The sequence below is a fragment of the Cantharellus anzutake genome (assembly GCF_015039405.1).
Source record: "Cantharellus anzutake strain C23 chromosome Unknown EI90scaffold_13, whole genome shotgun sequence".
NCBI classification, from domain to species: Eukaryota; Fungi; Basidiomycota; class Agaricomycetes; order Cantharellales; family Hydnaceae; genus Cantharellus; species Cantharellus anzutake.
In genome coordinates, this window is record NW_024066963.1 from 775,013 (window position 1) to 846,380 (window position 71,368).

General features: G+C 49.8%; 7 protein-coding genes across 7 annotated transcripts; 5 read left to right on the forward strand and 2 right to left on the reverse strand.

Moving 5' to 3' along the window:
- Window positions 1-14,928: 14,928 nt before the first annotated feature.
- EI90DRAFT_3120456 (uncharacterized protein) lies at window positions 14,929-15,930 on the forward strand (the record flags this gene model as incomplete). Its single annotated transcript, XM_039063314.1, has 5 exons — window positions 14,929-15,192; window positions 15,242-15,412; window positions 15,496-15,597; window positions 15,645-15,814; window positions 15,867-15,930. The coding sequence occupies 5 exons, from the start codon at window positions 14,929-14,931 to the stop codon at window positions 15,928-15,930; spliced, it is 771 nt and encodes a 256-aa protein (XP_038918609.1).
- A 9,055-nt stretch (window positions 15,931-24,985) lies between these two features.
- Window positions 24,986-25,342, forward strand: EI90DRAFT_2913646 (uncharacterized protein; the record flags this gene model as incomplete). Its single annotated transcript, XM_039054506.1, has 1 exon — window positions 24,986-25,342. One exon carries the CDS (start codon window positions 24,986-24,988, stop codon window positions 25,340-25,342), a length of 357 nt encoding a protein of 118 aa, XP_038918610.1.
- Window positions 25,343-25,719: 377 nt separating this feature from the next.
- On the forward strand, window positions 25,720-27,200 carry EI90DRAFT_3014642 (peptidase S8/S53 domain-containing protein; the record flags this gene model as incomplete). The annotated part of the gene is made up of 5 exons (XM_039056802.1): window positions 25,720-25,764; window positions 25,869-25,978; window positions 26,029-26,132; window positions 26,183-26,460; window positions 26,520-27,200. The coding sequence occupies 5 exons, from the start codon at window positions 25,720-25,722 to the stop codon at window positions 27,198-27,200; spliced, it is 1,218 nt and encodes a 405-aa protein (XP_038918611.1).
- Window positions 27,201-28,134: 934 nt separating this feature from the next.
- Window positions 28,135-29,107, forward strand: EI90DRAFT_3153002 (uncharacterized protein; the record flags this gene model as incomplete). The annotated part of the gene is made up of 2 exons (XM_039065836.1): window positions 28,135-28,218; window positions 28,370-29,107. The coding sequence occupies 2 exons, from the start codon at window positions 28,135-28,137 to the stop codon at window positions 29,105-29,107; spliced, it is 822 nt and encodes a 273-aa protein (XP_038918612.1).
- Window positions 29,108-29,680: 573 nt separating this feature from the next.
- EI90DRAFT_2913394 (aspartic peptidase domain-containing protein) lies at window positions 29,681-30,940 on the reverse strand (the record flags this gene model as incomplete). The annotated part of the gene is made up of 4 exons (XM_039054496.1): window positions 29,681-29,765; window positions 29,832-29,860; window positions 29,927-30,414; window positions 30,505-30,940. Coding segments are annotated over 4 exons (1,038 nt in total), but the record flags the coding sequence as incomplete, so codon positions are not given.
- A 1,538-nt stretch (window positions 30,941-32,478) lies between these two features.
- On the forward strand, window positions 32,479-33,222 carry EI90DRAFT_325782 (uncharacterized protein). Its single transcript, XM_039066611.1, has 3 exons — window positions 32,479-32,626; window positions 32,701-33,034; window positions 33,090-33,222. Exons 2-3 carry the CDS (start codon window positions 32,718-32,720, stop codon window positions 33,097-33,099), a joined length of 327 nt encoding a protein of 108 aa, XP_038918614.1. The 5' UTR covers window positions 32,479-32,626; window positions 32,701-32,717; the 3' UTR covers window positions 33,100-33,222.
- Window positions 33,172-34,383, reverse strand: EI90DRAFT_3153004 (uncharacterized protein). Its single transcript, XM_039065837.1, has one exon. The coding sequence runs from the start codon at window positions 34,345-34,347 to the stop codon at window positions 33,346-33,348; it is 1,002 nt and encodes a 333-aa protein (XP_038918615.1). The 5' UTR covers window positions 34,348-34,383; the 3' UTR covers window positions 33,172-33,345.
- Between the last annotated feature and the right edge of the window lie 36,985 nt (window positions 34,384-71,368).

Sequence of the window (71,368 nt, forward strand, 5' to 3'; positions counted from 1 at the left end):
TGAGCAATATCTCCGTCGGTTTTGAAGCTTTTAGAATGAAACAAAACCGTGGATAAAGTTAAGAAACAGTTCTTTCAGATGGTAAAATGATTACAGTCAAAAGCTTACTGGTTCCCGAGATATTTACATTTCTTTCCCAATGTTCCTTCTTATTCTGCCGTCTATGTGCTATTTTCTTGTTGTAGGGATATATTCTTTGAATATTACACCTATGCCAGGTTCTAGGCATGCTTGTAGTAGATTAAATCTCATGCTACATGGGTGTAGATAATTTATAATGATCTTCTAATGTCTGTCCAGTCTCATAAAGATCATGAGATCTGTTAAACATCTGAACTTGTTGTCATATCCGTGCATACCTGACCCCGACCTGACTTCCAGACCTCCACCCTCTTCACCTCCGGAGTCATAACCTACCGCTGCCGTTCCGATACTCACCTTTGGTCTTGGCAACACACCCCTCCTCTTACCTCTCCGACCCTTTCTCCGTCCGTTCCGATACTCATCTCGGACCGAACATCGCCCCACTCGCCACCCTTCCTACAACTCTGCTCCCCCCTCACAACACCTCCACCCTCCCGTCATCCCCCTACGCTTCCCCCGTCCGTTCTGATACTCACCTTCGGACCTGACTACTCTCCTTTCCGCCACTCCCTCTTCCTTACCTGTCCCCTCTCTCCTCCTTCCGTTACCCTTCTGCCAAGTTACGACCGTCCACCGCTGCTCCGTACTTCACACTCAGACACCGTTTGTACCTTACTCCGAGCCTCCATCATAGTCCCTACCTCGGACTTTGACTCCACCTCGGTCTTAGTCCATTGCATTGGTGACCTCATACTACGTAAACACCATTGCCAATATTCCTCGGACTTCCAACCCCGCCTCCGTAAGCTCCGTAAGCTCCGCAACCCCCGAGCTTCGCAGACCGCCTCCGGCACTCTCGCTGTGCTGCAATGTATTTCTCGCAATTCCCCCTCATCCCTATTTGGACTACTGCTTCCTTCTATTCTTGTTATGGAAATGGGAATTTCCCATTTCTAGCCTCTTATGGGCTCTGTACAGTACAAAGTCACGTGATATGTAAAGAAGAAGAACCTAACCAACAATTACTACCCAAAAACCCGATGTCAATGTTACTGTAAACACCTTTGTTACAACACCTGTTACATCAATTGTAACATCTTCTCAATGTCACGGCCCCCTCCTGCACCCGAACGCTATAGAAATGGGCCAATTAGGCCCCATTTTTATAACAATTCTAGCCAGTTAGTCATCACCCCCACTTCCCCTCATCCTCCTGCCCCTCTGGGCCTCGCCCTCTCTACCTCCTTTCGGACGTATCACAGGTCTTGCCCTGTGACCTTCGGTACCGCTCCGCTCCCTTCACCCTTTGTTCCCGTTCGGACGTCTTCGTTCCGATTCGGTCACCCTTTGTTCTCTTTGTGCTTTTGCCCCTTCCATTATATATATCGGCGCTTGTACATACTCGTCTTGGTTTTCAGTCCGAAATTGACCTGAAATGCCCCCAGAGACTTCCTGCTCACCTACTGTGAAATTAAGGACCAAATGGACAAACAGCAATGGCACAGCGCTCCGCTTGAGTCGCTGAGGCCAAGGTCCCTCCACGCTAAGTCTCCGATTCCACTCCGGAGTCATCCGTTTCCGCCTCGTTCTAACACTTGTCACCTGTTTGTTGACTATTCTGACAGATCATTGTTTTATTCTTTGAATATTATTTCTCCTACATTGCTCTGCTTTCAACACCTTGAAAGAAGCCTTCACCTCTGCCCCTATCCTTACACATTGGCTACCCAACGCCCCCCTCATTGTAGAAACCAATGCTTCCGACTACGCAATCTCCGGAATCCTGTCCATCTGCTGTGATGATGGAGAGATCCGCCCCGTCGCTTTCCGCTTGAGAACGCTCTCGGCACCAGAGCTCAATTATGACACCCATGATAAGGAACTGCTCACCATTCATGATGCATTCCGATCGTGGTGTCATTACCTTGAAGGTTCAGGAACCCCAATCGACGTCATCACCGACCACAAGAACCTCGAGTATTTTTCCATCACCAAACTCTTGACCTGGTGGCAAGCCCGCTGGTCGGAGTTCCTCCCAGTTCCACATGACTGTCCGATTCTGTCCCAGAAGACTCAGAGTAAAACCAGATGCATTGACTAGACGCTGGGACGTCTATCCCAAAGAAGGGGATATGGACTACGCTCGCATCAATCCGCAGAACTTCCGACCGGTCTTCACTTTGGAGCAGCTCACTGCGTCCTTACGAGCTACGTTCCTAGCTGCCACAGTAATCCGAGCAGCCATACTCGTCGACACAGAGGCTCTTCATCGAGACATTCTAGCCTCCCTCTCCTCCGACACCACAATCTCTTCTCATCTCGCTTCCCCCAACCTCCCCAATTCCCGCTGGTCCGTTGATGCCGAAGGCCTGTTAAGGCTGGACAACCGCATTTACGTCCTGGATTCTAGTGATCTCCGTCTCCGCGTTTTGCGAGACAAACACGACCACCAACTTTCCGGACACTTCGGTCAAAACCAGACCCTGGATCTAGTGCATCATGAGTATACCTGGCTAGGCATCCGTAACTTCATCAAGAGTTATGTATCCTCCTGCACTTCTTGTGCCCATGCCAAAGTTCCCCATCATAAGCCTTACGGCTTACTCAAACAACTCCCCATCCCCAAATGTCCTTGGAACTCCATCTCCATGGATTTCATCGAACAGCTACCCTCCTCTTCCGGTTTCACTTCCATCTTGGTTGTCGTGGACTGCCTGTCCAAACAGTGCATTTTCATCCCTACCCACGACACCATCACCTCTCCGGAACTGGCCAAGCTCTTCCTCCATGTGTTCTCCAAGCATGGAGTTCCTTCCCATGTCACCTCCAACAGGGGTCTGGAGTTTGTCTCTCATTTTTTCCGTTCACTTGGTAAGGCCCTCAACATCCGCCTCCACTTCACCTCCGGTTATCATCCGGAAGGAGATGGTCAGACTGAACGGATGAACCAGATGCTTGAGCAGTACCTGCATATCTACAGTAACTACCAGCAGGACAATTGGTCCGAACTCCTGCCTCTCGCGGAGTTCGCATACAACAACGTTCCGAATGCCACCACAGGCGTTTCCCCGTTCTTTGCCAACAAAGGCTACCATCCAAACATCACCGTTCACCTGGAGCGAGACCTGACATCAGTATGCACCCAAGAGTACTCCGTAGATCTCGACTCCCTCCATCACTTCCTTCGTGAGGAAATGCATCTCGCTCAGATCTGTTATCAGGGCCCCACAGACTCCTGCCCCAGCTTTCGAAGTAGGAACCTCAGTCTACATAAAGGCCAAGTATTTCCGCTCCACCTGACCTTCCAAAAAGCTCTCCGAGAAGAACCTTGGCCCATTCGAGATCATTGCCTGTGTTAGAACTCACTCCCTCACCCTCCGCCTGCCGGAAAACATGCAAGCCATTCACCCGGTGTTCCATGTCTCGCAGATCGAACCCTCCATCCCGAACATCATTCCGAACCGCCACCAGTCACCTCCGCCTCCCATAGAAATCGAAGGCGAAATGGAGTACGAGATCTGTCATATCCGTGCAGACCCGACCCCAACCTGACTTCCGGACCTCCACCCTCTTCACCTCCGGAGTCATACCCTGCCGCTGCCGTTCCGATACTCACCTTCGGTCCTGGCAACACACCTCCTTCTACCCCTCACACCACCTCTACTCCTCCTCCCCTCTCCTCCTCTATCTCCGTCCACTCCGATACTCACCTCAGACCAAACGCTGCCCCTCTCGCCACCCTCCTCCTACTCCTCCTCCTCCTACTCCTCCTCCTCCTACTCCTCCTCCTCCTACTCCTCCTCCTCCTACTCCTCCTCCTCCTACTCCGCTCCTCCTTCACAACACCTCCACCCTCCCGTCACCCTCCTATGCTTCCCCCATCCGCTCCGATACTCACCTTCGGACCTGACAACTCTCCTTCCCACCACTCCTTCTCCCTTACCTTTCCCCTCTCTCCTCCCTCTGGTACTCCTCCGCCACCCTCCTGCCAAGTTACGACCTTCCACCGCTGTCCTGTACTTCGTACTTGGACACCGCTCGTACCTTTGCTCCGAGCCTCCGTCATAGTCCCTACCTCGGACTTTGACTCCACCTCGGTCTTAGTCCATTGCATTGGTGACCTCATACTATGTAAACACCATTGCCAATATCCCTCGGACTTTCAACCCCGCCTCCGTAAGCTCCGTAAGCTCCGCCACCCCCGAGCTTCGTGGATCGCCTTCGGCACTTTCGCCGCTTGTAATGTATCTCTCGCGTTTACCCCTCATCCCTATTTGGACTACTGCTTCTTCCCATTCTAGCCAGTTAGTCATCCTCCCCACTTCTCCTCATCCTCCTGCCCCTCTGGGCCTCGCCCTCCCTACCTCCTTTCAGACGTATCACAGGTCCTGCCTTATGACCTTTGGTACCGCTCCGCTTCTTCTACCCTTTGTTCCCGTTCGGACGTCTTCGTTCCGATTCAGTTACCCTTTGTTTTCCTTGTGCTTTTGCCCCCTCCATTATATATATCAGCGCTTGTACATACTCATTTTGGTTCAGTCCGAAATCGACCTGAAATGCCCCCTAGTGTCAGGGCACACCCCACCTGACCCCGTGCCGCACCGCCCTACTCCACTCCCCTGCTATCACTCCCTGTTCCTTCTTTCCCATTTCCTTCTTTCTTTCTATTTCCATTCCATGGTCGACTTCCCCTTCTCTATGTATTACTACACACTTAACCCCGCTCCCCCAATCGCCGCGCCCACCACGCACATTCCCACTCACAGAGCGGCACACCTCTGGGATCTCCCATGGAGATACCCAGGGGAGTGCGGCTGTGTGCAGGGATGATGTGGCTCCTCCCATGTGACCTCAGCTGCATGTATATAATAGCACCTGGGGTGGGAACAGAAGAAGCAGCCTTCTTCTCAACTTCCCACTTCAGGTAAGTACTGTAGCTTCCCCTTTTAATGATAATTCAACTTCCCACTTCAGCCTAAGTGGTCAGGGACGCTCACCCTGCGACGGGATCGCCACTACGCACAGCCACTATCTGTCCCACCGAGTCCCGCACGCAGGGACCTCGCCGCTTTCGGAGCTGTCCCTGACACCTAGAGACTTCCTGCTCACCTTCTCTGACTCCACTCCTGTATCATTATATATATCCTCTGTACTTAGTTTCCTGTACCCCCAGCCTGAAATCGACGACCATGACGACTGGATTGTCCCCCAAAGAGACTCCCCCTGCTAACCTGAAGTTAAGGACCACCTTAGACAACAAGCAACGGCACAGCGCTCCACTTGAGTTGCTGAGGCCAAGGTCCCTCCACTCCGAGTCCCTTCTCCGCTTCCGGACAACTCCACACTCCTCTAACAAGTTCCCAGCCAAGCACCACCCCAGAAACGAACAACAATCAGGAAGAAGGCCATGTTTAGAGCTCCATTGTTAGACAGGGAAGAGATATCCGATAGGGAGGGAGATGAGGATGGGCCCAATGATGAGATTGAGTACAGTGGTGATGGTGAAGATGAAGATGGGGAGGAGGACGGTGATGGTGATAATCATGACAAAACAAATGGTGACGGCAGCGAGGCCAACGAAGGTGTGGATAGGCCTGAGGATGAAGATGAGGGTGAGTGTATAGATAGAACTCAAAATGGTCCCCTGATTTCTGTTAGAATGGGCGGATTCGGACGACTCCAGAGTGGAATCAGAGACTTAGCGTGGAAGGACCTCGGCCTCAGCGACTCAGGCGGAGCACTGTGCCATTGCTGGTTGTCCTAGGGGTCCCTAATTTCGGATCTAGCAGAGGGAAAGTCTCTTGGGGGGAATTCATGTCGATTTCGGACTGAGGTTACAAGTTACTAGGTACATTGTATATAAGGAGGGGTCCGGAATCAAAAGGAACAAGGGTAGGACGAAAGGAGACAAAGGGAGATGGAAAGAGGAACAACACCAAGGGTCAAGTGTTTGACTCAATGGTGTTTCCCAAAGGAGGAATGAAGGGCCAAGGCCCAAGGAGGAAGGAAGGAGGTTGGGAGTGGGGAATGGCTAGCTGACTGAATAGAAAGGAAGCAGCAGCCCAAATAGGAATGAGGGAGAATAGCGGAATTGAAATGGACAATGCAATAGTTGCAAGGTCCGGAGTAAGTCCGGAAAGTCCGAACTCGGAGGTGAAACTCCGGAATATTGGCAAACATAATTAAATGGAATGGGCTAACCAATACAATGGGTATAAGCGGAGGTGGGGTCAAAGTCCGAGGTCGGAGCTAAGACCGGAGGTTCCGGAGACGGAGACGCAAACGGGATTCCAGAGCGGAGGTCCGGAGTCGGGAGCATAGGTTTTGCGTACTCGTCTGGAAGGTGTCGAGGTTGGGGTCGGACCCGGAATGTTCCGGAGTCGGACCGAAGGTGGTGTCTGAGCCGGAGGTGGGATAACCTCTTGGGAGTCGGCAAGGAGAAAGTGATGGAAGGGAAGTAGGGCTCCGGAAGTCGGAGTTTGGAGTTCCAGGAGCCCGGAGCGGAGGTCGGGATTGTATGGATATGACAATTTCACTATAAATTCACACCCACTGGTGCGACACCCAAGGAAAAAATCCATCATTGTTGGACACAGCAAATCTGCTTGTGGTCTAGTGGTATGTGTTCTAATAGCTCCTTCTCTATTTTATTTTACCCCCTGCAATCCACTGATAAACTGACCTATAGCGAGTAAGCGATGATGAGAATGATAACCCAGTTGTGGCATGGATTGGCACACATCCCATTAGGGAACAGCCCCCTGTTGTTGGAGTTACAAAGGGACCAAAGGTAATGTGTAATGTCTATCCAACCTATTCTTTTACTTCCACATTTTCAGAGTGGTTGTGGTCGCCATACCTGGTCACACACCTTTGGGGTCCCAACAATGGCCCAATCATGTACACCTTCAACATCATGGCAGTCTTTGAACATTTCATCACATGAATTCTGCCCTAGTGCCAGATGTCAGGGACGGTACAGGAGAGGCGGGGGTAGCGTGTCAGGGCACACCTGCCTGACCCCACTCCATCTGGTCCGACCCCACCCGATTCCACTACCCTCACCCGCTGCCCCCATCCTCTCTCCTCCCTTCTCTCCCTCTTCCTTCCCCTTCTTCTTTCCTCTTCTTTCCTTTCTTTCTCCTTCTTTCTCCTTCTTTCCTTTTCTATTACATGGACAACTTCCTTGCTCAATGTACCATTAACCAGACTGTGCAACACGCCCGGACCCGGACACACTGGGTGACGCCCTACACACCGGATGCCCCTGAGACCTCTTACGGAGATGCCCGGGCAGACATGGCTGTGCACGTAGATGACGTGGTGCTCCCCATGTGACCTCCAACCGCATGTACATAAACACAGCCTAAGTGGGAACTGAGAAGTAACCTTCTTCTCACACTTCCCACTTTAGGCAAGTAGCTTACATTCCCCTGCTAATAATAATAACACACTTCCCACTTTAGCCTAAGTGGCCAAGGACCCTTGCCTGCTTTGGGCCCGTTGTTACGCATGCCTGCGCTGCACCCTACCGGGCCCTCAGCCCTGGGTGATTGTCAGGGCACACCCGCCTGACCCGCCTCCACCCGGGCCCACCTCACCCGGTTCCCCCTCTTCCACCCTGCACCCCTCCTTCATACCCCTTCCCCCTCTATCCCTCTCCCACTTCCACTCCTATTTCCATTTCTATTTCTATTTCTATTTCTACTTCACACGGACGACCTTTCCCCTATATCCATGTATTATTGACCCACCCGCGACGCACACACGACATGCCTAGCCCCGGATGACCCCAGACGGCTCTAGGGTGCAACCTAGTGCGCGCGCATGCAGCATACACCCTTGGGATCCCCCACGGGGACACCCGGGTGACTGCGGCTGTATGCGGGGTGATGTGGCGGACCTCATGTGACCCAAGCTGCATGTATATAAACACACCTGGGGTGGGAACCGAAGAAGTAACCTTCTTCTCAACATTCCCACTTCAGTCTAAGTGGCCAGGGATCGCCGTCCCACATCGGGGCTGCCAGTACGCATGCCCGATCCACCCCCCGTGAGGTCCTCAGCACCGGACGCTACGCCTGGACCGCCTCGACCGCGGACGCGACCCTGACAGCAGAAGAAGGTTTCAACTACCCTTCCTCTACCTCCTCCCCTGCCATGGTGTCAGAAGAGCAGTATGACGACCTGTTGGCCCGGTTTGAAGAACTACAGGCCATTGTCGAAAGTCACACCCTGAACCGGGCCGCACCTGCACCCGCCCCCATACCCGCTCCTGCCCCCCCACCTATGCCAACACCTGCGCCCAGACCCAAGGGCCCCAAGGTTGCCCCTCCTACCCCCTTCTCGGGAGCCAGCGAGGATCTTGACCGCTTCAAAGCTGAATGTGGTATCTACTTCCACGTCCGCGCGGCCGAGTTCCCCAGCGCCCTCTCGCAGATCCTCTTCGTGCTCTCCTATATGAAGGGAGGGACCGCAGGAGCGTGGGCCACACAACGCACCATCACGTTGCTGACGGCCGGCTCACCCGCACTCACCATGGACGAGTTCAACACAGAACTCGATGCCATGTTCCAGGATCCGAACCGGGAAGCCACAGCCCGGCAGAAACTGGCAAACATCCGACAAGGGAGCAACTCCGTGGATAAAGTCATCCAGGAGTTTGAAATACTAGGACCCGCCTCGCGGCTAGGTGATGTTGGGCTAGTCGACCGCTTCGAGCAAGCAATCAACGCCCGGCTCCGCGAGAGCATTTACCGCCTCCGCCCCACGCCCACCACCTGGGCTGAATGGAAACGCGAAGCCACCCTCCTAGATAACCAATGGCGACGTTTCCAGGCAACACAGCCCCGCACACCCCTGTCTAGACCCCCACTCCCGCCGGGACGACCCCTACCAACTACCACCCCCTCTCACCCACGCCCCACGCCCGCACCCATACCCCTACCCCCGACTCCTATAGCCCGCCATGCGAGTGGAGCAGGCCCGCAGCCAATGGACCTCGATCGCTCAAGAATCGACCAGAGGAGGAACGGGCTGTGTTACAACTGTAATGCCCCAGGGCATGTTGCCCGGGAGTGCCAGCACCCCAAAGTCCGTCGGGTACGACGCCTCCACCCTGAAGACCTCCGGGCGCTGATGGAAGGACTGAAGAGCCAGTTGACAGGAGAGCCAGAGACGGAGCAGAGAGGGCCAGAGGAAGGTCCCCAAGAGGATTTTCAGGAGGGCGACTGGTGAGGGATGCGTCCCAGCTGCCTGTAGCGGACAACTCGTGTAGATACCGCAGCACGTGTAAGCCAACACCAATGCAGAAGTTCCACCAAGTTATCGCAAAGAAAAAGAGGAAAAACGCATCCTCAGCCTGTGAAAGCAAGAGAGACTCAAGGGTAGCACCCGAAGTAGCGGTATCCCCACCTGCTATCTACGTCCTCTCGAAGCAGTCCCCCAGGTCACTCAACCTTACCGTGAAGCTGACCACCCTGACCTCCCTCGCCTCTGTATCTGTGTCCGCCCTCCTAGACTCCGGGGCCACCGGGAACTTCGTGAGCCCCGAGTTCGTTCGGAAGCACAAGCTCGAGACGACCCCGCTCCCACAGCCCATCCCCGTCCGTAATGTCAATGGGACCCCAAATGAGAATGGAGCTATAACTGAGGAGCTAGAAGCCCTCCTAACATTTGGGAGACACACAGAGCGGGCCCGTTTTGCTGTTGCGAACCTAGGACGACAATCCCTCATCATTGGGCACTCGTGGCTACTACACCACAACCCGGAAGTGGACTGGGTGCGACAGAGGGTTATCATGTCCCGCTGCCCATCGTCCTGCCAGTCACCACGGGTGCCGGACGACCAGGACCCCCTGATAGAACCCGGGGACGGGATCTATGCTGCGATCATCCCCTCCGGGTGGGGGCATGACTTAAGGGCGACTACAACGCCCTCCCAGCGAATGGCCCAAGAGGCTCGTGAGCCGGACGCAGAGCCCGCATCGTTCGAGGAGTTAGTGCCAGGTCATTACCAAGACTTCCGGGACATGTTTTCGAAAGAGGCTTTCGACCGACTACCCCCCCGGAAGCCTTGGGACCATGCCATAGACCTGGTGCCGGACGCTAAACTGCCCAGAGGGAAAACTTTCCCCCTCTCACGCCCTGAACAGAAAGAACTAGACGAGTTCTTATGCGAGAATCTGCAGAACGGGCGCATACGGCCGTCCAAGTCTCCGATGGGAGCCCCGGTCTTCTTTGTCAAAAAGAAGGATGGGTTGCTATGGCTGGTCCAAGACTATCGAAAACTGAACGAAATCACGGTAAAGAACTCGTACCCCCTCCCACTCATCTCAGACGTTCTCACCCGCCTCCGCAAGGCCAAGTACTTCTCGGCCCTAGACCTACGCTGGGGGTTCAACAACATCCGGATCAAAGATGGTGACGAGTGGAAGGCAGCGTTCACGACCAACCGGGGGCTATTCGAGCCCATGGTGATGTTCTTTGGCTTGTGCAACTCCCCCGCAACCTTCCAAACGATGATGAACGACATCCTCTGGGACTTCATCGACCGGGAGGTTGTCATCTGTTATATGGATGACATACTCATCTTCACTTCCACCCTGGAGGAACACCGGAAGGTCGTCCAGGAGGTCCTAGAGACGTTGCGGATGCGAAAGCTCTTCCTGAAGCCGGAAAAGTGCAAGTTCGAGCGGACCCGGATCGAGTACCTCAGTCTCGTCATTTCTGAGGGCAGCGTTGCAATGGACCCGGTGAAGGTCCGTGGAGTTCTCGACTGGCCGACCCCAACCAAGGTGAAGGAGGTACAATCTTTCTTAGGGTTCGTGAACTTCTACCGTCGATTCATCAGAGACTTCTCCGAAAAGGCACGACCCCTCCATGCGCTGACCCGGAAGACCAAGGCCTGGAGTTGGGGGCCGGACGAAGACAATGCCTTCCACGCCCTTAAAGAAGCCGTCACCTCTGCCCCCGTCCTTTCCTTCCCCACAGATTCGGGCCCTCTCAGGCTCGAATGTGACGCCTCCAACTTCGCGACCGGTGCGGTCCTCTCCCAGCTCCAGTCGGATGGAGAGTTCCACCTGGTAGCCTTTATGTCCAAGAGCTTTACGGACGTAGAGCGGAACTATGAGGTGTACGACAAGGAAATGCTCGCGATCGTCCGGGCCCTCGAAGAATGGCGGCACTTCCTAGAGGGTGCCGAGGAGAAGGTCGAGGTTTACACTGACCACCGCAACTTGGGGTACTTCCGCACGGCCCAGAGACTTAACTGATGCCAAGCACGCTGGTCCCTCTTCCTCTCCCGCTTCTACTTCACCCTCGTCCATCGCCCAGGGAAGCTCATGGGGAAACCGGACGCGCTCTCCCGCTGTCCTGACCACCCAAAGGGAAGGGATGACAATGAGGGGCTCACACTCCTCCAACCAGCCTGGTTCGAGGCCCGCGCGACGGAGGCAGTCTCAGTAGAGGGCGAGGAGGCAGATATCCTGAGGAGGATAGGAGAAGCGAAGGATCAGGATGAGCGGGTGGTGAAAGCCATGAGAGAACTAGGGGAGGGGATGCTGAGGTCGGACGAGTGGGAGAGACAAGGAGAACTAGTCCTCTACCAGGGAAGGGTGTACGTCCCGAAAGACCTGCAACTCCGCCATGATCTGGTACGGCTCCACCACGACGCGCGGGCGACGGGGCACCCAGGACGATGGAAAACCCTGGAACTCGTCTCCCACGACTACTGGTGGCCTCGGATGGCAGAGTACGTCGGGCGGTACGTACGCGGATGCGACACCTGTAACCGTGTCAAGTCCTTCCCCACACGGAAAGTTGGAAAACTCACCCCAAACAAAGTCCCCACCCATCGCTGGCAGGTGATCTCAGTGGACATGGTGGGAGAGCTCCCAGACTCGAAAGGCTACAATGCCATCCTGGTCGTAGTGGACCGCCTGTCGAAACGTATCCACGCGGTCCCCACTGTGACGTCCGTAGACTCGGCTGGGATCGCCCGGCTCGTCCTGGAGCATGTCTGGAGACATCATGGGCTCCCTGAAGAGATCCTCAGTGACAGGGGAAGCGCCTTCGTCTCGCGCTTCTCAAAAGAACTCGCAGACCTCCTGGGAGTCAAGCTAACCCCTTCCACACCCTACCACCCCCAGACAGACGGACAAACAGAGCGGGTCAACCAAGAGATCGAAGCCTACCTCCGGGTATTCGTCAACCACCGCCAAGATGACTGGGCGGATTGGCTCCCGCTAGCAGAGTTCGCTTACAACAACCAAGTCCACTCCTCCACCCGCCAGACTCCCTTCGAACTCGACACTGGACAGCACCCCAGGATGGGGACAGAGCCCACACGCACATCCGAGGTGGAAGCCGCTGACGCCTTCTCATCTAGGATGATGAAGATGCAAGAGGAGGCGAAAGCAGCACTGGAACATGCAGCGGACGAGATGGCCCGCTACTACGACCGGGGTCGTGAGGCAGCCCCTAAGTACCAAGAGGGCGACCAGGTCTGGCTCAATGCCCAGAACTACACGACAGACCGCCCGACCAAAAAGCTGGACCATAAATGGCTAGGCCCCTTCAAAATCGTCAAAGTTGTCTCCCTGGCCGCTGTCAAGCTCCAGCTTACCGCCCAACAGAAGGGGAAACACCCAGTCGTGTCCGTGACGAACGTAAGGCCCCACCACCCAGACGAAATCCCAGAACGACCCCCTGACCCCTGCCCAGGCCCAGAACTCGTAGATGGAGAAGAGGAATATGAGGTGGAGAAAATATTAAACTCTAAGTGGTTACGCCGGAAACTCTGGTATTTGGTAAAGTTCTCTGGCTGGCCGAACTCCGAAAATGAATGGCTCCCCCGGGACCGGCTGACACACGCCCCTGTCAGGGCACACCCGCCTGACCCGGCCCCACCCGGCCCCACTTCACCCGGTACCCCGCCACCCAGTCCTCCCCTACCTCCTTCCCCCCTTCTTCTTTCTTTCTTCCTCCATTCCACTCTCTCTTTACTTGTCTCACCTTCTCTTTATTTTCTCTTTATTCTACACGGACGACCTTTCCTTGTATCAATGTACCATTGACCCACCTGCAGCACGCTCACGACACGCCCAGCCCGGGCGCCTCGGGTGACCCCCACTATGTCCAGCTCGCGCGCCCACAGCGGACGCCCTCGGGATCCCCCACAGGGACACCCAGGTGACTACGGCTGTATGCGAGGATGACGTGGCACCCGTCATGTGACCTAAGCCGCATGTATATAAACATACCTGAAGTGGGAACCGAAGAAGTAGCCTTCTTCTCACCCTTTTCCACTTCAGGTAAGTAACATAGTATCCCCTTTTAATAATAATAACACCCTTTTCCACTTCAGTCTAAGTGGCCAGGGACTGCCTCCTGAGCCGGGCCCGCCAGTATGCACGCCCGCTCCACACCCCGCGAGGCTTCTAGTGTCGGGCGTCTCACCCGGGCCTCCTCTACCCCGGACGCATCCCTGACAGCCCCCGACCGAATCGAAGAGTTCCACCAGGCGCACCCCCAAGCCCCAGGGAGAGAGAGGGAAAACCCCCTGGCCGCTTCGAGGCGAAGCGGCTTAAGGAGGGGGTGATGTTAGGGCACACCCACCTGACCCGCCTCCACCCAGGCCCACCTCACCCGGTTCCCCCTCTTCCACCCTGCACCCCTCCTTCATACCCCTTCCCCTCTATCCCTCTCCCACTTCCACTCCTATTTCCATTTCTATTTCTATTTCTATTTCTACTTCACACGGACGACCTTTCCCCTATATCCATGTATTATTGACCCACCCGCGACGCACACACGACATGCCTAGCCCCGGACGACCCCGGACGGCTCTAGGGTGCAACCTAGTGCGCGTGCATGCAGCATACACCCTCGGGATCCCCCATGGGGACACCCGGGTGACTGCGGCTGTATGCGGGGTGACGTGGCGGACCTCATGTGACCCAAGCCGCATGTATATAAACACACCTGGGGTGGGAACCGAAGAAGTAACCTTCTTCTCAACATTCCCACTTCAGGTAAGTAGCATAGTTCCCCTTTTAATAACAACTCAACATTCCCACTTCAGTCTAAGTGGCCAGGGATCGCCGTCCCACATCGGGGCTGCCAGTACGCACGCCTGATCCACCCCCCGTGAGGTCCTCAGCACCGGACGCTACGCCCGGACTGCCTCGACTGCGGATGCGACCCTGACAGTGATATACCCGGACGCTCTCGACCCCGGGTCAGTCCCTGACATAGCGGCGTAGCCCCCAGCACTAGCAGCCTGGGCAGCAGCAGAGTGGCAGGAATGTATAGCGAACGGCCCTTACTTGGGCTTGCATCCCTGTCCGGCTTCTTAGGCTGAAGCAGTAGTGATTGTTATTAGGATGAAAGACTAAGCTAAACTAAAGTAAGACACTTGCCTGAAGCAGTAGTGAGAAGAAGGCTGCTTCTTCGGTTCTGCTTCGGCTCGGTTTATATACAGGTGGGAACGGGTCACATGGGGGGTGCCACGTCAGCCCGGGTGGAGCCAGGTTATCGCAGATGGCTCCGTGGGCGGTCCCAGGTGTCAGAGGGGAGAAGTACAAGTGAAGATGCACAGCATATCTGGCAGCACAGTATCCATGCAGGGTACTCAGCGCCGGACATGTCCATGCTACATGGGTAAGGGGAGAGGTCGTCCGTATAAAGAAAGAAAGGAAAGAAAGGAAAGAAGGAAGACAAAGGAGAAAGGGAAAGAGGGGGAAGAAGGAAAGAGGGGCAGCAGGAGGGTGCAGCGCGGAGCAGAGCAGCGTGGCATGCCCTGACACCAGACTATTCAGACAGCCGGTCTCCACCTTACAGTGCATGTCAACATCAACATCAACTTCTGATCCACCCTCAGTGTCTGCAAGTCTTGCCCTCAACAAGAACCTTACTGCCCCACAGCAGACAGACCTTGACACAATACTTTCCTGTATCAAGCATCACTTCTGTTTCTTACTGGCAACCAACTGGCTGTTCCCCAACAAAACAGAAAGGAATCGCCTCCTCAATCTTGCAGCTAGACATGTGGTGTTCAATTTCCCTCCGAATGACCATAAGCTTGTACAAGGGACTCATCTTCTACAAGTAAATTGCCAAATTTGTTGCACTTCATTATATAACTAACAGTTTCAAGATCAGCAAGGACAAGCCATCTGCTTTTCATGACATAATCAAGACTTTTACCAGGAAGTGCATTGACAAAGAGTATGGGTTCCTCCCTGATCCTTGTGAAGGCAATGTGGACCTTGCAACCCACCTCCTGGATGTGACCAACTTCTACTTTCAGGAATGGGAAGATCCCGGTGTAAGCTGCATGATTTGAATGGAGAGCTCTTGCTTAGCACTTGTTAGGGATGATGTGGCCAATATCTTTCGCAATGTTTCCAGGCTGTGTACAGGGATGTTGATTGGGAATCATCATGGGAAGGGCTGACTGAAGACCAGCATAATCAGTTACTCCCTCAACTGATTTGGTTTGCAGCAATGGTGGTGAGTGGCAATGACTAATCACTGGGAGACTACTACATGACATTCAGGTTGAACATATACTCAACCTCCATGCCAGGGGGCACCACAATTTCAGTGCAACAATTTACCATGAAGTCTATGACACCCACATGAATGAGTACTTTGATTGGCTTAATGAGCAACACAATGCTCAGGCATTGTGGAAAAACATATGTGCAGTATATCAACATTTACGAGTGTAAGTTATGTTTTCTTATGTCTGTGTGCCACTAAATTGGTTATTGCACCAGTGCCCCTGCTTATAAAACCTTTCAAACCTCTCGTCCTGTCCGATATGATACCGATGACATGTAAATAAAAAATACTACATGTTATCTTGTTTGTCTATGATTTCTGCTGGTGAAGAATTGAGATGACAGAAATATTGAAATTCAAGATGAACTCAGGGAGCTCATATAGGTAATAGTTCCCTGTGGGCAAATAGACCTCTATGAGTCCTCAGAGCTTTTTGAGCTTTGGCCTCTTTTTGGAGCTCTCAGAGAAGGGGACCTGCAATTTCAAAGTACTGAAGCTCTGAGAGCTCTGAGAGCTCTGAGAGCTCTGAGAGCTCTGAGAGCTCTATGAGCTCTCAGGTGTTAGAATGGGGCGAGGGTGGACGATTCCGGAGGGGAACCGGAGACTTAGCAAGGAGGGACCTTGGCCTCAGCGACTCAAGTGGAGTGCTGTGCCATTGCTGTTTGTCCATTTGGTCCTTAATTTCATAGGGGGCGAGCAGGAAGTCTCTAGGGGGCATTTCAGGTCGATTTTAGACTAAGGCCTAAAATGAGTATGTACAGGCGCCGATATATATAACGAGAGGGCAAAAGCACAAGGAAACAAAGGGGATCCGAATTGGAACAAAGGCATCCGAATGGGAACAAAGGGAAGACCGAAGCAGAGCGGTACCGAAGGTCATAAGGCAGAACCTGTGGTACATCTGAAAGGAGGTAAGGAGGGCAAGGCCCAGAGGGGCAGGAGGATGAGGAGAAGTGGGGATGATGACTAACTGGCTAGAATGGGAAGAAGCAGCAGTCCAAATAGGGATGAGGGGAAAACACGAGAGATACATTACAAGCGGCGAAAGTGCCGAAGGTGATCTGTGGAGCTCGGAGGTTGCGGAGCTTACGGAGGTTGCGGAGGCAGGGTTGAAAGTCCGAGGGATATTGGCAATGGTGTTTGCGTAGTATGAGGTCACCAATGCAATGGACTAAGGCCGAGGTGGAGTCAAAGTCCGAGGTAGGAGCTATGATGGAGGCTCGGAGCAAAGGTACAAGCGGTGTTCAAGTACGAAATATGGGACAGCAGCAGAAGGTCATAACTTGGCGGGGGGTCAACAGAAGAGGGCCAGAGGGAAGAGAGAGGAAGGAGGAAGGAGGTAAGGTGTGGAGGAGAGGAAAGGTGTCAGGTCCGAAGGTGAGTATCGGAGCGGATGGGAGGAGAGTAGGAGGGTGGCGAGAGGAGTGGTGTTCGGTCCGAGGTGAGTGTCAGAGTGGACAGAGATAGGGCAGGAGAGGGATGGAGGAGTGGAGGTGGCATGGGGGGGGGGTGAGAGGAGGTGTGGTGTCAGGACCGAAGGTGAATATCAGAATGGACAGTGGTAGGGTAGGACTCCGGAGGTGGTGAAGGAAGGAGGTCCGGGAGTCGGGTCGGGATCGGATATGCACAGATATGACATCAGGCCTCCACATCCAGGTTTGCTGATGTGGGGTGGTAAAGTTCCACTCTCCCCTGCAGTTGACAATCCAGCCAGTTGTCCTGGGTTGATTTCCCTACCTTTCCCCTTGGCATCAGTGGTCACTGTCGCCATCAACAGGGTAGGTGGCTTAGTTCCACTAAAGATGGGAACAAATTGTCCATCAGGTTCTTGTACCTCGATGGACGGGCATGAATTTGCCACTTCTGTGATGACAGCAGTGGCAGTGGGGATCCCTTCAGGTACTGGGTGTCAGGGGACGACTCCTGGGTCCCCATGACCCTCCCCTATGGTCCACAGCCTGGCCTATGAACAGCCCTGTCCAGGGCAACAACTCTACTGTGGGTAAGAAGATGAATAAGATAAAGGCAAGTAATGTACACTTGCCTACTGTGGGTAAGAAGATGAGAAGGAAGCTAACTTCTCATCTTCCCACAGTGGCCACAATATCAGCAAAACTTCCGGGGATACCCGGAAGTCACATGAAGGGGTAGGAACCGGGTCCGGAGCATGCGGCGCGCGGAGCGTGCGCGCATGCGGGAAGCGCGGCGGGTGGAAGCGGGTCCGGATGCGGGTCCGGGTCCGGGCTAGTCAGGGTGTGTGCCCTGACACTGGGACCCCAATGATTGGCTGACCTGTTTGACTGATGGGGACTACAGCGACCTCTTGGGGCACTTGCACCTCAACAGTGGGTTCTTTTGTCTGTTCAGAGATGACAATGGTGTCACGAACTGTCAGGGCACACCCACCTGACCCGGTTCCACCCGGGCCCACCTGGGCCCACCTCACCCGCTCACCCGCTCACCCGCTCCCCACTACCCATCCTTCCTCCCTCTTCCCCTTTCCTCCCTCTTCCCCTTTCCTCCCTCTTCCCCTTTCCTCCCTCTTCCCCTTTCCTCCCTCTTCCCCTTTCCTCCCTCTTCCCCTTTCCTCCCTCTTCCCCTTTCCTCCCTCTTCCCCTTTCCTCCCTCTTCCCCTTTCCTCCCTCTTCCCCTTTCCTCCCTCTTCCCCTTTCCTCCCTCTTCCCCTTTCCTCCCTCTTCCCCTTTCCTCCCTCTTCCCCTTTCCTCCCTCTTCCCCTTTCCTCCCTCTTCCCCTTTCCTCCCTCTTCCCCTTTCCTCCCTCTTCCCCTTTCCTCCCTCTTCCCCTTTCCTCCCTCTTCCCCTTTCCTCCCTCTTCCCCTTTCCTCCCTCTTCCCTCTTTTCTCTTCCTCCTTTATTTCACTCTCCCTTTCTGTTTATTCTTTCTATTTACACGGACCACCTTCCCTTGTATCATTGTACTGCTGACCCGTCCGGCTCGGACACCCCGGGCGACCTCCCGCTACGCCCAGCACGCGTGGACGCCCTCAGGATCCCCCGCGGGGATACCCGGATGGCTGTGGCCCTCTCCGCAGATGACGTGGCACCTGTCACGTGACCCAAGCCGCATGTACATAAATGTACCTGAAGTGGGAACTGAAGAAGTAACCTTCTTCTCACGTTTTCCACTTCAGGTAAGTAGTGTAGTTCTTCCTTTTAATAACAATTCACGTTTTCCACTTCAGTCTAAGTGGCCAGGGACTATAGTCCCAGATCGGGCCCGTCAGTACGCGCGCCCGCTTCGTCCCCCGAGAGGGTCCCTCTGCCGGGCGCTACAGCCGGGCCCCCTCCACCCCGGACGTGTCCCTGACACGAACCCACCTGGGGAAGATCTGAACGCTACCCAGGCGGGTGTCTCTGATGGAGCTCGATGTTCTGGGTCGTCTGATGGTGGGTTGGAGACAGACCGGAGGTGGGGTGGAGCTCTGAGGGTGACAGGGTGTTGAAGGGACTTGGTGTCAGGGCACACACCCTGACTAGCCCGGACCTGGACCCGCATCCGGACCCGGACCTGCACCCGCTTGTGCACTCTGCCCTGCATGCTCCATGTGCCACATGCTCCGGGCCCGGTTCCCACTCTTCATGTGACTTCCGGGTATCCCCGGAAGTTTTTGCCATATTGGGCCACTGTGGGAAAGTGAGAAGTTAACCTTCTTCTCACTTTCTTACCCACAGTAGCCAAGTGTACCTTACTTGCCTTTCTATCTATTACACTTTCTTACCCACAGTAGGTTGTGCCTTAGGATAGGCTGTTCACACACAGGGCTGTGGGCTATAGAGAGAGGGGTCATGGAGACCCGGGGTCCATCCCCTGACACTTGGCTTCAGTGACTCAGAATGGAGTGCAGCACCCATTACGTCCTCATTGTCCCCAATTTGTCAGGGGAGCTGGCGACAGTGTAGGTGGGATAATCGCCCACACACAGACTCGGCTCGGATACCCGATTCTACAATTAGGAAACCACTTTCATTCATGCGACAACTCGATATGAATTTGGTACCTAAAGATAGTCCTAATTTCTACGATCCCAACGATACCAAAAACGTCCCAATCGGTGGAGATTTGACGGAGTTCCATGTTGGAGAAGTTAGAGGCATGGGAATCTCAAGTGGCAACCCAGAATTCCAGCCTCACTTGTTCCCACAGCATCTAATAAATTGGTAAAAATGCTTATTGGCTGCGTAATAGTTCTATTCGGCTACATTTCCAATTTCGGCTCTTAATTCCGTATATCCGTCGAGAAATCGCTTATTTTCTTATATTTTCATATTTCACCATCATATTTCACTTATTGATTGATTTTCTTTTATTGTTACTGATACTTTTTCGATTATTTCGCCTAATAAGGTACCCAGGTGCCATATGGTACCAATATTTCCCATCTATTCTTTCTAAAAATAATTATTAGATATAATCCTGTACATACTGGATTTTGAAAAGAAGTTCTCCCCTCCCCCAATTTCTCTAAGGTTCTAGGACACACTGAAGTTGGAGTGAGTGTGTGGAATTCCAACAGTAGGAATAAGGGCAGCTGTTTAGCTCACAATGAGTGAGTAGTGGATTGTTAGAACTTGCGGATTCGGACGACTCCAGAGTGGAATCAGAGACTTAGCGTGGAAGGACCTCGGCCTCAGTGACTCAGGCGGAGCGCTGTGCCATTGCTGGTTGTCCTGGGGGTCCCTAATTTCGGATCTAGCAGAGGGGAAGTCTCTTGGGGGAATTCAAGTCGATTTCGGACTGAGGTTACAAGTTACTAGGTACATTGTATATAAGGAGGGGTCCGGAATCAAAAGGAACAAGGGTAGGATGAAAGGAGACAAAGGGAGATGGAAAGAGGAACGACACCGAGGGTCAAGGGTTTGACTCAATGGTGTTTCTCAAAGGAGGAATGAAGGGCCAATGTCATATCCATTCCCGGCCATCAACTTCTGGTCCCTCCGATCCCTCCGGTATAACTCCGCTCCTTCCTCACTAACCTCGGAGCTCCCGCATTCCGCAATCCCCTCGGTACCCCTCGATGGTCACCACCCCCTCATTTCAATTTATTACCTACGCCTCCCTAAGTACGGAGCCCCAAAGACTTCCGGACAGCTCCAACGTCCGCTAGCGCACCCCGCCTCCGCTGGGCAATACACTCGCCTGCCCTGCAGAGCCCACCTTCGGGCCTATCCCTCCTTTCCGTTTCTGGGTTATCGCCTGCCTTTCCGCTAACCCCACGACCCGACTTGTCAGTAATATTCAGTCAGCTAATGTTTAAACCCCGTTAGCTCCGCTCCGTTCGGCTCCGCCAACTGCGGACCCGTCTTCGCTGTAACCATATATATATCCCACTTGTACATAGGTTACACCTCAGTAATAAAATCAACTAGAGTTACCCCCCCTTCGGTTCTGATTGCCAGTCAGTAAGTTAGGGCACGGACGTGTCACTAGGCACAGCGCTCTTGGCAGAAGTCGCTGAGGCCAAAGCCCTCCATCACGGAGACTCTCCCTCATCTCGAATCTGGTCTCTGACAGCCAAGGCCCAAGGAGGAAGGAAGGAGGATGGGAGTGGGGAATGGCCAGCTGACTGAATAGAAAGGAAGCAGCAGCCCAAATAGGAATGAGGGAGTATAGCGGAATTGAATGGAGCAATGCAATAGTTGCAAGGTCCGACATAAGTCCGGAAAGTCCAAACTCGGAAGTTAAACTCCAGAATATTGGCAAACGCAATTAAATGGAATGAGCTAACCAATACAATGGGTATAAGCGGAGGTGGGGTCAAAGTCCGAGGTCGGAGCTAAGACCGGAGGTTCCGGAGTCAGGGGCATAGGTGTTGTGTGCTCGTCTGGGAGGTGTCAAGGTTGAGGTCGGACCCGGAATGTTCCGGAGTCGGACCGAAGGTGGTGTTGGAGCCAGAGGTGGGATAACCTCTTGGGAGTCAGCAAGGAGAAGGTGATGGAAGGGAAGTAGGGCTCCGGAATCAGTTTCGGAGTTCCGGGAGCCCGGAGCGGAGGTTGGGATTGTATGGATATGACATGGATGCTGAGCCCGGACCTTGCAGAAATCCTGGAGAACCCACCATGGAGTTAAGGATCGAGAGTTAAGCAAAGTCTAGTCAAGAAGTAGGAGTTTTGGAGAGTTTGGCCCCATGAGCTTAGTCGGCATAGAGAGCTGCAAGCCCTCTTGCAACAGAGGAACCGAGGCTGCCAGCAGAAGGGGGCCAGAAGCCCCCCCTCACTACTTAATGATGGAGGCATTAGTGAGGGTCAATCGTTCGTCACATGATTTGTTGGGGTTTATACCAAGGCACCTGTAGACATGTCTGTCACTCAGCTCTTGGTTCAGGATGGAGCAGCAGATGAGTAGAACGCGATAGATGTTGTAGGAGTGCATAACGGGTGTGCTCAATTTCATGGAACCTTATGCAGCAAATACATCAAAATTGGGCTCCCACCCTTGTACATTATTAGGAAAAAGGAATTATGGGAGGGAGTAATAAGAAAGAAGAAAGAGGGTTTTCGTACAAACCGAAAGAGCCTTTCCGCAAAGGAATTGGTGGAGAATTGGTGGAGAAATTCAACCTGAAATGTCCTCATGTGCGAAGTCCGTGCACTTGACTGTGACCATGGGAACAAGGTCAAAAGTTGACGGAAGAGGACGATCTTAAATTCATTAAATCCAGAAAAATGCCCAAAGACTCAGTGTTGAATTTCACCCTAATCGGTTCAGTGGTTGTGGAGATATTCTGATTGTCAGGCATGACAGGAGTCACAGGATGATATGAACTGTTTGGATGCTCACATGCGAGCTAGTCTCAATGAAAATACGGGCTAGTCAAATGATATACATGCTGAAGAAGTCATTGGAGGAGTCTTGGAATTATGGCATTTTATTTGGTCCAAGTTTCCCTGTGCACGGATAATCAAGATATGTATACTGCATCTGAGAATTCCCGTTCTCAGTCAAATCTCCACCAAATTTCACAAAATCAGTATCATTAGAAAGCTATGGATAAGGAGAGTCGAATGGAATAAAGGGATGGAGTTTTGACGCAGTGTTTGGAGTGGTATGAGGAAGTTTGTGTTTTTCTTTTCATTTTCTTTTGTTGTTTGAAATTTTATTCTAAGCCAATGACAGCTGAACCTTACCACCATTGTTGGTGGAGGCTCAGCTCAGCCAAACCCATATATTTCGGACTCTTTTCCCCAGTTGTATGTTGCAGTATGGGTATATCTAGGTAGCAATTGAAAATGGAATAGATGATTTCCCCCCCTCCTGCTACTTTTGAAGTCTGTGTACTTGGGTGTTGTGAGCATCAGCAAAAAATTGTTATGCTCCTGAGTGCTCCGGAGTATGGGGAGCACTGGGAGAATCAGGAGGAGATTGGCCGGTCCAGGAACAGCTTGTTTCCTCCGGAGTTGGTCAGGTACTCCAGGGCACTCCCAGGAGGGCATGGAGCATTGCTTTGTGCACAAACATATCCAGTAAATACAATTTAATGCTTCAAAATGTATAGGGGTGAGAAGCTTCTGGGAGCTCCTGGAGCATTTGAAAATGAGAAGGAAAAAAAAGAGGGAAGACTCCCCATGAATACCTCCTACCACAAGACTAACACAACAAGACACTACTTAACATTTAGATCAAATACTATACTATACATCAAGGACACTGAGACTCACCAATACACAGTCAAAATTTATGGCCTGATATATGATTAATCTGGCAACTTAATCACTTTCGGACTTGCAGAATATGGAGGAGGGGGAAATGGGGGAGAATGAGGGGGGAAATGAGGGGGAAATGAGGGGGGAAATGAGGGGGAAATGAGGGGGGAAATGAGGGGGAGAATGAGGGGGAAATGAGGGGGAGAATGAGGGGGAAATGAGGGGGAGAATGAGGGGGGAATATAGAGGGAAATGAGGAAAATTTGAAAAATAGGGACTTCTAAAAAGTTGAAAAAATAATTAGGGAAAAAATCAAAAAAAATTCAGGAACTGTAGTGCCTTTGAAGTGCTTTCAGGATATATAACTATTTGCGAAATTGAGGAAGAAATGATGGAGAAAAATGGAAAATACTTTCGGAGACCCAAGAAATAATGAGAACTGAATTGATGGGAAAGTCTGAAAATTGAATGGGAAAGTGAGGGGAAGCCTTGCAGCATCGTTATTTTCTGCTGTTCTAATTTTTCCTGATTCTTCTTGGTCTCACTCCCAGCTGCTCCTGGATACTCCTGGAAGCTCCTGGGAGGGTCCAGGAGCAGCTAATGGAAAATACTTTCAGGGACCCAAGAAATAATGAGAACTGAATTGATGGGAAAGTCTGAAAATTGAATAGGAAAGTGAGGGGAAGCCTTGTAGCATTGTTATTTTCTGCTGTTGTGATTTTTCCTGATTCTTCTTGGTCTCATTCCCAGCTGCTCCTCAATACTCCTGGAAGCTCCTGAAAGCTCCTGGGAGGGTCCAGGAGCAGCTGGGAGTGAGACCAAGAAGAATCAGGGAAAATCACAACAGCAGAAAATAACAATGCTACAAGGCTTCCCCTCACTTTCCTATTCAATTTTCAGACTTTCCCATCAATTCAGTTCTCATTACTTCTCGGGTCTCCGAAAGTATTTTCCATTTTTCTCCATCATTTCTTCCTCAATTTCGCAAATAATTATATGTCCTGAAAGCACTTTAAAGGCACTATAGTTCCTGAATTTTTTTTGATTTTTTTCCCTAAATTTATTTTTTTCAACTTTTTAGAGACCAAAATTTTCCTCCCACTGCTCCTGGCACATTGCATACTCCTCACCACTCCCAGCCGCTCCTGAACCCCCTCCCAGGAGAACACTATTGGCTCCAGGAGTGCCCAATCTGCTGTTTTGTCTCCCACATGCTCCAGCCACTCCTGATGCTCCGGAGCATAACGGACTTTTGCTGATGAGTGGCCACACAATTGGTAAAGGGCTATTGTGACCTTTAGGGAAATCCACCACGGAAAGAAGATAAGCAAGAGTTACCAGAGTTATATATTTCCCCAAAATCCCCCCCCCTCCTGTTGATTATACAGACCTGTTCTTACCGCAACACCCTTTCAGCCCCCTTTCTCTTTCTTCCCTAGCTTTTGGGGAGTGAGCTGAAGTGCTACCCTCTGTTTTCTGGTCCCATAGCAGATTCCCACTTGCAGCATCAGCAAGAGTACAAAAATCCCGGCTGCCACAGATGAGCAGCAAGCAAAGTTTCCGCGATGCTTAATGATCGCAATTTTGGTTCACATGACCCAATATGTTATTTGACAGTATAGTATGAATTTATTGTTATATTGTTATATAGTATGAGTTGATCGCCGACGCGAATGCCCACCGCCCACGAGCCAAAGAAGATTTTGTTTGCACTGTCTACTATCCTTCACTGCACCATCCCATCAAATGCCATATCCAAAAATACCGAGCCCGAAACCATTCTTTTTGGTGTCATTACCACTTGTGATACCCAGGGACACGATGCTACGCTAGAGCCGACTTATTTTAGAAGTTTGACGCCATATATTGAAATCGTGGACTTGGCTGCAATCTGCGCAGTGGTGGGTCGCATCCAAATTGGCACCGCAAATCCTCAATGGGCGATAGTTGACCGGAGTGGTTCCTGGGCTCGCACCGCTTTCATAGATGACTTACTAACTCCAGATGCTCTCCAACAAGACGAACTCTGATGAGAATCCATTGTGTATGCTTACGATACCTAACTCTAAGTCAAATTCACATCTAGCTTCCGAATTGCAACTTTGTCTGGGTCTACCATAAGATAAAAATCCGGCTTTGTTCCAACTCCAGCGAACCGTGGAACCGGTCTGTAAAAGATCAGGATAAAAATCCCATTCCACTCAGCCCGAAGCAAGCTGAAGGTGGCAGTCCGCGAAGTTACATGATAACCGACAATGTCTTGTTTCCAATAATCGCACAACGGTCAGGACCCTTCGCAAAATCCTGACCTATCACGTTACAATCGCTAGCTTCTCTCAGTGCCTTCCATGGCCCGGGACTATTTCGTCAGGCTGATCGGGCTGAAATTGTCCATTGAGCAGCGGTGATGCAGCTGTTAGAGGCTTCACCGACACATAGACCAGGTTTTGAGGTATGCCGTCAGCCATCAGGTTGTATATTGTGCTGATACACTACATAAGGCTCTTTGGACATCCTCTCAGTCTTCCCTGTGCTCTTACCTGTTGGCCAATGAAGTTCTCAACCACCGTCATTTCCATCGCAATATTGGTTTCCACCACCACAACAGCCCTTGCTGCCTCCGTTCGTACGCCGAAGGGCCCAGTAAAGCCTGACTCGTACATTATGTATGTCCCACACACAGGCATAGCATAATACTGGCCGACTCATTACTTAGTGTGCTGAAATCCGGTGAAAATGTGGAACATCATATCGAGGATATTGGTCGGATATCCGCCCGAAGCCCTGGGTCAAAATTTTTACCCACCTACCGGTATGAAAGTAAGTTGATATTGGGGAATTTCCCCCCGAAGATAGGCTAACTTTCGTAGTCCTGAATGGCTACTCCGCACACGCAACTGGAGCAACCCTTACTCACATTCTCAGTTGCCCCGAAGTTGACTACATCGAAGCTGACGACATAACATCCATTTGCGATGACCTCCATGAAGCAAATGAGGGGGGTGCGACAGAATTCAACGATGTCCCAGCCGAAATGAGGGATGACCAGCCAGGTCACCTCGACGGATTTGGAGTGGATATTTTTTCGTTAGATACGGGTATCAAGATTGATGCACCCTACTTTGAGGGAAATGCATTTTTGGGTACTGTGCGTATCTCTTGCGCAATCTGTCATATAAGTTCACTCATGCCAGTTTGCGGGTGCAGCCCTTTGGTTACCCCAACAGCTGGGATGATAACGGTCATGGCACAGCGATTGCCGCGAGAGTAGTGGGGAATGGGTTTGGCATGGCGACTGCGGCCAATATTGTTGCGGTTAAGGTTTTCAACTTTCAGGGCACGGGATTTGCGACCGACCTAATCGCAGGCATCATCTGGGCTTCCGTACAATTTCAATTGAATGGTCGTCATTCCATCCTTTTGGTAGCCTGCAACTTCTATCTCAATTCGGCCGTTGATGCAGCTGTCAGTGCTGTCATCTCCCTTGGTTTGCACGTTGTAGTCGCTGCAGGGGACCATGCGGAGGATGCAGTGATGTGGAGTCCTGCATCCGTTGTTCAAGCTATCACCATTGGCGCTATCGATTGTTCAAACAAGATGGCATGGTTCTCCAACCACGGATTTCTCGTCGATGCTTTCGCCCCGGGGGTTGAGATTGCATGTCCTTCGATCCACAGCCCGGACCCGTGGGCGACCACGTTTCACACCGGCACTGGCATGTCAGCCGCGTACGTCACGGGTCAGTTAGCCATTGCTTTAGGTCACAAACCTAATCCGGTGTCTCCTACCGAGCTAAGCGCTGCCCTAACGGGCCATGCTGTCGGAGACGTTACGGAGCAGCCAGAGGGAACTACGAAGTTGAGGACACAACTTTGGTGGCAGTGGTAGTTCTGATTCTATTGGAGTAGAACAGTGTTGCATGCATGACCTGCTTCACAGTCTTTCCCCTTTACTTCGCTCGCTTCTTGTACTCAGTCAATTATGTGTTTGCTGTTAATTTCATTTGGCCCAAATTCCTGCTACTCTGTTCCAGGTCCTGCAAACTTTTCGGTCTCCATCACTGAGCAACTTTTTCCACTTATACCGGACAATAAGGGTGCCAAAGTTCATGGTGAACTGGTTCAAACCGTGAACCGAACCCTCCATTCGGAACTAGTTTTTTGGTTCAGGTTTCTAACTCTGTGAAGTGGGTTCTAACCGAACCTAGGACTCATAGCAGATTGGGTGGGATCAAATTCGGATCAGAGTGGTGGGGCCCAACTGGGTACCCATTTTGTGTTGCTAAGCCTACCAGAATGGCTGCGCCGCCCTGACCTTTGCTTGTGATGGGGATTTTTACATAGTCAAATCACCTTGCTCAGCTGGGGGCGGGGCTCGATTGGGTACCCCTGCTGGCCCCCCATTACATGTTTCTGTGATTCCACTGTCACGTTTCATCAAATTTCCTTTCAGCTTAAGGTCATAGTTATAACGGGTCACGCGTAGTTTGCTGCGCATTTGCCAATACACTCTGGGCCACTTTGGCCGTCTCCCGCTACAACCCTAGTACCTGATTAGCTCTGTTGGAAACTGTGCTTTCCAGATGTGGATTACTTAGATTGGAAATCAATATTGATATATTAACAGTCACCCCCAAATCCCCGTTATTTCCTGCCCAGTAAGTCGACCCCAATCCGCTGGCGGACAGAGCGAATATCCGATATGGGAAATGTCGCGGAAATCGCATTGTCCCCGTGTAATCCCCGCTTTTTCCTGCCCGGAATTTCTGGCTTAAACGCAGTGATTCAGGATCGTACAACACCACAATTGGCTACATCGCTCAATGGTCTATATTCCACTCTCTCTAAACTTTGGATGGCATTCCGAGGCGCTCCCTTTTATTGAAGGAAGCGCGAAACTCGCGCCAGTTAGTTGCTGCACGTTCATCCGGATTCATATACACCAGGTTTGGCTGCATCGTCCACGGTCCAGCTATCTATCCAGTGCTCTTTCCACACTCGGCCGGCACTCTGGAGCGCTTCCAAATTTGTTGAAAAAATGTCAACCTCTACCGTCAGCTAGTTGCAATCCATCCGGGGTCGTCTTTGGGTGTGTCACTCACAAATCGATACTTGGACGGCTCTCCGAGGCTTTCATTCATTGAGGAATGCATCAGACTTAGGCGCCAGCTAGTCTCTGTTCATCCAGGGTCATACATACTAGATTCGACTGCATCGCTCGATAAGCTGTCTTCACCCTTGACACACTCGGACGGCTCTCCGAAGCGCTCTCGTTTATTGAATGGGTCAAGCTCCGGCGCGAGCTTGTTACAGTCCGACGCTCCGAAGCGCTCTCATTTAAGTTGTCAAACTCCGGCGCCAGCTAGCCACAGTTCATCCAGGATCACACACACGATATTTGGTTATCTCACTCATCAAACTCTCTGGCGCCCTCTCCAAACTTGGACGGCACACAGAAGCACGTTCGTTGGAGACAGCGTCAGCCAGTCGCCGCTTGTCTGGCATCATATACAGACGATTGAGGAAAGCGTCGAGCTCTGGCGCCAACTTGTTGTACTTGGTCTTGAGTTGTATACACCGAAACTGGCACGATCCCTCTACAACTTACACTCCGCTCTCTCCGATCTCGAATGGGATTCCGAGGCACTCCCGTATATTGAAGAGTGCGTCGGACTTTATCGCCAGCTGGATGCTGCTCGTCCGGGATCATTATATTTGGACATATCACTTGACGGTCTACGCGACACCCTGTCCAATCTCGGACGCGATTCCAAAGCATCGATGGTCGGTCGTTGAACGACCCAGGTTATACATTATGTTATCAGCCTTCTTCCTTTGTGCGCATGTGGCAGGCAAGAACCCGATGGTTGGTTCGAAACGAAAGAATTGATGGAAGAGGTGTATGGTTAGGCATCCGGCGTCGATTTTTCTTCCAGAACGGACGATTCCAATGTTTAAAAGCTCGAATATTGGGATCGTTCACGTCGCGTCCTTAAATCACTCGGCCGCCTCATAGGCCTCCTATCAACCAAGTCGAGACGCGACCCTATCTCGGACTTTGGAAACGATCTTCGATCAGTATTCGTAAACACAGCGTAGATTTTCTTACCGGAACTTCAAACCTTTGGTTCAATTGCCAGGTGAGCGCGCATCACGACTCTTGTATCGCATAACCCTGCAACTACTTTTTCATTCTAGTGCTTACCTGACTTTTACTCTCAGTTGGAACCTCGGACAACCAGGGTTAGGTGGAACAAAGCGGTTACATTCCATTATTATGTATAAGGGCCACCGAATCTTGTATGGGTATCCGAAGAAGTGCGCATCGTAAATACACCTTAATTAGAGCACCATCCCATCCCTCCCTCATCAATAAGGGGCTCGCTGAGAAAGCGTTATTTGGTTCGAATGGATGTTGTATGTAGAGACGACGTTATGGAGAAACACATCCCCACTAGGGAAAAGGTAAAAAAAAAAAGAGTTGATCTGAGCAGTTTTGTTCTAGTGAGTGAGGACCTACAGGACGAACGTGTTTCCAGGACCTCCATCCTTGAATACCCCACGTTGAAAAGTTTCTTTTCATTGGTGTGCTTAACGCCAGTAGGAACCACATACCTGAGTACCAGATATACAAATATCCTCGCCGTTCCCATCCTTTGATCCAGTGGGAACAACCTGGTCCCTTGCATCAATGCTGAAAGCCTTGCTCCCGATTTTTACCGAGAACTCTGGAACTTTTGCGTTGCAATGGACATAATATACCCCGTCGCTAGCCACGTACGTAGCCGGTGGGGAGAATTTGGAGTTGTATGCCCTTGCGATATGGGTGGGGAGGAAGTTGAGTGTAGTCCCCGTATCAAGAATCGTAGCGTTGGAGCTGGTCTTAAGGGCAGATGAACCCGGGAAGATGTACGAGTCGATCTCGACCGTCCAGAAGAAATACTTGGGCGTTCCTTGGGTATCAACTAAAACAGGAACCGTAACGGTGGGATAGGTTGTGGGGACTGGAACGTAACCACCGAATCCCAAGTATCCCAATTTCGGATCATAGGTGGGACTTGACCTGGCGGAAAATGTGCCGCGGTTAAGTGCGATAGAGAAGTCTAAAAATCGTCGATTTCCCATCAGCACGCGCAAGACATGAACAATTGTAACATCATTACTACGACGGAGGCCCGACAACCGATACTTACAAGGATGAGGAACCGCACTTTGTTTGACGGCCGAGAAGAATAACGGGTCATAAATGACCTGATCCCCAGTCTTCCTATCGTGGACGCTAGTGAGGCCTGGATATGCAAGGCCCATAAGACCTGTGTTGATTCCGTCGCCGTGCCACGATGCATGCGTGACAAGACCAATCTCCTGATGCGTCACGGTCATCCCGCCAACCGACACAGTATCGTATCCAACATTGCCAACCATAAAACCACCATCACTATATGAAATGTTGAAATCGACGTCGGCATACGGCTCGAACGTAGAAGACTTGGACGGGTCAAATCCTTCGCTACCAAATCCGCATTCAGACGGAGATTGGGACTCTCCACCGCTCGTCATGTTGAAGCATTTGAAGCCTTTCGTGGCAACCCAAGTGTCGGAACTTTTTTTTAAAACAAAAAAAGAAAAACAATGAACACAGATTTGCTCCTTCGGGAACTGCGCGTGCTAAGTGGACTTGCCTTCCAGTGTCAACGATAAGGGAGAAATTCTGACCTCCAATAGTGACGTTCGCTAGGTACTCCTGATCGAGACTGGATCCAGCTAAGCTGGTCGTCCAAAAATGGTCCGGTAAATTGCCGCAGATTCCCTCAACAAGCTGTTTCTTATACATAGACCGAGGCTGAGAGACTAGGGGAAGCAATTTGCTTGCGGGAGGAATGATGGAGTCCAGGGAAGCACTAGGAGATGATGCACGGACAAGCTCCGAGTCGGTTGGGCTCGCAGCGACAAATGTGGCGAGGAGCAAGACGGTGAGCAAAACCATCGTTGCGGGAGGCGGGATCGCTAGTACTAGGCGTGCTAACCATTGGAGAGGTGGGGGACTGTTTTTGTAGTCCTCCACAGCAAGGACTGGTAGGGTGGGTGCCAAGCAGAACGCGCCAACATCCCACAGGCTCAGGGTCAAGGGAAAGGCGTCAGCATCAATATGGCACCGAGTGGAGCCATGGCTGAGATGTAAATGATGTAATGATGTGTCAATCTGTCTGACGAGCGACCGTGGGAAGTTCGATCCTTTGGTGGAACCGCCTGTAGCTTTCGCTGGAAGGTGGGGTATCCCCGGGGAAGAGGTATTTGCTAGAGTCTGGGTTTCTTGTTTGGTTTGCGTTGGGGCCGCTTCCCGAGACTCCACCGCGGTTTACTTACGCACTAATTCGGGACGTCCCGTGAGTGTGGCTTTTAGCCAGTTCTCAGGGAGGTCTGCACTTCCGCTCAGTAGGTTTTGAGCACTAATTTTTCCGGGAGGGCTTTGGTGCCGTAGGAAGACTGGACTTGATGGGGCTTTGATCAATCCTATCATTACATCCTTGCATTTCGGACACTCTCGGTATTGGAAACGTAGCGTAGGACGCTCGGTTCGTGATTCGTGGACTTTCTTTGATGACCTACCTGTCACGAACCTATAAAAAGGCAATTCAACTCGGCAAGGTGAGCAGTTGCAGCGCTCATCGATGCCTCGACTTCAAACAACCTTTGGGACTGCAGCTCTTTATTGCTAGTGATGTCGTCGTGCAACTTTGAGGGAGTCTTCTGCGGAATTACATTGTCATCGGGGGTTGCGCAATTGAGGGCTCGGAGATACAACTCAGAAGCTGTCCAGGATGCTCCTCTCTCCTCTTTAATGGGCTCGTTCTTCCAACTGGCGTTGACGAAACACGCTTCTACTTTCCATGTCAATAATTTGATAAATGTCTCGGTTACACTTAGCCGCTCCGAAGGATTTCGCCACTTTGCCCATTGTCGCGAAAGAACTACCCCCCTTCACGCGTATCTCTCATAACAAATCCTAAACGATGAAAGCTTACTGGCAAGCTTCAAAGATCTGTCTGAGGATGATGCTGTCCACATTTTCATGCGTTTCGACTGGCACACCGGGTTTAACGAAGAATCTTTTGCTCAAAAGCCCCGATCAGAAGTTGGCGCAACGCCCACTCCCTGGTGGTCCCGTTGCTTTAGAGACACTGAGGATCTTTGCTGGCCGATTTCACCTCAGAACTAGGAGCCAGAGATAGACAGGATCGCAGCGGAAAGAGTCTTTAAAACCCGAGATATCATTAATAAGATTCTACCTGAGACCAAGCTAGCTCAAAACGAGTGGGTATTTCTCGCATATATTTTGAGTGTTGCTACGATGTTGAAGGCCCATTTTTGGGTGGTGATCGCTCAAGACATCTACACGAAGATCATGTTGCACTGGCTCCACATACATCAAACTCCCCTGCTAGAGTTGAAGTCGGACGCCTGGATCAGGATCCTTGCCTTTCCTAGCGATTTGTTGGTCCTTCCAGCAGGTATTTACCACCGCTTTACACCGGATGAAAGCAATGCTATCAAAGCATTGTGCCTTTTCAAGGTGAGAGAGAAGCCGGGGTTAACGTTTTTCAGGACTCGCGTCCTCGTCCTCGTCCTCGTCCCACGCACGGCCCATGGTCACTATACGATCACTTTGCCTTCAAATGGTTCAATGACCCGTGCAGTTCTCAGTAAAATGTTTCGCGGGGGGTCAGTGTTTCATGTACATGCTGTGGTCTGAGCTCAGGTACGATCGATGAACCAGTGACATTTAAGCATGGCCAATAGTTACGTTCCGGAAAGTTAGGTCAGTCAGGAGAGGGGATCGAAAATCGCACCATGAATATCTTGTATTAGCTATGGATTTGGCCCTGGAATTATATGCATGATTACTGCAACAATTATGACGGTGGAAACAAAGCCCTGATCATGAAAAACCCCTTATGTAAATAGCCGAATATAAAATCACCTCCCTCACCCCTCTCTCTCTCTCCCTCACACTCTTTCCCCCTTCGCACTTCCTACATCCTCAGCACTAGAATCTCGTCATCACCGCCATCCCCAGTTACAACGCGATACCCAGGCATACGTAGAACAGTTCTCGATTTCCGCGCAGCTGAGATTTCCTGAGGCGATTTGGACGACGACGCACGTTCCAGTCTTTTCTTCTTATCTGATGGAGCTGATGGAGACGTTGGAGAGAGGTCCGTTGTTGGTTGTGGTGGTGGTGGTGGAAGGTCTTTGGAACGCCGTTTGTGGGATTTTTCCTTTTTTGAGGTCTCGGCTTCTTCGAGGGGCGATAGAGAAAGGGGTCTGGAAGTAGAGGATTTCTCTCCAGGATGAGTTGAAGTTGAACGACGTCGAGGGACTGCGTGGATTGATGCATTCTTAACAGGAATTTTTATCCTTTCTGGTGAGGATTTCGGAGCATCTGCGCAAGGGGTGGAGGAGGAGCGTCTATGACTAGCCTTTGAGGGCTTTTTTGGTGTCTCCATTGGTTTTTGGGGGGATGATGATGATGATGGAAGTGCAGCAGGAGTATCAGGAACGGGCTCGCCGTCATGTTCGTGTTCACGCTCCCGCTCCCGCTCCGTAGCTTTGGGTAAAGATTTAGTGCGCATAGATGGAGGGGAGACAGTACCGATGGGCAAGGATGCGGTGTAACGTTGACGAGCAATGTCAAACGTTTCTTTGGAGATACGTGCGGACCAATTGGATTGGATGTTGTCTAGCCATGAAAAGACCTCGACGCACGTACTGAACCCCTTGACCCTATCCTCGTAACCCCAAAGTGCATATCGTCGCGAGACCCAGACGACCCACTCTATGTACTCCCTCGCCGAGGTCAACCATTGCAAATAGTCGTTATGGCTGATCGCGTTTCGGAGATTGTTCGCTTGCGTCCTAACAGCACGAACCACATCCCTGAGTTCCTCGTCGCGCGAAACGGAGACATAGTACTGGGGCCGACGTGGAAGGATTTCTTTCAAAGGGAGGTCTCGGCCATCAAGCCAATAAACCATTTCTTTTTTTTTAAGCGCCAAAAAGGATGAACTGAGTTTACATAAGTATTCAAATTCCCACAATCATAAGCTTCTCTTGCCACCCTTGAAAGGGCTCGGCTCGATCCCCGAGCTCGGGTTGCCAATTGAAGCACCTCTCGCGCTTTTATTCATAGGGTCCAACACGCTTTTCCTCAGCATCGAACCTAGTTTATGTAAAATTGAAGTTGTTCCCTCGAGTGTCGCAACGCTGGACGACGGTCGTCCAAGTCATGACAGGGCCATGAACTCCCCTCTTCGAGCCACTCATCTGTGTTTGGTGTCAATGACGTATGATCAGTCATATGTGAGAATTTTTGTGCGTCCTCTCACACCAGTATTATCTTATCTTCCGTCATGAACGTCCAAACGCTACTGCGTGGAGTGTGATCCGTCCATGCTCAGGTTCTTGTTATTTGGGATAGAATATCAGAGGAAGGGAAATTATTGGAGGAGCGCGCGCACGCGTGAAAGAACCGGGGCTTGATCATACGTCGATTGATTCGTTACTTCAAGAGGTAGGCGATGCATATACAACTCTCAGTTTGCAAGTAATAGTTTCTACAATCATTCTGGCAGCACAAAAGCTCATTTATTGACATCCTGAACGTATTTGACCCCGAAGGGATTGATATCTGTGTCCTCAAATCGGTCCACTTTGGTTCATCCTATCGTTATTAATCTCAGCAGTCGTCATACACGTCCATCGCAAAAATCCTTCCGAGCCTCCGAGTCCAGGGTGAGAAATAGAGTTTTATTCCGAAACCAGCCAGATCCAAAGACTCCTTGCCCTGGGGGTGAACCGTTGTCAGGTTTGTTGATATCTTAGCTAGACCCAATCGATTTGGTCGGGATTTTGCCGTAACTGCCTGCACGCCATGTAGTTCACAGGTACCCAATGAAATCTCGACAAGCGTTCGCCCTCCAGAGTTCAATGTCCAGTATAGGGTTATGCCAGCATTGAGTGCAGTGTTGTGCGGACCTGGTCCCAAATAGTCCCGAAGACTGAAGTCCGTGAGTCCGACTCAATGGTCTCAAGTCTCTCTCACAAGTCGGACTTTTCGGCGGGAAATCCCGATATTCAGAGCGGTCTGACCGATTCCTTGCAGGATAAATTTTGTTTATTATAGATTTTATGTTGCAATGACTGTCTGCTGGCATACAAGCAACACAATATAACTAAGAGTGTAAGAGTGATTCCACTTCAGCTTGAGTTACCCACATTTGCGACTTCACCCCCTGATTCACCACGTTTCATGTTGTGGGATTTTCGAAAATTTCCGAGCACAATCCCGTGCATTTCTGCCTCCCATCCTTTGCTTAACATCGGTGTCCCGAGTCCTATGTGGGAGCATTTCTATCACCTTGACAGGCTTTATGGAAATAATAAAAGCCACCGAGTCGCAAAATGCAAGGGATGTGTAGCTTGGCATGCAAGGACACTGGAGGCAGCGGATTCTGAGGCCATCTCAACTGGAGATGCTGCACAGAGATGCTCAGCAGGTGAACTACATGAAGCTGGTATGCATAATCCCATTAATTTGATTCAAGAAGTGCTCATCAACCAAAAAATTTAAGCTCTTACACTCTCATCCGATATTCAAGGCACGGTAGAAAAGTTGGCATGTCATCTTGTAAAATGTGCACATGCTTCCCAAGATGGGTGTGCTGGAGGACAGGCATGGCTAAACTGACATTCAACAACTCCACTCCCTCATGTGCATATAACACCTGCCAACAATCCATCATCAACTCAGAGCCACGCTTCTCTATCTGCAACATTGTCCCTCCAGCCCATATTCCCCATCGGTGAAGCACCTCACCAACAACTCCTACCTTCCAAATGAAGAACAAGTAGCACTTGAGGAACAATTACTTCGTGCTATCATGTCTGCTGGATGGTCCTTCCTTTGTGTTGAGAATCTGGAGGTTGTCAAGTTATTTTCAATGTTGAACCCGGCCTTGAGACTTCCAAATCAGAACAAACTTTCAGGACAGATTCTAAACACGGAGTTTGACCAACGACATGAGGAGTTGACTTGGTTAATGAAGGGGGCATATTGTCATATCCGTACATACCCGATCCCGATCTGACTCCCGGACCTCCATCTTCACCACCTCCGGAGTCCTACCCTACTGCCATCCATTCTGATATTCACCTTCAGACCTGACACTACTCCTCCTCTCACCCCTCATGCCACCTCCACCCTTCCATCCTTCTGCTATCCTATCTCCGTCTGCTCTGATACTCACCTCAGACCGAACACCACACCTCTCGCCACCCTCCTCCTCTTACTCCTCACAACACCCCCACCCTTCCATCATTCTCCTACCCTTCCCCCCTCTGCTCCAATACTCACCTTTGGACCTGACACCCTTCCCCTCCACTCCTCTCTTCCCTCTCTTCCCTCTGACCCTCTTGTGCCGACCCTCTGCCTAGTTACGACCTTCTGCCACTGTCCCATACCCTGTACTCGTGTCAGGGGACGTCTCATGGGTCCCCGTGACCCCCCCCCCATGGCCCACAACCTAAAGGGACACAGCCCTGTCCAGGGCACACTGCTGCTGTGGGTAAGAAGGTGAGAAGGAAGCTAACTTCTCACCTTCCCACAGTGGCCCAATATAATTGAAAACTTCCGGAGATATCCAGAAGTCACATGAGGCCCGAGACCCGGGGCCCAGGGCATCCAGCCGCATGGAGCGTCTGGCACAGGGCACGTGTGGGAGGTGCAACGGTGAAGGAGCGGAGCTGGATCACCTTATGTAACCAGTTTCCTACATCCAATAACGATATTAGAGTTTGTGCTGATTTGCGTACTGACTGTGTTTTGGTTGCCAAATATATGATTGTTCACTGTCTAAACAACAATAACCACCCCCCAACGATCTCACCTGACGTATAGATCGTCTACAGATAAAATTTTATATTGACTTTACTATGATTTCTAGTCAATATTACACCTAGATATACCACTTTTCAGTAGGACGTGATTTTCCTGATAATTTACTGAAGGAAAACTACTAATAAAATAATTCCGCAATAAATGTTACTCAATACAGGAGTGACCAAACTGCTCTTTCTATCGCTTAGAGTGTGTGCTAGTTATCTAGCAGGTTCAGGATCACTCACTTTTCTCCTGTGGTGTGATAACCAAATATTGCTGAGAGATTATTCAATTAAGAAGTCCCTCCATCAAATTCTCACTAATTCTCACTATGACACTTTTGTTCAGCTGTGTCTAACTGACCCTAACTCACGCTTAGAGTGACGTGTTAGTTTTATATTAGCTAACAACTAATATTTGCTTTTATCTTTTGGAGCAAATGAACCAACCACTGGTGAGGAGAATTAAACTTTTATTTCTACCTAAGGTTTGAGAGGGGGCAGAAGCGGCGGCCTTTTATGCTTTTAAGAGGCCTCTCTACTCCCACGCCTCGCACTAGTTACATGTGCTACATTTGTATTATAGATAGTTCTAGAATGATATAGGGGCTTGGGCTGTGTAAGCTTAATAATGGACTTAGGACATGACTCAGCAATAAGTAATTCATTTCTTTGTCTTTTGGGCCGATCTTAGCGGGATCTTGGAGCGCTGAAGCTATGCTCTACACCGCCTTAATTACGAACGGTTATCTTTAGAAATGACTCAGCTATAAAGGAACTTTCTAGACTGTTCTCTAATTGACCCCTTTTTGTGAAGCTGCATCATTACTAATGTTCTAGAGCCTTCCCAATTAATTAACCGATCTGCGGACTTCTGAATCACTTCATGCTTATGATCCGAGATCCAGATCATCAATCATTCCTTTGTTCCGATTTATTTGAGCTTAAAATCAAAAGGTTTTGATGAATCATGGGAAAATATACAAGATCCAGTTTTTTAGCATTTTCTCCTCTTCTGATGCGATCAAAAACTGTCCGCCCGCGCCCGGAAATACTCTATCATATGGTATTCGGTCCGCGAGACTTCCGGGCGCCAATATATTTCCCTTGAGTCACATTACTTTTTGTAAGAATTAGCAAATAAATATATATGAATTATAAGGTGTTTCGCCGTTTGAGCAATATCTCCGTTAGTTTTGAAGCTTTTAGAATGAAACAAAACCGTGGATAAAGTTAAGAAACAGTCCTTTCAGATGGTAAAAAGATTGCAGCCAAAAGTTTACTGGTTCCCGAGATATTCACATTTCTTTCCCAATGTTCCTTCTAGGCATGATTGTAGTAGATTAAATCTCATGCTACATGGGTGTAGATAATTTATAATGATCTAATGTCTGTCCAGTCTCATAAAGATCATGAGATCTGTTAAACGTCTGAACTTGTCACCTGTTGTCAGGGCACACCCCACCTGACCCCGCACCACGCCGCCCTACTCCACTTCCCCACTATCACCCTTTGTCTCTTCTTTCCCCTTTTCCTTCTTTCTTTCTATTTCCTTCTACGGTCGACCTCCCTTTCTCTATGTATTACTAACACACCTAACCCCGCTCCCCCGATCGCCACGCCCGCCGCGCGCATTCCCGCTCACAGAGCGGCACACCTCCGGGATCTCCCACGGAGATACCCAGGGGAGTGCGGCTGTGTGCGGGGATGACGTGGCTCCTCCCACGTGACCCTGACCACATGTATATAATAGCACCTGGGGTGGGAACAGAAGAAGCAGCCTTCTTCTCAACTTCCCACTTCAGGTAAGTACTGTAGCTTCCCCTTTTTTAATGATAACCAACTTCCCACTTCAGCCTAAGTGGTTGGGGACGCTCACCCCGCAACGGGACCGTTGCTACGCATAGCTGACACCTGTCCCATCGAGTCCCTCGCACCGGGACCTCGCCGCTTTCAGAGCTGTCCCTGACACCTGTTCGTTGACTATTCTGATAGATCATTGTTTTATTCTTTGAATATTATTTCTCCTACAATGGCCGGGTGTGCATGCGGATGCGGGTGCGAGTGCGGGTGCGAGTGTGGGTGTGGGCTAGGTCAGGGTGTATGCCCTGACAACTCGGACACCACTCATACCTTTGCTCCAAGATCCCGTCATAGTTCCAACCTCGGACTTTGACTCCACCTCAGCTTAAGTCCATTGCATTGGTGACCTCATACTATGCAAACACCATTGCCAATATTCCTCGGACTTTCAACCCCACCTCTGTAACCTCCATAAGCTCCATGACCTCCAAGCTCCATGGATCATATTCGGCACTTTCGCCACTTGTAATGTATCTTTCGCATTTTCCCCTCATCCTTATTTGGACTGCTGCTTCTTCCCATTCTAGCCAGTTAGTCATCATCCCCACTTCACCTCACCCTCCTGCCCCTCTGGGCTTCGCCTTCCCTATCTCCTTTCGGATGTACCACAGGTTTTGACCTATGACCTTTGGTACTGCTCCACTTCTGTCATCCCTTTGTTCCCGTTCAGACGCCTTCGTTCCGATTTGGACCCCCTTTGTTTCCCTTGTGCTTTCACCCTCTCCCATTATATACCAGCACTTGTACATACTCGTTTTAGGCCCTTAGTCTAAAATCAACCTGAAATGCCACCTAGAGACTTCCTGCTCACTGCCTATGAAATTAAGGACCAAATGGACAAACAGCAATGGCACAGCACTCTGCTTGAGTCACTGAGGCCAAGGTCCCTCCTTGCTAAGTCTCTGGTTCTCCTCTGGAATCATCTGCCCTCGCCCAGTTCTAACACATATGCTACTGGTCAATGTGATGGGTGGAAGGACACTTCTCAGAACCACCTAGTTGCCTTTATGATCTCATCAAGGGGAATGGTAGGCCAGTTACTAGCAGAATTGACCTTCATTATAACTCAACTATTTAAAGGTATGAGTAACAAATGTGTATGACAACACAGGGGAACACAAAACTGCTGAGAACCTACTTACACACATTGTCATATCCATACATACCCGATCCCAATCCAACTCCCAGACCCTCATCTTCATCACCTCCAGAGTCCTACCCTATCTCCGTCTGCTCCGACATCTACCTTTGGACTGAACATCACACCTCACACCACACACCTCCTCTCACTCCCCATCTGTCCCTCTCCTACCCTACCTCCATCCACTCCGATATTCACCTTCGGACCTGACCTCATTCCTCCTCTTACCTCCCCTTCTCATTCCTCCCCTCACTCCTCTCCTTCCATCACTCTTCCATCAAACCTCTGCCAAGTTATGACCTTCCGCTGCAGTCCCATACCTCATACTTGGACACCGTCTGTACCTTTGCTCCGAGATTCCATCATAGTTCTGACCTTGGACTTTGACTCCACCTTGGTTTAAGTCCATTGCATTGGTGACCTCATTCTACATAAACACCATTGCCAACATTTCTTGGACTTTCAACCCCACCTCCATAACCTCCGTAACCTCTGCAACCTCCAAGCTCCATGGACCAAACTCAGCACTTTTGCTGCTTGTAACGTATCTTTCATGATTTTCCCTCACCCTTATTTGGACTACTGCTTCCTTCCATTTTAGCCAGTTAGTCATCATCCCCACTTCACCTCATCCTCCTGCCCCTCTGGGCTTCACCCTCTCTATCTCCTTTTGGATGTACCACAGAGTCTAACCCATGACCTTCGGTACTGCTCCGCTCCATCATTCCCTTTGTCTCTGTTCAGATGCCTTTGTTCTGATTCAGGCCCTCTTTAATTTCCTTGTGCTTTCGTCTCTCTACTATATACAGGCACTTGTACATACTCGTTTTGGACCTTCAGTCTAAAATTGACCAGAAATGCCCCCTAGAGACTCCCTGCTCACTGCTTCTGAAATTAAGGACCAAATGGACAAACAGCAATGGCACAGCACTCCACATGAGTCGCTGAGGCCAAGGTCCCTCCTTGATAAGTCTCCATTCCCATCCACCCTTGCCTAGTTCTAACACACATTAAGAAAGAAAAGGATTATATTGAAGGCCCTTTAGGTCTAAAGCTCATCAGGTGGGTATCAGATGCATCAGGAGAATCTTGGGCTGCATGCATTAGATTATTGCATCATTTTCCATGGCTCTTAGTAACAGATTCCTTTGCTCATCAGGTATGTCCCTGTGCTTGAAACAGTTCCCATGCTAATCCATTTATCATAGATGCAGCTTATTCTCGGTGACTATATTATGCACAACAATGGAATGTCATTGCGATTGGCACAGGTGAATGAGATAATTGATTGGTTCAACAACCATTGTCTGGTGCTTCGTTTGCTATATACAGAGCAGTGCACTATCCATGATACTGCACACCAGGCAAAGGCCCTCATTCAGCCAGTAATCACAAGGTGGACATCACATGTATTGGCCATACAACGTCTTCTCCTAGAGACATGCTGTCAGGGTTCAGTCCTCGATCAGGGACAGCATGGCCTCAGGCCTAGGTGTGTGCGGTGTTCCAGGTGGCTGGGCACTAGACCCTGTCCTCAGCTCCTCAAACTCACTGAAGGGACTAAGCAGGGATTGAGTTGTCATGTATTACAGAGGGTAACTACAACTTGCCTAAGCAGGGATTGAGTTGAGAAGAAGGGTAAGTTTCCCTATTCCCCACTTGGCTACTATAAAAGGGAAATGTACTGTACAGTTCGTAACGTGACTAAGGGTAGGAGCTGAGCATGTTCCTGTGATGCGGAAAAGGTGTCACATGGGTTAAGGTGAGTTGCTCACCTTCACCCACATGATTTTTCCTGTGGGTTCGTGTGCGGGCTGTAGTTGTGAAAGGTGTGTAAAGATGGGAGGATGAGGGAAGTGGGGGGAGGTCAGGGAAGGTGGTTCTGGGGTTGTATGGTCAGGTGTGGTTGCCCTGACACTCTTCCTTATTTAGATGGCTGCTTCCTTTCCATATTAGTCAGCTGTCATTCCCCACAACCCACTCCACTCCTTCCCCTCTTGGCCCTGCCCTTTTGGGAAGCACCATAGAGTTCCCTTGCATTGGGGTTGTTCCCTCATCCAGTCCCCCTTTGTCTCCTTCCATTCCCTTTGTTCCCTTTGGATTCTCTGACTCCACTCCTGTATTATTATATATTGTCAGGACACGGTGAGGAGGGGCAGTGTGCCTGGACCTTTCCCTGGAAGGGAGGCTGGAGATAGAGGACGGTGTAATGGGTCTATCAATCTAGACTCGTGGCTCAGGTCTAGGGGGGGTAGGTCTCTCTCTATCTCTGGGTAGATGTGGGTCCTGCGAGTACGGTGCTGATACTCTGTCTAACCTCTAACTAACTGTCTGTACAGTTGTCATGGAAGAGTCCGATACAAATATAAAAGGAAAGTCACATGTGAATGAATGAAAATAGTAAGGAAAATAAAGAAAAAGTCATATCTCCTCAACCACTCCACCAAATCCGACGATCTTGGACTCGTCAGAACCATCTCCACAGTCTTTACAACTCCTACTATTACCACGACTCACCAATCCTAGTCCCTGATGCAGTAGGGGGTGAAATGTGTGATAAGGGTTGGTTTGACCTGCACGGACTTGTCCCCACAACAACGGGCAGAGGGACCATGGCCTCAGTGACTTGGAGGGGAGCGCTGTGCCTATGTTCGATAATGCTTAGTGTCTGGTCCTTAATTTCAGAACAGGGGGGTGCAAACTCTGGGGGGATAGTCGTTATTGTCGATTTTGCACTGAGGTGCCATCAACTACAGTACATGACTTATATACATAATACAAGACAAACTGGAACAAAGGGAAAACCCAAGAGGGACTTACCCACTTGCCAGGTCAGTGAGCTCATGAGAGAATCACCTTATTGAGCATTGTGGAGTGGGTAGGTGAAGGGTGGAATTAGCGACAGCTATTGGAAAGTGGGAACACCTTTGCAGGGTTGGCAGAGGTCCTAGGAGGTCCATAGTAATATTGGGTAGGTAGAAATATTATTAAACATCTAAGATGAGGATAAGAGGTACCAGAGAAGGTACCGGAGATTGGAGGCAGAGGTGGACCGGAGGTATACTGGAGGGTATGGTGGAGGTGAGGGAGAGGACGAACCGGAGGTGGACTGAAACCGTGGTGGAGTAGGTCAGAGGTTAGGTGGAGTAGGTATGGATATGACAATGGGAGTTGTTGAAGGCTTGGAGGTTACCCCCAATTCCACTCTGAACTTTACCTGAAAAGCCTGTATCCAAGCTAAGCAGACCTTGAGGCCTTTCCCCAAAGAGTCCAGAACTAAGTATAAATCAGCCAGGGACTTAATCATCACCAATGTCTGGGGTCCAGCTCAGGTTCTAGGCAAAGGCAGATATCAGTACTTCATTTCATTCACTGATGTTGCCACTTGTTTTAGTGTCGTAGCATTCCTTTGTCAGAAATCTGAATCGGTTACTCAATATCGTCAATTTGCTGCTTGTATCCAGACTCAGTTCAATTGTAAAATCAAAGCCATCCAGTTTGATAGTGGCACCGAGTATCTTAATCATTCAATGAAGTCTTTTCTTGCTGAACAAGGAACTATGTACACGACAACCGCTCCCCATTCCTCTGCCCAAAATGGCATTGCTGAGCATCTGAACCACACCGTTCTAGACCACTTGTGTGCCATGCTGTTCGATTCCCAACTCCCCAAGTCCCTCTGGCCCTATGCTGTATCATATGCCACCTTCCGGAAAAACTGTACCTGTCAGGGACAGCTCCGAAAGCGGTGAAGTCCTGGCATGAGGGACTTGATGGGACAGGTGTCAGCTGTGCATAGTGGCGATCCCGTCATGGGGTGAGTGTCCCTGACCACTTAGTCTGAAGTGGGAAATTGAGAAGAAGGCTGCTTCTTCTGTTCCCACCCCAGGTGCTATTATATACAGGCGGTCAAGGTCACATGAGGGGAGCCACATCATCTCCACACACAGCTGCACTTCTCTGGGTGTCTCTGTGGGAGATCCCAGAGGTGTGCTGCTGTGCAGTGTAGGAGAAATAATGGTCACACTATGGAAACCCATTATGGAAATATGCCAGATAAATCACAAAACCCCATACGACAAGTAGATATGAGAAAATAGAAGAACCTGAATTTTAATGAATTTTGATGGGATTTTACGAATTATTACAACTACATACGATAAAATGGAAGAAAGAAAATTAGCAAAAATACTTCAAGCTTAGCATCAATGAGACGGAATTCTCGGGAAAATTTATAGCAAATATGAAACCAAGAATTAGGACAATCGACCAAGATTTGACTATAAAAACAGCCAGAGAACCTCCACGGAAACTACTTTCCCACATCCGCACACATAGCCGAGGATGGAAGTACCATGGAACAAGGATTCCTCAGGAACTAATGCAAAATTCAAAGTCGTGTTTATAATAGGAAATGTAAATGTCCCCCAAACGGACCCAATGAAAGTAATTACAGGGAAAACTACCCATAAACAACAGAGATATGACTAAAACTCCCGGAAAATGAGGACAACGTTTAAAAAGCAAGTGTGAAGAACAACCAGTAACAACCGAGACGAGCTTGATAGCCCATTAGAAAGTAAGGGATCTAATCTTAATCCACCCAAATTTCCATAATAAAAGGATCATGCATTAATGAGATATCCAATAATGGGAATAGCAACATCAAAAGTCCAGACTCAGGGAAAAGACAATGTTTATGAAGGATCCATAATTAAAACATACAACGAAATTTACACGAAAATTATGAAAAATGAGGAACTATAGTTATGCAAATTTTCAGCCCAGACTGTCAAGCCGTTGTAAAGTTATACCAATGACAGGAATATAGAAATCCACATCATGTTTAATGACACATGAGGGTGGCAATGCAAAGAGAACTGGCCGTTGGAACCGAGATCCGCACTTTGGCAGATCGTGAAGACCAATTTCCATCCAAATAAGGAAGAGCCCGGCCAAAACAAAGCATGGAAAGTGCAAAACAACCTTAGATCATGAGGGAAAAATCTGAAATAAATCATGGAAGCCCATATGAATAATAAAAACACTCATGCATACCATAAATCTTGAACAATTAAACAGAAAGGGCGCCTGCATACGAATGACTATGGGAACGATGCATGTGATTACCAAATGTGCACGCAAACTTTTGCTAACTCGATGAATACCAGGAAATAGAACACAACTTTAGTCCCATTGGAAAGGTGGGAATAAATGAAAATTTATGATACCAAGAACGTGAAAAACCATCGAGAAATGAATGAGATACAAGGACATGAGGTTAGAAACCTGAAAACGCATGGGAAGACAGCTTCAAGAGGTCCAGAGCCCTAAATAAAATACATAAAAATATGATATCTTCGAGGACGACCTACTATAACAACGAACAATACATATGGAGGATTAAGATATGATAATACAAAGGGGAATAAGGGAAGATGAACGAAATCCATGAAAACCACTAAACTATGATGGACCATGGCAGGAATTTTAGGGAACGATATTCTAATGAAGTGGAGAGCTATAATACATTCATTTGAGTAATTCTTGACTACTAGCAACTTTTTCTTTCAGTTCTAAACCTGAATAATTCACTCATTTACCATTTCAAGTCTCATTTTAACTAAATGTTGCTGGATAAAAAATCAGCTGAAGGTCTCAGCGCAGCCGTACGCATAGTAATGCGAAGTTTGAATTCAGAATCACCAAGTCATAGCGAATTTAATGGTAAATATGTGGGATTTGGAATAGGAAACTGTGACAAATGCAGCACAGTCAAGTTCTAATTAACTATTAAAACAGTTTAGGCGAGGAAGGACAATAAGGATTCTAGGCGCAGTCTGACTGCAGTAGAGCCGCAGTTCAGCGCAGCAGAGTGCAGTAGAACTATAGCATGAAAATTTCATTTTTTATTCAGTTTGAGAAAAATACACTGTAAATAAATCCTGTAAATACGAGGTAGAGCATGAAAAAGGAAGGCAACTCAAGGAGTATAAGAGGGAGACCCTTTCTGCAACTTTTCGCCCCCCTCAGAGAAGTAAGAAAATGGAGTATTATTTTTCTCAAGCATTTCTGGTTGTCACTCCAGCATGAAAAAGTGATATACAGTTAAGATTGCCACTGTAGTAAAAGGCAGCAATTAAGGAGAGAAATATTAAGTAGATGTTTCAACAGGAGAGCTGGTTAACACTCCAGATTTCAAAGTGTAAACACAAAACAGTTATTTTGCTACTGTTAAAACAAGCAATAAAATAAGACAAAAATAAAACAAACTCAAGGGACACTCCAGACACAATCCAAATCCATTAACTGAGTAGAATCTTTGAAACTTCACCAAGTAGAAGATTTAATTCAAGTTAAATTCCAAATTAAACAACGCTACTGTCATATCCGTGCATACCCGACCCCGACCCGACTTCCGGACCTCCACCCTCTTCACCTCCAGAGTCATAACCTACCGCTGCCGTTCCGATACTCACATTCGGTCCTGGCAACACACCTCCTTTTACCCCCCACGCCACCTCTACCTCTCCAACCCTATCTCCATCCGTTCCGATACTCACCTCGGACCGAACACCGCCCCTCTCGCCACCCTCCTACTACTTCTTCACCCTCCTACGCTTCCCCCGTCTGCTCCGATACTCACCTTCGGACCTGACTACTCTCCTTTCCGCCACTCCTTCTCCCTTACCTTTCCCCTCTCTCCTCCCTCTGGTACTCCTCCGCCACCCTTCCGCCAAGTTATGACCTTCCACCACTGTCCCGTACTTCGTACTCGGACACCGCTCGTACCTTTGCTCCGAGCCTCCATCATAGTCCCTACCTTGGACTTTGACTCCACCTCGGTCTTAGTCCATTGCATTGGTGGCCTCATACTACGTAAACACCATTGCCAATATCCCTCGGACTTTCAACCCCGCCTCCATAACCTCCATAAGCTCCGCAACCTCCGAGCTTCGCAGATCGCCTTCGGCACTTTCGCCGCCTGTAATGTATTTCTCGCGTTTACCCCTCATCCCTATTTGGACTACTGCTTCCTTCCATTCTAGCCAGTTAGTCATCATCCCCACTTCTCCTCATCCTCCTGCCCCTCTGGGCCTTGCCCTCCCTACCTCCTTTCGGACGTATCACAGGTCCTGCCCTATGACCTTTGGTACCGTTCCGCTTCTTCTACCCTTTGTTCCCGTTCGGACGTCTTCATTCTGATTCGGTTCCCCTTTGTTTCCTTGTGCTTTTGCCCCCCCCATTATATATATCGGTGCTTGTACATACTCATTTTGGTTCAGTCCGAAATCGACCTGAAATGCCCCCTAGAGACTTCCTGCTCACCTACTGTGAAATTAAGGACCAAATGGACAAACAGCAATGGCACAGCGCTCCGCTTGAGTCGCTGAGGCCAAGGTCCCTCCACGCTAAGTCTCCGATTCCACTCTGGAGTCGTCTGTATCAGCCCCGTTCTAACAGCTACACAGAATTACACCTAGACAAATTAAGAAATTTCAATAAAGGAACAGCTCCACAGGGCTCGGTTTATCTGTAAGTCAATTCCCAGAAACTTTTAGACTAACCCATAAAAATAGAATTAGCCAAAACACTCAGATTGGTACTATAATTACAACAAATACTACTAGTACACTTCCCCATCCTAACTAAAGAACCAGGGAACAGCTTGGTGGTGGTCTCATTTGAACCTCCCAACTGACCTTCCTTTGTGTCAGGGCACCGCCCTTGACCCCACTCACCCTCAGACACCCTCACCCTTTCCCTAACCACCCTCTCTCCACATTTCCCCATTCCCCCTATCCTTCCCCCCACTGTTTCACATAATGATGCACACACGTGAACCCGTGGGAAGGTTCTGGGCGAGCGACTCGCCCAGAAATGTACAGCCACAACCGTGGGAACATTCTGGGCAAGCAGCTCGCCCAGAACTTTCCCATGGGTCATGCCAAGTTATGACCTTCTGCTGCTGTCCCATACCCCATACTCAGACACTGCTCGTATGTAAGGGATTAACCTTACTTCACTATAATTCCGATTATAGTGATATTTATATTATGTTGCATCGCTATAATTCCCATTATAGTGATGTGGTTATTTCTTTATTTATTTGTGCCGAGATATGTAATTTACATATATATACCTCAGAGTAGTTGTAAAGGCCCGGTAGCCTTTTACCTCTACCCCATTGAATATACAGCACATTTAAGCTTATATTTAGACAGACTAACTGAGGCCTGAGGCGAACGGGGGAATGGAACGTTACCATCCCCAAAATAGTAAGCAACCTTTCATCGTACCTTTGCTCTGAGAATCTGTCTTGGTGGTGACCTCATACTACATAAACACCATTGCCAATATTCCTTGAACTTTCAACCCTGCCTCTGTAACCTCTGTAAGCTCCGCAACCTCCAAGCTCCATGGATCATCTTCAGCACTTTCACCGCTTGTAATGTATCTTTTGCATGTCAGGGTTCAGCACCCTGCCTTAGGGTGCGCCGGACTCCCCACCTACTTTACCCCCTTTATTCTTTGACTGTTGCCTTGTTGTTGCCTTTGTGTGTTGTGTACATGCACGCATGGGATAGCGTGGGAACTTTCTGAGCGAGCAGCTTGCCCAGAATGTTCCCACGGGTCACAGCCACAATTCTGGGTGAGCAACTTGCCCAGACGCTTACTGGGCACTGCCACCTGGATGTTCCCTCTGGGTCACACTACACAAGGAGCTGTATAGTTGTGGGCATGTGACCCATTCCTTTATATAGCAACATGCGGGGAGATGAGACCTTTACCCTTCTTCTCATCTCATGCCCCACATAGGCAAGTGTATATACTCTCTCCCTTTTACTATACATCTCATGCCCCGCATAGTGTGAGGACAGGTTAGATGGGGGTTGAGGTTGTTAGAATGGGCGGATTCGGACGACTCCGGAGTGGAATCGGAGACTTAGCGTGGAAGGACCTCGGCCTCAGTGACTCATGCAGAGCGCTGTGCCATTGCTGGTTGTCCTAGGGGTCCCTAATTTCAGATCTAGCAGAGGGAAAGTCTCTTGGGGGGAATTCATGTCAATTTCGGACTGAGGTTACAAGTTACTAGGTACATTGTATATAAGGAGGGGTCCGGAATCAAAAGGAACAAGGGTAGGACGAAAGGAGACAAAGGGAGATGGAAAGAGGAACAACACCGAGGGTCAAGGGTTTGACTCAATGGTGTTTCCCAAAGGAGGAATGAAGGGCCAAGGCCCAAGGAGGAAGGAAGGAGGATGGGAGGGGGGAATGGCTAGCTGACTGAATAGAAAGGAAGCAGCAGCCCAAATAGGAATGAGGGAGAATAGCGGAATTGAATAGGACAATGCAATAGTTGCAAGGTCCGAGGTAAGTCCGGAAAGTCCGAACTCGGAAGTTAAACTCCGGAATATTGGCAAACGTAATTAAATGGAATGAGCTAACCAATACAATGGGTATAAGTGGAGGTGGGGTCAAAGTCCGAGGTCGGAGCTAAGACCGGAGGTTCCGGAGATGGAGACGCAAATGGGATTCCGGAGTGGAGGTCCGGAGTTGGGAGCATAGGTTTTGCATACTCGTCTGGAAGGTGTTGAGGTTGGGGTCGGACCCAGAATGTCCCGGAGTCGGACTGAAGGTGGTGTCAGAGCCGGAGGTGGGATAACCTCTTGGGAGTTGGCAAGGAGGAGGTGACAGAAGGGAAGTAAGACTCCGGAAGTCAGGTTCGGAGTTCCGGGAGCCCGGAGCGGAGGTCGGGATTGTATGGATATGACAGAGGTCCGGGAGCCTCCGAGTCCGAGGCCCGGCCCTGACATCGTGTTTCTCCCTCATCCCTATTTGGACTGCTGCTTCTCCCATTGCAGCCAGTTAGTCATCATCCCCACTTCACCTCACCCTCCTGCCCCTCTGGGCTTCGCCCTCCTTACCTCCTTTTGGATGTACCACAGGTTCTGCCCTATGACCTTCAGTACTGTTCCACTTCTGTCATCCCTTTGTTCCCATTTGGATGCCTTCGTTCCAATTCAGACTCCCTTTGTTTCCCTTGTGCTTTCGCCCACTCCATTATATATCGGCACTTGTACATACTTGTTTTTGTCATATCCATCCCCGGCCATCGACTTCCGGTCCCTCCGATCCCTCCGGTCTAACTCCGCTCCTTCCTCACTAACCTCAGAGCTCCCATATTCCGCAATCCTCTCGGTACCCCTTGATGGTCACCACCCCCTCCTTTCAATTTATTACCTATGCCTCCCTAAGTATGGAGCCCCAAAGACTTCTGGACAGCTCCGACGTCCGCTAGCACACTCCCGCCTCCACTGGGCAATACACTCACCTGCCCTGCAGAGCCCACCTTCAGGCCTATCCCTCCTTTCCGTTTCTGGGTTATCACCTGCCTTTCCGCTAACCCCGCGACCCGACTCGTTGGTAACATTCAGTCGGCTAATGTTTAACCCTGTTAGCTCCGCTCCGTTCGGCTCTGCCATTTGCGGACCCGTCTTCGCTGTAACCATATATATATCCAACTTGTACATAGGTTACACTCCAGTAATAAAATCAACTAGAGTTACCCCCCTTCAGTTCTGATTGCCAGTCAGTAAGTTAGGGCACAGACATGTCACTAGGCACAGCGCTCTTGGCATAAGTCACTGAGGCCAAAGCCCTCCCCCATGGAGACTCTCCCTCGTCTCGAATCTGGTCTCTGACAGTTTTAGTCCCTTAGTCTAAAATCGACCTGAAATGCCCCCTAGAGACTTCCTGCTCACCACCCATGAAATTAAGGACCAAATGGACAAACAGCAATGGCACGGTGCTCCGCTTGAGTCGCTGAGGCCAAGGTCCCTCCTTGCTAAGTCTCCGGTTCCCCTCCGGAATTGTCTGCCCTCACCCAGTTCTAACAGGATGGGGATGTGCAAGGCAGGTGCAGTGATTGGGGGAGTGGTGTTAGATGTGTAGTGATACATAGAGAAGAAGGAAGTTGACTGGGGAACAGAAATAGAGAGAAGAAGAAAAGGGAAGGAGGAGGAGCAGGGAGTGGTAGCAGGGGAGCGGAGTAGGGCAGAGCAGTGCAGGATGCGGCATGGGGTCAGGCAGGGTATGCCTGGCAGTACCCCAACATGTGCACTTGATGGCCAAACTCCATATGAGTCCTTCTTTGGAAAGAAGCCAAGTGTTGCATGCATTCACATATTTGGGTGTGATGTTTGGGTCCTAGACCAATCTGGTAAGAATGGGAAGTTAGATCCCCCTTCTAACACGTTCAGGTTCTTAGGCAACTCAGAGGAGACTACTGCTTACTGGTATTACAAATCCAGTGGGGAGGTGTCATATCCATACCAACTCCACCCAACCTCTGACCTACTCTGCCACCATTCTGGTTCACTTCTGGTTTGTCCTCTCCCTCACCTCTCCCATACCCTCTGGTATACTTCCAGTCCACCTCCACCTCCGATCTCCAGTACCTTCTCCAGTACCCCATATCCTCACCATCGAAGGTTATTAATATTTCTATCTACCCAACATTACTACGGACCTCCTAGGACCTCCACCAACCCCCCAAAGGTTTTCCCATTACCCAATAGCTGTTGCTAATCCCCCATCCCGATGCCACCCGAGCCCATTCCCGCTATGCAAGCATGAGCACGAGCCCCGACCTCAGCCCTATCCTCCCTGAGGACTCCCTGCTCACTCCCCCACAGCCACACCAACCTTCCCACCCCGAGTCCGCCTCCAGCACCATGCCCAGCATGACTCCTCTACCCCACCCACTTGGCCCCTACAGGGCCGCTACCATTCCCACGCCTGACTCCGGCCCAACTCCGAGTCCAGTGCCGCTACGATACCATCACCACTATCGCGGCCCTATGCTCCTTCCTTTATTTATGTGTTATTGTTTGTTTTGACCCTTGGTCATTGCCAGCCGCTATGCAGCCAACCCCGCTCCTTATTCCTGTTTGCTTCCGGACCCTTCGGCCTTCGGCCTGGGTCCGCTTCCATTCATTCTTTCTCCCTATATATATCCTGTATTGTACCTTAGCTCTAATATCGATTTGACCACAACCCCTCAAGTCCTGACCCCAACAAGGCAACCCCAATAAGGGCCAAGAGACAGCTAGGGGGCACAGTGCTCCTTTAGAGTCACTGAGGCCAAATGCCCTACCCTTGGGCCTTGTTTGTGGCATCATGGCCATCACGGCCTATAGCGGCCTGCAACAGCGACCCTCGGTGCCAACCCTGGACCAGTGTCTAACAGTGTTCCCTTTCTTCTCATATTTATGTATATAGGTCATGTACCATAGTTGATGGCACTTCAGTGCAAAATTGACAACTAGATCCCCCCAGAGTTTGTGCCCTCCTGTTCTGAAGTTAAGGACCCAACAATAGCATAATCAAATGTTGGCACATGTTAGACACTGGTCCGGGGTCGGCACCAAGGGTCGCCATTGCGGGCCGCTATAGGCCGTGATGGCTGTGATGCCTTGAACAAGGCCCGAGGGTAGGGCATTTGGCCTCAGCAACTCTAAAGGGAGTGCTGTGCCCCCTAGCTGTCTCTTGGCCCTCATTTCAGACTCACTGGGGTTGCCTTGTTGGGGTCAGGACTTAGGGGTCGTGGTCACATCGATATTAGAGCTAAGGTACAATAAAGTATCATACAGGATATATATAGGAGGAAGAAATGAATGGAAGTGGACCCGGGCCGGAGGCCGAAGGGTCCGGAAGCAAACAAGGATAAGGAGCGGGGTTGGCCGCATAGCAGCCGGCAATGACCGAGGGTCAAAACAAACAATAACAGATAAATAAAGGAAAGAGCGTAGGGCTGCGATAGCGGCGATGGTATTGTAGCGGTGCTGGACTTGGAGTTGGGCCGGAGTCGGGCACGGGGATGATAGCGGCCCTGTAGGGGCCAAGTGGGCGGGGTAGAGGAGTCGCGCTGGGCATGGTGCCGGAGGCGGACTCGGGGTGGGAAGGTTGGTGCAGCAGCAGGGGAGTCGGCCAAGTGTAGGGGAGCCTAGGGGCAAGCGGGGAAGTGAGCAGGGAGTCCTCAGGGGGGATAGGGCTGAGGTCGGGGCTCGCGCTCATGCTTGCATAGTGGGAACGGGCTCGGGCGGCATCGGGACGGGCGGGGAACGGGCCGGAATGCACAGCCGTGACAGCACAGCACTCCCCTCTGAGTCACTGAGGCCATGGTCCCTCCACTCATCCTCTACCTCTGGCCTCCCTTCCAGGGAAAGGTCCAGACATGCTTGTTCCCTTTTTGCTATGTTCTGACAGTATTTTGCACTCACAACATTCCTTTAATGCTGACTATGTCTAGAGTGATTCGTACCTGTTCACAGACTCATGGCTTAGTTATGGATGTGACACCAAGAGCAGGCACCAGTTCTGGTCATCCTGGTCCAAGTAGACGTGCTGGAGCTGAGTCTCCTAGTCCTATTTCTCATACTGTTCTGTCTACTACTAGTTCATGATCTTCCTCTGAAAGACGTTCACAAACATGTTCATGTTCTTTACATTTGTGACCTAGACATTCATGCTTCTGCTCTTGAGCTACAAACCACTCTTTGATAGGTTCCGACTTTGACTGTGTTGTTGCCAGTAGCACACACAACTTGGTCATTGTCAGCGAGGCTGTTGATGAAGATGGGCTGGTTCCTCATGAACCTGTCCCTCTCGTTGACCTTAACCTCCCTATTACACCTATTCCCATTCTCGTTGGTGAGAACGACAAAGTTGAGCAAGTTCCTGTTCCGGTACTTGCCCAGTTAGCACATGTTAGAGACCAGATTGAGATGAAGGAGTTGTCTCCATGGTGGAGGGCTTCAGCCTCAGCAACTCAGACCAGGAGCACTGTGCCAAGTTACATGTCCATGCCCTGATTTACTTACTGGAAATGAGAACTAAAGGGGGATCAACTCTGGTCGATTTTATCACTGAGGTGTAACCTATGTACAAGTTAAGTATATATAGTTACAGTGAGGGCAGGCCCATGAATGGTGGGACCAAGTGGAGCAGAGCTAATGGAGTTAAACATTAGCTGATTGAATATTACCAATGAGTCAGGTTACGGAGTTAGCGGAGTGGCAGGTGATAACCCAGAAACGGAAAGGAGGGATAGGCCCGAAGGTAGACTTGCAGGGTAAGCAAGTGAATTGCTCAGCAGGGGCAGGAGTGTGCCAGCAGATGTTGGAGCTGTCTGGAGGCCTTCAGGGCTCCATACTTAGGGAGGTGTAGGTAATATATTGAAAAGAAGGGGTGGTGATGTCAGGGCACGCCTGCCTGACCCCGCGCCGCACCCCACGCTGTACCGCACTACCCTGCTATCACTCCCCGTCTCCCCTCCCCCACTTTCCCCTCTCTCTCTATCTCTATTTCTATTTCTATTCTACGGTCGATTTCCCTTTCTCTATGTACCACTACATACTTAACCCCGCCCCCCCCGATTGCCGCACGTGCCATGCACACTCCCGCTTACTGAGCAGCCACCTCTGGGATCTCCTGCAGAGACACCCAGGGAGGTGTGGCTGTGTGCGGAGATGACATGGCTTCCTCCACATGACCCTAGCCGCATGTATATAATAGTGCCTGGGGTGGGAACAGAAGAAGCAGCCTTCTTCTCAACTTCCCACTTCAGGTAAGTACTGTAGCTTTCCCCTTTAATGATAATCTCAACTTCCCACTTCAGACTAAGTGGTCAGGGATGCTCACCCCGCAACGGGATCACCGCTATGCACAGCCACTACTCGTCCCACCAAGTCCTGCGCACAGGGACCTCGCCACCTTCGGAGCCGTCCCTGACAGGTGACCATTGAGGGAGGTGGAGGTGGTTGCAGAATACGGGAGCTCCGAGGTTAGTGAAGAAGGAGCAGAGGTAGTCTGGAAGGGTGGGAGGTAGTGGAAGACAATGGCCATGGATGGATATGACAGCACAAGCGATCATCACTTATCTTGCTTGCTCCACCACTCATCCTGCTCTGATCCCTGTCCCGGTTCCTGCTCCTGTACAACCTCCCACTCTGTCCACCTCCCTTTGCACCAAGGTCCAAGAACCCAACCAGTTTGACGGAGTCAATCACTGCAAGCTCCTCACCTTCTTGGTCCAGTGTGAACTGAACTTTCAGAACCACCCCCTGGCCTTTGAGAGTGACCACTTGAAGATTATTTATGTGCAGTCATTCTTGATGGGGATGGCCCCTTGATCGTTTCAAACTGGACCTTCTGGAAGGGCTGCCTGAGGGCGCTTGACCTTTGTGGATGGATAACTTTCAGGGGTTTGTCTTAGAGCTCAAGGAGAACTTCAGTCCCCATGATCCAATGGGTGACACTGAAGACGAGTTCCTCCAGTTGAGTATGAAAGATGGGCATCACATAAACAAGTACATTGTCAAGTTCAATCAATATGCTATGCAGTTGCATGGTTATGGTGAGTCTGCACTTTGTCAGTTCTTTTATGATGGATTGTGTTAGATACAGTGGATTCAGATGACTCCGGAATGGAATCAGAGACTTAGTGTGGAAGGACCTTGGCCTCAGCAACTCAGGCAGAGCACTGTGCCATTGCTGGTTGTCCTGGGGGTCCCTAATTTCGGATCTAGCAGAGGGGAAGTCTCTTAGGGGGGAATCAAGTTGATTTTGGACTGAGGTTACAAGTTACTAGGTACTGTACATTGTATATAAGGAGGGGTCCGGAATCAAAAGGAACAAGGGTAGGATGAAAGGAGACAAAGGGAGCTGGAAGGAGGAACAGCACTGAGGGTCAAGGGTTTGACTCAATGGTGTTTCCCAATGGAGGAGTGAAGGGCCAAGGCCCAAGGAGGAAGGAAGGAGGATGGGAGTGGGGAATGGCTAGCTGACTGAATAGAAAGGAAGCAGCAGCCCAAATAGGAATGAGGGAGTATAGCAGAATTGAATGGGACAATGCAATAGTTGCAAGGTCCAAAGTAAGTCCAGAAAGTCCGAACTCAGAAGTTGAACTCCGGAATATTGGCAAGGGTAATTAAATGGAATCGGCTAACCAATACAATGGGTATAAGCGGAGGTGGGGTCAAAGTCCAAGGTCAGAGCTAAGACCAGAGGTTCTGGAGATGGAGATGCAAACGGGATTCCAGAGTGGAGGTCCGGAGTCGGGAGCATAGGTGTTGCATGCTTGTCTGGAAGGTATCGAGGTTGAGGTCGGACCCGGAATGTTCCAGAGTCAGACCAAAGGTGGTGTCAGAGCCAGAGGTGGGATAACCTCTTGGGAGTCGGCAAGGAGAAGGTGATGGAAGGGAAGTAGGGCTCTGGAGTCAGTTTTGGAGTTCTGGGAGCCTGGAGTGGAGGTTGGGATTGTATGGATATGACAGACTGCCAGAGCTTCTCAAGGACGATTTCTCACATGTCACCAAACCTACTTCACTTGCTGCCCTCCAAAAACTCGCGCAGACATTCGACATGTGATATTGGAAGTGTAAGGCTGAAGCTGGATGACATGTTAGACCTCTGCCCTCTTCCACCACTACCTTTGACAAGTCTGTTGCATCTTGATCAGCAAGTACTTCCTTCCATCCTTCCTCTACTCCCTCCATCTCCACTTCTGCTGTGGTTGTGAAGCCTCCTAAAGACCATAAGAAGTTCGAAGGATGCCCCACAGCCAAACCGGACCCCTCTTCAAAACTCAGTGAGAATGGCAAGCTAACACTGGAAGAGCGTTGTTGTGGGGACAAGTCCGTGCGGGTTAAAACGAGCCTCATTGCACACTTCACCCTTTACTGCATCAGGGATTAGGATTGGTGAGTCGGGGTAATAGTAGGAGTTGTAGAGGTTGTAGAGGTGGTTCTGACGAGTCTAAGATCGTTGGATTTGGTTGGGTTGTTGAGAAGATATGACATTTTCTTTATTATCTTTACTATTTTCATTCATTCACGCATGTGACTTTCCTTTTCTATTTGTATCGGACTCTTCCGTGACAGCTGTACAGTAGTTAGAGAGGGTTATCAGCACCGTACCCAAGGACCCCACTACATCTGTCTGACACTAGAGAGAGACCTACCCCCCCCCAGACCTGAGCCACGAGTCTAGATTGATAGACCCGTTACAGCGTAAGTGCTGTTTCGATGGGAATCTTTGTATGTTTTGTGGTTTGTCTGGCCATATGGTCAAGGACTGCCCAAAACCACCTTCTTGCACTTCTAAGGCATGAACTGCCCAAACTGTGCCCTCTATGGCTCCTCCTGTAGAGCCAAAACATTAGTTTGTGACTCCATAGACTCAGCATGAACCCAGGGTTGCATTACTCCCTTGCATGCTATCAAAGAGGTTTGCTTAAGTGCCACCTCAATATCCGAAACATCCTCCCTCATCATTCCCATCTCTTTCATCCCTTTTTCTTCTTCTCTTCTTTCTGAAAATGGTCTACTCTCTCCTCATCTTTCTCTCCCATCTGTTCTTGGTCCAGGAAAATGAGGAAATTTGTATCCAGTGCAACTACATGGACTTATCCAGAACTCCAAATTCTAATGACATAAACACATAAAATGGACAAGCCTGGTATCGAACCCAGGACTTCTAGCATGCATCCATACACTACTCACCCATTATGCCAGGGGGGCCATGTTCACGAAGTTGTGCAAACTTGAAGGTTCTACTTCACATAGCCTGAGCACACTCCCATTAGAAGCTAAGCTCTGCACTGCTTCTTCATCCTCCAAAACTGTTGACCTTTTGGCTGTTCCAGAGCAGTACCACAAATTTGTGGATGTGTTTAGCAAGAGCAAAGCCTCTATACTAGTGCTGCATTGTGAATAGAACTTAAAGATCGACCTTGAGGAAGGCACATCACCACCCCTAGGAACCCTTTACTCCCTCTCTCCCCTGGAACTTGAAGTTCTTCACATGTTCTTGGAGGAACACTTAGCTTCCAGTTTCATCCACCCTGCTACATCCTCCCATGCAGCACTAGTTCTCTTTGTCTGCGAGAAGGATGGTTTGCTCCACCTTTGCATTGACTTCCAAGGACTGAACAAGATCATGAAGAAGGATTGTTATCTGCTTCCCCACATATCAGACCTCCTAGCTGTGCCAAAGTCTACACTAAACTCAACCTCTGCCATGCATACCACTTGGTCCATATTGCTGCAGGCGATGAGTGGAAGACTTCTTTTTGCACCCACTATGGATCCTATGAATGGCTAGTCATGCCGTTTGGTCTGACTAATGCCTCTGTGGCCTTCCAGCGATTCATCAACATGATCTTTGCTGACCTCTTGGACGTTTCCATGGTTGTGTATCTGAATGATATCTTCACTTATTCTGAGAATGTTCCTTCTCACCAAGAGCATGTCTGTGAGGTTCTCCAGAGACTCCATGCTAATGGCCTCTACGTCAATCTAAAGAAATGTGGATTCCACACCAATACTACAGAGTATCTCAGCTACTGCTTATCTCCAGCCAGACTCACCATGTCTGCAGAGAGGGTTAAGGCTGTTCAGGACTGGCCTGAGCCCCATAAGGTTAAGGATGTCCAGTCCTTCCTTGGCTTCGCAAACTTCTATCAGTGTTTCATCCACAAGTATTCTGACATTGTAGTACCCTTGATGCAGCTCACATGTAAGGACACTCCATGGCTCTTCTCTGATGAATGTCACTGCAAGTGGGCTAGAGATCTAACCCCCTAAATACAAGCAAATTCATGGGGAGGGAGTCTAGGATGTTCTCTGCTTGTCCTGGGTTTGGTCCAGGTGCTAACAAAACCAAAAAAATTCACAAAAACTCTTTAAGAATTACGTACCCCTGGTCTGTCTTGGACAATCATCAGGGATTCCTTATAATACTCAAGTAGTCAAGCTTAGGGTTTCTTTTTCTTACTTGGATCTCTCAGTGCTACAGTCTCTTTGTAGTCAAAAGGGAGGTCTCTTTACCATTCCTATGTGTACAGGGCTTTTGTCATATCCATCTATGGCCATCGTCCTCCACTACCTCCAATCCTTCTGGACTACCTCTGCTCCTTCGTCACTAACCTTGGAGCCTCCATATTCTGCAATCACCTCTGACTCCTTCGATGGTCACCACCCCCTCAATTCAATATATTACCTACACCTCCCTAAGTATGGAACCCCAAAGGCCTCTGGACAGCTCCAACGTCCGCTAGCGCACTCCTGCCCCTGCTGGGCAATTCACTTGCTTGCCCTGCAAGCCTACCTTTGGGCCTATCCCTCCTTTCCATTTCTGGGTTATAGCCCGCCATTCCACTAACCCCATAACCCAACTCGTCAGTAATATTCAGTCAGCTAATGTTTAACTCTGTTAGCTCTGCTCTGGTTGGCCCCGCCATTCATGGGCCCACCCTCACTGTAACTATATACATAACTTGTAGATAGGTTACACCCTAGTGATAAAATCGACTAGAGTTATCCCCCCTTTTTAGTTCTCACTGCCAGTAAGTAAATTAGGGCATGGACGTGTAACTAGGCACAGCACTCCTGGTCTGAGTTGCTGAAGCCAAAGCCCTCCACCATGGAGAGGTATCCTTCATCTCACATCTGGTCTCTAACAGTATTTTATCACTCCCTGACAGTACATGTCTTGTATGGCACCCAAAGCCCCTTGCACTCATTCACAACTATGCACATTGGTTCCTGACTCAGCTTCACCATCTCCCAAACCCTCGCAGCCTGGTTCTAGTCATCTGGTGAGAAACCCAGTTGAGTTTCATAACTTCTCTAATTTAGAAACCCCTCTCCCATCCACTCCAATCATGCTCCCCATTAGAAATCGATCACCAGTTGCAGATTCCGACTTCAGAGACACCACAGAACAACCCATAGATCCAGTCCACTTCTTTGGACTCAGCTCCAAGGTCCCTGACTTCATCGACCCTCCTCCTGCTGATCCTCCTATCCCTACTGTCCCAGTCACTGATGATGCTGAGCCTATTCCCAACGTAGCTATCACACAGCTAGCCCAGGCCATCGCCAGCTTGGCTTGTCACACCAGATGCCCTCCTCCTCCACCTTCTTCCACTCTCCGGACCAAGGTCCGTGAGCCCAAACAGTTCAATGGAAAAGACCCCCATGAACTCCGAGTATTCCTGGTCCAGTGCGAACTGAATTTCCAGGACCACCCCCTTGCTTTTGCTAGTGATCGTGCCAAAGTTATTTTTGTGCAGTCCTACCTCAAGGGGATGGCTCTTGATTGGTTTGAGCCAGACCTACTGTTCGACCAAAATTCCTTACTTTGTTGTAACGGGTCTATCCACTAGACTCGTGACAGGAAAGAGGGGGGATAAGGATCTCACTGAGGGTCAGGTCTGAGTGGGTATATTGGTCCAGTTGAGTCTGGTGCTGATAACTCTACCAAACTATACAGCGGGTCACGGAAGAGTCCGATAGACAAAATAGGAAAGAATATCACATGACAATAAGAAAATGGAAACATCGGCCTCTAGACATCGGGAATGGAATCAGAAAAATTAGGAAAAATAGGAAATGTGTGTAAAGAGTGTGAGGGGATATAGGCTACATGTGATGGATGTGAGGTGCTTGCTGAGGGTGGTAGAATCGCGGGATTTGGCTCGTTTAGGGTACACCGGCAAATCCCCATTACATCGTCCTCATTGGATGAATAATTACCAGGAGTTCATCAATGAACTCCAGACCAACTTCGGTCCTCATGATCCTGTGGGCGATGCCAAAGTCCAACTTATGACTCTGGATATGAAGGATGGTCATCATATCAACAAGTACATCATCGAGTTCAATCAACATGCCTCACAACTGAGAGACAAAGGTGAAACAGGATAGGTCAACAAGTTGTTTTTAATCACAAACTTTTGTCAATGAAACAATCTGACAATCCTGAATCAATGAGAGCTTGATATTGCTCATCAGGGGTGTTTTTTTTTTATTAGGAGGGACAGAAGTAACGGACAAAGGAGAAAGAGGAAGTGAGGACAAAGGATTCAGAGCAACAGATGATGAAGGAGGTAGACCATTTGAAGAAAACAGTTTTCTGTTGGAGAAACCATCAGGGATGGGGTACCAACAGCTAACAAACTCGATGGAGGGAGCCTGGCAGTCAGATGCAATCAGTGTAATCAGGGTAATGGAGTCAACAGGCAGAATAGGTTCTGGATGCAACAGAGGGGTGCATGCAGAGGCAGGACTGATATGTTTGGAGGTTTGGAACAAGATACTGCTCTTTACCTAGTCAATCAACAGATTGTGGTGGGTGAGCTAGTTGTGTCCTAGAACCATGGAACAAGTACCATCCAGTGAGGTGACATAGAAAGTTGTCTGGGTGATGTTACTGGAAGCAAGATGGAGTTTTATGTCCACTGCTTTAGTGATGACAGAATTTGTGGTCCTGTCAAACAAGCATCACAGTTATGGAGAAGCTGCGCTCCGCTGTTTTTTCTATAATGGATTGCCGGAATGTATCAAAGATGACATTGCTAGGGTAGGGAAACCTTCTACCCTTTCAGAACTTTGCACCTTATCACAGACTTTCGATGCATGCTATTGGGAGCGTAAATCCAAAGTAACTCATCATGTGAAACCCTCCACCTCCAATGTCTCTGACAAGACCACTACCGCTTCCTGCTCCAACACTGTCCCTTCTTCCTCCTCATTCGATCCCACTTCTGGTAGCAAGCCTCCAAAGGACAATAAAAATTCTGAGGCCAGCTCCACCAAGCCGGATCTCTCATCAAAACTCGGAGACAATGGCAAGCTCATGCCACAAGAGCATAAGCGTCGTCTTGACGAGAAACTTTGCATGTTCTGCAGACAGTCTGGCCAGATGGTCAAGGACTGCCCTAAATCTTCTTGCACATCTAAGGCCTGCACAGCCCAAACTGAGGAGCATGGATCCACTTCCACAGAGGCAAAAAATTAGTCTGCACCCCTGTGGACTCCACATAGACTGGGGGTTGCAATTCTTCCCTCTGTGCACTCAAAGAAGTATGCCTAAATGCGTCTTCCACTTCCGACTTTTCCTCCCCCCACATTCCTGTTTCTTTCTCTTTCTCTGATGGTCTATTTCCTCCTCTCAATGTTGACCCTTCAGTTAATGTCTTACCCATTGTAGATAGTGTTGCTGATGTTTTTCCCTGTCCAATGTTAGGACAAAAAATAAACTCTTCTGCCCTATGAGAATGTTCCCGCACTTGTGGACTCTGGGTCTTCAGACTGCTTCATTGATGACAAATTCATGAAGGAGCTGGCCCTGAAGACATATCAGATTAAACCTCTACAACTACACCTTTTCAACAGTAGCACCAACTCAATCATAACCCACACTGTTGATATTCCCCTCCACTTCACTTCTGGAAACATCACCCCCACAACTTTCTTTGTCGCATTGCTGGATGGATCTTGTTCTCTAGTCCTAGTGTCACATCCATACCAACTCCGCCTCACCTCTGCTCCACTCCACCACCGTTCTGGTCTACCTCCGGTTCGTCCTCCCCCCACACCTCCACTATACCCTATGGTTCACCTCCAGTTCACCTCCACCTCTGATCTCTGGTACCTTCTCTGGTACCTCTTATCCTCATCCTACACATTTATTAATATTTCTATCTACCCAATATTACTATGGACCTCCTAGGACCTCCACTCACTCTGCAAAGGTTTTCCCACTTCTAGTAGCTGTCACTAATTCCACCCTTCACCTACCCACTCCACAATGCTTGATAAGGCGATTCTCTCACAAGCTCGCTGACCCAGCAAGTGGGTAAGTCCCCCTTGGGGTTTCCCCTTTGTTCCCATTTGTCCTCTATTATGTATATAAGACCTGTACTGTAGTTGATGGCACCTCAGTCCAAAATCAATGACTACTCCCCCAGAGTTTGCGCCCTCTTGTTCTGAAGTTAAGGACCAGACTCCTAAAGTGTTACTGAACATAGGCACAGCGCTCTTCTCCAAGTCACTGAGGCCCGGTCCCTCTGCTTGTTCTCTATCTCCAGCCTCCTTCCAGGGAAAGGTCCAGGGACACTGCCCTCCTCGCATGTTCTTGACACCTAGGACACAACTGGCTTACCCACTACAATCCATTGATTGACTGGGTCTCAAGCAGTATTATGTTCCAAACTCCCAAACTAACCAAGACAGTTACTCCAAGCTCTCCCCTGTCATCTCCAGCACCACCGCTGTCGTCCAACATCCAACCATCTGATGTTCTGCTAGCACCTCAGCCCCAGGCTCCCATTCCCCCATTACCATCTATCAAGTTTGTCAGCTGTTCTGCATTCATGAAGGCTTGTCGACTTGAAGGATCGGTATCCTTCAGCCTGACCATCCCTTCCGAGGACAGCCACTTGAGGGCTGCCTCCTCCCACGCCAATTCTGTTGACCTTATGGCCATTCCAAAGGAGTACCACGAGTTCGCAGATGTGTTCAGCAAGAGCAAAGCCTTGATGCTAGCACCACACTGTGAGCATGACCTGAAGATTGACCTTGAGGAAGGCACTTCACCACCCTTGGGAACTATGTATTCCCTCCCTACTTCGGAACTCAAGGCTCTCCAGGTGTTCTTAGATGAACACCTAGCCTCCAGGTTTATTCGCCCCACTACTTCCGCTCATGCAGCACCAGTCCTCTTCGTCCACAAAAAGGATGGATCCCTCTGTCTTTGCGTTGACTTCCAAGGGCTGAATAAGATCACTAAGAAAGATTGCTACCCACTTCCCCACATCTCAGACCTCCTTGATGCACCTAGCCATGCCATTGTCTATACCAGACTCGACCTCCCAGTACTTGCAAAAAGTGTAATGGTGGTTCATGAACCATCATGGAAGTCATGACATTTCACAAATGGTCACCAAACTTCATGAAGTGTCATACACAGTCATGCCAGTTCATGACAAACCATCATGGAATTTCATGAGATGTCATGAACCTGCATGGGGGGTCATGATTGCTCACCCTGAAAGTATTTACAAGGTATAAATAAGGGAGAGAAATCATGGGAAGGGCTAGTCAGTCCAGTGCAGAAATGAGTGGGGATTGTTAAATTGAATCAAAGACAAGAACCCAGGGGAAGAATGGATAAGTAAAATATTGGCACTTGATCCACTACTATATTGGCACCCAGGTTGTCAGTTGCCTCCCTACTTTGCCTCTTTGTTTAATTGTTCATTCCACTCTCATTCATTCTCTCACTCTCTGTCTCCCTGGTTCTCATCCCTCATTTAGTTTGTTGTGTTCACCACTCTGCCTCCTGTTCAGGTGCCAGACTGACCAGCCCCTCTTCTGTTCTCCCTTTCGTATTTATGCATTGTAGATAGTATACTACCTATGTACCCAGTTTGAATGTCAACTAGAATACCCCCCAAGTCCTTTTGTCCATAGTTCACCTCTGACTTTGTCTTCACTTGAGCCTACATTGCCACCAGGTTCCCTCCTACACATTACAGGATAGCCTAGAGTGTGTGGCACAATGCTCCCACTGAGTTGTTGAAACCAACATCCCAACATCCCAACATCCCAACCCCCTGACACCTTGCAATGGAGTAACCTATCAGCTAAGTGATCACTCACACTCTGCTCCACTTCCCATGAATACCCTCAAGCACTGTTTCTGACACCAAGCAGCAAAGGTGGCTGGAGGAAAAGTGGAGTTCAGTGCAGTGCCAACACAAGTCCATGAGTTGGAGGTTTATCAGTCAGTGCTGTCACAAATAAGGTCTATCACATGACAATCCATAAGTGCTTGTGACATCTCATGCATGGACTCATCATACATGTTCATAGATGAATGTCCATGATGCATCATGGGACATTATAGCATTTTACATGATGGGGAAAGGTCAAAATAAACATATGACACTCCATGACACTCCATGAATCTTCATGACAGGTCATGAAAGGTCATGAAGATTCATGAACACTCATGAACCTCCATGAGGCATCATGGACTTGTCAGCACATGATGGTTCATGATGGTTCATGAAATCCAAAATTTTCAATGTAAAAAGTGTCTGATTCAATTCAATTGTCATGACATGTCATGACTCATGATTTCACGATGCAGGATTACACTTTTGGAGAGTACCTCTGACCTCCAGCATGCTTACCACCTGGTTCGCATTGCAGCAGGCTACGAGTGGAAGACTTCCTTCTGCACATGCTATGGTTCTTACAAGTGGCTCATCATGCCATTCAGTCTCATGAATGCACCTGCAGCCTTCCAGCAATTTGTCAACACAATCTTTGCCGACCTCTTGGACATTTCTGTGGTAGTCTACCTAGATGACATCCTTACCTACTTGGAAGACATGGCTTCACACCTGGAGCATGTCTGAGAAGTTCTTAGGAGACTCTGCAAACAAGGCCTATATGCCAATCTGAAGAAATGCGAATTTCATATGGACACTATGGAATATCTTGGATATTGCCTTTCTCCCTCCAGACTCACCATGTCCATCGAGAAGGTCAAAGCCATCCAAGATTGGCCTGAGCCCCGTAAAGTCAAGGATTGTCAGGGCACACCCGCCTGACCCAGCTCCACCCGGCCCAACCTGACCTGGTACCCTGCCGGTCCACCCTCCCTTACCTCCTCCCCCTTTCCCTTCTTCCCCCCTCATCCTCCCCTCCTCAGTTTCTCCTTATCTTACTTCTTCTTTATTCTCCCTTTATTCTACATGGACGACTTTCTCTGTATCAATGTACAATTGACCCATCTGCAGCGCACCCACCATGTACCCGGCCCGGGCACCTTGGGCGACTTCCCACTGTGCCCAGCATGCGCACCTGCACTGGATACCCTCGGGATCTCCCATGGAGACACCCGGGTGGTTACGGCTGTGTGCGAGGGTGACGTGGCACCCGTCATGTGATCCAAGCCGCATGTATATAAACGAACCTGAAGTGGGAACCGAAGAAGTAGCCTTCTTCTCAACTTTCCACTTCAGGTAAGTAGTACAATATCTCTCCTTTAATGATAATAACAACTTTCCACTTCAGTCTAAGTGGCCAGGGACCACTGTCCCGCATCGGGCCTGTCAGTACGCACGCCCGATCCGCCCCCCGCCAGGCTCTCGGTCCCGGACACTACACCCGGACCCCCTCGACCCCGGATGAGTCCCTGACAAGGATGTCCAGTCCTTCCTTGGCTTTGCTAACTTCTATCAGCATTTCATCCACCAATACTCCGACATTGTGGTCCCTTTGACATGCCTCACGCATAAAGGAGTCCCCTGGTTATTCTCTGACAACTGTCATTCTGCTTTCAACACTCTGAAAGAAGTCTTCACATCAGCTCCCATCCTGATGCATTGGGTACCCGACACCCCTCTCATTGTAGAAACTGACACCTCCAATTATGTGATCTCTGGAATCCTGTCCATCCATTGTGATGATGGAGAGATTTACCCCATCACTTTCCACTCAAGAACACTTTCAGCACTGGAGCTCAACCATGACACCCATGATAAGGAACTGCTCGCCATTCACAATGCATTTCGATCGTGGCGTCACTATCTTGAAGGTTCAGGAACCCCAATCGACGTTGTCACCGACCACAAGAACCTCGAGTATTTCTCTACCACCAAACTCTTGACTTGGCAACAAGCCTGCTGGTCAGAGTTCCTCTCCCAATTCCACATGACTGTCTGATACTGTCCCAGAAGACTTGGAGTAAAACCAGATGCATTGACTAGATGCTGGGATGTTGTAGGCAGGATAACCTACCAATGCCAATTGTGCATAACATGCTGGTACTGAATTGGTCCAGCCCAAAAACTATGCTTGGCACTACTGGCTGCCAAAAGACAATCAAGGGCTCAAAAAATAGAGAAAGATCATAACTATGGATTCCCTGAATTTCGTCCAGATTGACCCAGCTGTTGTGGAACAATGGTGGTGGCAACTTCTCATCTTACTGCAAGGTTCTGCACAATGTTGAAAGGCATGTGAGGGGGTGGTGGTGTTGAAAGTCCCATGCAGTGGAGCCAAGATCCATACTTCGGGAGATCGCGAAACTGGTTTTCGGCCCAAAATGGAAATCACAAGCCATACTGAAGCAAACAAACAACCAAAATGCACTCCAGGGTGCTCAGAAAAATCACAAAGGATGCGTATGAAGATCCAATTGACATGGGGACTCTCATGAACACTTTCTGGGATGTCTAACCCTGTGCACAGGCCAATTTTACAATTCTCACGCCTGCCACTTGGTCAAATCTCAACCATTTGGGACAAATTTAGTATCAGGAGAAAGCTACAAACCTGGGGAATTGAATGGAGAGGTCGGAAAAGGATACTATGGGTAGGAAGAGATGGATGAGTGTAGTGTGATGGTGGAAATTGGTGGAGAACGGAAATTACTAGCAGATATGGCCCACTTATCACTCCTGTCTTTTTTTATTGAACTTCCACATCGACTGTTGGACTTATCGGCCATACTTAATGGTCCACATGGTGTCTGTAACAGCAATCTTCCTTTCATTTGTTTTTCCCCATTATTGCTGTGTCATGCTTTGTACATGTAGGAATGGAAAAGTGACCTCCCTTTTGACTACAAAGAGACTGTAGCACTGAGAGATCCAAGTAAAAGAGAGAAATTCTAAGCTTGACTCCTTGAGTATTATAAGGAATCCCTGATGATTGTCCAAGATGGACCAGGGGTATGTGATTCTTAACAGGTTTTTGTGATTATTTTTGTTTTGTTAGCACCCAGACCAAACCTAGGACGAGCTTAGGACATCCCAGACTCCCCCCCATGAATTTTCTTGCATTTAGGGGGTTAGATCTCTAGCCTGCTTGCAACGTCTATCCCAAAGAAGGGGATATGAACTATGCTTGCATCAATCTGCAGAACTTCCAACCAGTCTTCACTTCAGAGCAGCTCACTGTGTCCTTATGAGCCATGTTTCTAGCTACCACAGTAATCTGGGCAGCCATACTCATTGACACAGAGGCTCTCCATCGAGACATTCTATCTGTCATATCCTGGAATCCTGACCCCGTGCACTCCCACCACACCACACCTTCCTAACAACTTCACCATCCCCTACACCATGCCTCCCCACTCCCCAAGTCACCTTCCTTCCTGACTGTCTCAGCTCAGGTCTGGTTGCGGCACACCGAACCTTGGCCACTCCCATCCCAGAAGCTTGGTCCCAAGTCGGAACATTCGGAGACTCCGGATTTGCTCCGATATCCCGACAGACCTCCAACATCCCGTGACATACCCCTAAACCATTTCTCCACCCATTTCATTAATTGGAGTCACCCAACATCCTTTGGTGACCCCACTCACATCATCACTTATTAGTCACCTTCCATTCTTAGCATGACTATCTTCTCCTTACCATTCAGTCGGCTAACCCCCTCTTACCCATTTCTCGTCCTCATTCATTTTCTGGCCTCTTACTCTGCCCTCCTCAACCTGACACCTTGGTTCCCCGTTAAAGATATCGTTCAGGACCTTTCAGTACCTCTCGGTATCATTCGGCACCTTTCGGTGTTCTTCTATTATCATTCGGACTTTGACTAAGTCCTTCCCATTCCCCCTTATAAATACCTGTAGATTAGAACCTGTAGTTTTCCTCAGTTCTAATCTCAACAAAAATGCTACCCCAAGTCCCTCTGAGTGAATCCTGGCCCCTTCCTACAAGATACCTCAGACATAAGAAATACAAGGACTAACTGAGATGTAACGGAGGCACAGCGCTCCCTCCGAGTCGCTGAGGCCACGTCTTCCTTAGAGCCTCTTGTACCATCCAGCAGAACTGGGCTTCCTGGAGAAGCTTCGGTCCACTACCAGAGCTCTCGGATCCCATCTAGTTGAGCCCTGCCTCATTAAGACTCATGCATTTTCCCCTACGATCCAGGTTTTTGACACTATCATCTTATCCTCCAACTGTCATATCTGTACATACCTGATCCTGAACCGACTCCTGGACCCTCATCCTTGTTACCTCTGGAGTCCTACCCTATCTCCATCTGCTCCGATACTCACCTTGGACCGAACATCACTCCTCTCACCACCCTCCTCCTCTTACTCCTCATGACACCTCCACCCTTCCATCACTCTCCTACCCTACTTCTGTCCACTCCAATACTCACCTTTGGACCTGACACCTTTCCTCTCCTCCACTCCTCTCCCCGCTCCTCTCTTCTCTCTCCCTCTGACCTGCTTCTGCCAAACCTCCGGCAAGTTACGACCTTCCACCGCTGTCCTGTACCCTGTACTTGGACACTGCTCATAGCTTCGCTCCGAGATTTCGTCATAGTTCCAACCTCAGACTTTGACTCCACCTTGGCTCAAGTCCGTTGCATTGGTGACCTCATACTATGTAAACACCATTGCCAACATTCCTTGGACTTTCAACCCCACCTCTGTAACCCCCATAAGCTCCGCAACCTCCAAGCTCCATGGATCATACTTGGCACTTTCACCACTTGTAATGTATCTTTCACGCTTTCCCCTCATCCTTATTTGGACTGCTGCTTCTCTCCATTCTAGCCAGTTAGTCATCATCCCCACTTCACCTCATCTTCCTGCCCCTCTGGGCTTCACCCTCCCTATCTCCTTTCAGATGTACCACAGGTTCTAACCTATGACCTTTCGGTGCCACTCCACTTCTGTCATCCCTTTGTTCCCATTCAGATGCCTTTGTTCCATTTCGGACCCCCTTTGATTTCCTTGTGCTTTCGTCTCCCTATTATATACAGGCATACTTGTTTTGGACCTCCAGTCTAAAATCGACCTGGAATGCCCCCTAGAGACTTCCTGCTCACTGCCTCTGAAATTCAGGATCAAATGGACAAACAGCAATGGCACAGCACTCTGCATGAGTCGCTGAGGCCAAGGTCCCTCCTTGCTAAGTCTCCAGTTCCCCTCCAGAATCGTCCACCCTCACCCAGTTCTAACACCAACACCACAATCTCTTCTCACCTTGCTTCCCCCAACCTCCTGTCAGGGCACACCCACCTGACCTGGGTCCACCCAGACCCACCCGGCCACACCACACCCGCTCCCCACTGTCCATCCCTCTCCCTCCTCCTTCCTCCCTCTCTTCCCCTTCCTTTTCCCTCTTCCTTCTCCTTTCTTTATTTCATTCTTCTCATCTTCCTCTTCCTGTTTATTTCCTTCTATCTACACGGACCATCTTCCTTTGTATCAATGTACTATTGACCTGTCTGGCCCACACACCCTGGATGGCTTCCCACTGTGCCCAGCACGTGTGCATGCAGCAGATGCTCTCGGGATCCCCCACAGGGACACCCGGATGCCCGCGGCTGTCTCCAAGGATGACGTGGCACTCATCATGTGACTCAAGCTGCATGTACATAAATGTACCTGAAGTGGGAACCGAAGAAGTAACCTTCTTCTCACATTCTCCACTTCAGGTAAGTAGTATAGTTTTCCCCTTTAATAATAATAACACATTCTCCACTTCAGTCTGAGTGGCCAGGGACCATTGTCCCAGATTGGGCCCACCAGTACGCACGCCCATTCCACACCCTGCGACAGCCTCAGTGCTGGGCATTACTCCTGGGCCCTCTCGACCCTGGACACGTCCCTGACACCTCCCCAATTCCCACTGGTCCATTGATGCTGAAGGCCTGTTAAGGCTGGACAACCGCATTTACATTCCGGACTCCAATGATCTTCATCTCCGCATATTGCGAGACAAACATGACCACCAGCTCTCCAGACACTTTGGTCAAACCCAGACTCTGGAGCTAGTCCATTGTGATTATACCTGGCCAGGCATCCATACCTTCGTCAAGAACTATGTGTCCTCCTGTACTTCTTGTGCCCATGCCAAAGTCCCTCGTCACAAGCCTTATGGCTTGCTCAAACAACTCCCTATCCCCGAATGTCCTTGGAACTCCATCTCCATGGATTTCATTGAACAACTTCCCTCCTCTTCCAGATTCACCTCCATCTTGGTCGTCGTGGACCACCTGTCATATCCATACAATCCCAACCTCTTCTCCGGGCTCCTGGAACTCCGAAACTGACTCCGGAGCCCTACTTCCCTTCCATCACCTTCTCCTTGCCGACTCCCAAGAGGTTTTCCCACCTCCAGCTCTGACACCACCTTCGGTCCAACTCTGGAACATTCCGGGTCCCACCTCAAGCTCGATACCTCCCAGATGAGCACACAACACCTATGCTCCCGACTCTGG

Bases quoted from the DNA above. Each gene is read 5' to 3' on its own strand.
- EI90DRAFT_325782 (XM_039066611.1), top strand. From the start codon at position 32,718: ATGTTGCACTGGCTCCACATACATCAAACTCCCCTGCTAGAGTTGAAG.
- EI90DRAFT_3153004 (XM_039065837.1), bottom strand. From the start codon at position 34,347: ATGGTTTATTGGCTTGATGGCCGAGACCTCCCTTTGAAAGAAATCCTT.